We start from the raw sequence: 63309 nt of genomic DNA on the forward strand, positions 1-63309 counted from the left end.
ATCCTCCTAGATCGCTGCCATCTTGGATCCCCGTACTGTTTTTTAAGGGGGTTTGCTTATTGGGACTGTTGTGTATATTTGGAACAGCATAATTAAGTCTAGTTTGGATAGACTGAGTTCTGTAGGGGTCCTTTATTCTAAACCTTGTATACTTTTGTGAATAAATCTTTGTCTGTTTTATAATCTGGTAAGTCAACCTAGCTAACTTACTTCAGGTAATTCTTACTATCCACTTTCTGAAACAAATTGCAAAGTTATGGTCTGGTTACCTGCTTTAGAATGTTTTGAGTGGTCTGGCCTAGTCCATAACAGATAGTCAATGTCAGTTTGCTGAAGTGTGGCAGTATGGCAGTGGTGGATGTGGGACTTTGTATGGATGAAGATCTTGCATCTTGAAACTTCTGTCAATTTTCAAGTGGAGATGCTGGTCAGAGAACAAAGAGTGATAAAGAATAACATTTTGGTTTGATTTGAGGTTCTTCCTAAAGGCTTCTGGATAGATTGCACTTGACATCTGAAAGAAATGTGTTTGAAGATCTCAGTGACAAAGTTTGTGGATAGTGACATATCTATATGTGTAAGGATACAATGCTGAGAATATGAATCATTTCTTATCTTGTCCCTTTTCCTTCAACAAAGAACCAATATTTGACAAACATATTCTTTCCAATTAATATCTGCGCAGAAAATAAAACTACTGCATAGTGGCCGGTATCTTGTCACCAAATCACCCTTTATTTACATGTTCACAGTACACTGGCTGTAACCAGACAATTCAGAGTCAGTCCTGAAATCAGGAGACTTTCTGAATCTCCTGTTTTTGTTTCGTGCAAAAAAACTTTATTCAATATTTCCACCACCAGGAAAACACCCATGTGGCCAGTGAACCAGTATTAAGCAAAGCCCGATGAGGGCAATGCTTACTTAAGGAAAGTGAAGTGGGAGGAATCCCCTGTTTATAGCTATCAGCCCATACTCCCTGATTAGTCCAGGTTAACAATCCCAATCAAGGATCTCATAGTTAATAAAATCCACCTGATTCCAATCACTGCATCCATAACCGCTGAGGATATAGGCCTGGTCTTCCTCTGATAGCTTCTCCTGAGACATGTTTGCCCCAGGTCCAGTTCCTCGGACTCAACGTGGACATGAGCAGCCCTGTGGCCCAACATTTCAACTTCCCCCTCCCACTCAACCGAGGACATGGAGGTCCTGGGCCTCCTTCACTGCCGCTCTCTCACCACCCAACGCCTGGAGGAAAAACGCCTCATTTCCGCCTCAGAACACTTCAACCTCAGGGCATCAATGTGGACTTCACTAGTTTCCTCATTTCCCCTTCCCCACCTCACCCCAGTTCCAAACTTCCAACTCAGCAACGTTCCCATGACCTGTCCTACTGGCCTATCTTCTTTTCCATCTATCCACTCCATCCTCCTCTCTGACCTATCACCTACATCCCACCCCCATCCACCCATTGTACTCTTTGCTACCTTCCCCCACACTCCTCCCTGACCTATCACCTTCATCCCCACCCCCATTTACCTATTGTACTCTATGCTACTTTCTCCCCAGCCCCACCCTCCTCTCATTTATCTCTCCACCCTTCAGGCTCTCTGCCTCTATTCCTGATGAAGGGCTTTTGCCCGAAACGTCAGATTTTCCTGCTCCTCGGATGCTGCCTGAACTGCTGTGCTTTTCCAGCACCACTCTACTCCAGAATCTGGTTTCCAGCATCTGCAGTCATTGTTTTTACCTACCTCTATGAGCAGCATGTACCAGTCCGCGGCTTGACTTCTGCACCTGGAGCATCTCGGGAGAGTTTCCTCCTCTTCTTCTGACGGTAACGATATCGAGGCTGCATCCATCTCAGACTCTGAGGTTTCCTTGACATTAGACAGACGGGGAACCTACAGTTAGTGGGAGAACCTACAGTTTCTGACAGGGTCTCTGGCTGTTCTGAGGGCCAGATATATTTTGTCCCTGAAGTAGCTGCTTTCAGGTCTGTCTCACATACCTGAACGTGGTATGTCCCGGGACCCGACCTTCCATCGACCTTGCCTCATACTCATGCAGGTCCATTTTCATGGTTTCAGCATTAACCTTCATCCACTGAAGTAAACTGTGTCTCTTGCTTTCGAGTATTGACATTCCTGCTGCCATTTCACCCTCCGCAACAAGTCTGAGAATATCAGGTCTAAACTGGTGTGGAGTCTTCTCCCCATCAACAACCCTGGAATTATCCCTATAGTTGCATGACGGGGAGGGTCCTATACTCAAACAGGAACCAGGACAGTTTGGAATCGAGTGACTCTGTAGGCTGTTTCTTTAAGCCTGCCTTCAATGTTTGGACTGCTCTTTCTGCCAGACCATTGGTTGATGAATAATATGGAGTTGGCTGAACATGTCAAATGCCTTTTGACTTTAGGAGATGCACAAAGTCCCTGCTGGTAAATGACGTCCCATTGTCCATGACCAATATGTCTGGGAGTCCGTGCTTCACAAATGATGCTCGCAGCTTTTCACTTTTCATCGCTGAGTTTGCTGAATGAACTCTATGCAGGTCCAATCACTTTGAATGGGCATCCGCAATGATCAGGAACATTGAGCTCATTAACGGACCTGCATTGTCGAAGTGTAACCGAGCCCAGAGTTGACTCGACCATTCAAATTAAGTAGGGACACTGGCGGCATCAATTTTTGTCCTTGTTGGCACCCTGGGTACTGGCCCATCAAGTGTCGGCATCCAATCCTGGCCACCAAACATAATTTCTTGTCAACATGTTCATTTTGGAGGCCCCGGGATGACTCTGCTGGAGTTCAGCCAGTATGTGGCGGGGACTTTTACTTGGGACAATCACCTTTGCTCCCCATAATAATATGCCATCCTCTACAGTGATCTGCTCTTGCTGGATCTAGAAAGGTTTCAATGCTGGTTGTAGGGATGGTCTTGTAACATATTATCGATGAGGTTGAGCACCTCGCCAAGACCTTCCCTAAGCCTCCACTTCTTGCCTTTAAATAACCGCCAAACCTTGAATAAACCATTGTCCGCAGCAAACTGCCCAGCCTTCAGGACAACATCGACCACAACACCGTACAACCCTGTCATGGCAACCACTGCAAGACGCGTCAGAGTGTTGACATCAGGCATGTTGTCAATGTTGTCTGTCTCATGCGGTGCAGGCAAAGATGCCCCAAGGCATGGTACATTGGCGAGAGCAAGCGGACGCTATGATAAATGGATAAATAGACATCTCGCAACAATCGCTGGACAGGATGTTCTCTCCCACTCTGGGAACACTTCAGTAGTCAGGGACATTCGGTCTCGGATTTTCAAGTGACCATCCTCCAAGATGGACTTCGGGATACACAATAATGCAGAGTGGCCAAGCAGAGGCTGATAGCCAAGTTCAGTACCCATGAGGGTGGCCTTAACCGGGTTCATGTCACACTACAGGTGACCCCACTACACTATACAGTCTCACACATACACACTCACTCTTACGTGCTCACGTATTCATGCAGACCCTCTCTCATACAAAAACTGACTCTCAGTTACGCATACATATAAACTACTCATTTTCACCCACGCACACACCCTCTCACAGTCTTATACTCCATCACATTCACATGCACTCTACCAAGTACGTACACACACACTCACACTCACATGCACACACTCACACGCTCTCCCACACACACTCTCTCTCTCTGTCTCCCTTAAATGCACATATAAGTCTATAGAGTGAATTTGCATTTTCAGAATTGTATTTGCAGATACATTCTATTTTTGTTCAAAAAGCACACAACCTGCAGGCAGTCAATCCATGTGACGTTTTATAAATTCCAACTCTCGAAACAGAACCCCCAGTCTGACTCAAGATTGGAGTACAGACAGACTCTAACTTCACACCTTTAATGCATTGTCTGAGCTGAGTTATCACTTTTTTTATAAAGGAGAAAGTGAACCCTGCAGATGCTGGTGATCAGAGTTGAGAGTGGAAAGACACAGCAGGTCAGGCAGCATCCGAGGAGCAGGAGAATCGACGATTCAGGCAAAAGCGTGGTATTGTGTCTTTCTAGCACCACACTCTCAACCTTTTTTAATAAAACCGTAAGTTATCTCAAGAATGTGACTTGAAAGAAGTTCTGGGATTTACGTCTTAATGAATCAATACTATTCTAAAAGATGAAACACTTAACAAAATCTAGGTTTGTTCAATATATTGTATCAGTTGCATGACACTATAATCTTTTGCTCTAAATTGTGTCTTATGATTCTGCCCCACTAGTTATCTGATGAAGGAGCAGCGCTCTGAAAGCTAGTACCTCCAAATAAACCTGTTGGACTATAACCTGGTGTTGTGTGATCTTTAACTAAGAACATCTCTGAACAAGTTGATTAAAATTTACTATATTATGAAGTGGGGCGGCACAGTGGCTCAGTGGTTAGCACTGCTGCCTCACAGTGCCACCAACTCAGGCTCTGGTTTCCTCCCACAGCCCAAAGATGTACAGGTCAGGTGAATTGGCCATGTGAAATTGCCCATAGTGTTAGGTGCATTTGTCAGGGGGAATGGGTCAGGGTGGGTTACCCTTCGGAGGGTCGGTGTGGACTTGTGGGGCCAAAGGGCCTGTTTCCATACTGTAAGTAATCTAATCAAAAAAATCTATAAATAAAAATGGCTTGGATGTGACCACTAGATGGCATCACTTTCAACAGCATTATCACCAGTTTCCTTGTGTGAGTCAAGGTTGCAAACTGAATATTGACAAATCCTAATACAGGATGATATTAGTTGTTAATTGTTGTTTTTCTTGTGCCCTGTTGTACTGACTGTGTATTAGCCTTGCATGAGATCCATAGTGTCCCAAAGCTAAACAGAAAATGCTTGAATTGTTAAGAGCAGACTTTTGTCAAGACTTGATTCAGATCCAGGAATTCAAGTATTTTGCTTTTTGTCCTCTGTGTCATGAGGCATGGATTTGCTTTGGAGCACTGAGGCCAGCAAGTAAATAAGTGAAGAATGGAGTGCACAAGTCAGGTGAAAATTAAATAGCCTCATCTCTACCTACATACAACAGTACCAGCACGTTACTGAATAGACTGGAATAAGAGTGTCCCTGCCCCTGAGATCACAGTAGTTTTCTTCTATTTTAATGGGATTGCAGAACGCTGCTGGGATCCTTTCAAGGCTTCACTTGAAACCTGACAAAGTGAGGAGATTTGTCAGTGCTGTCAGTGATACAGACTGGAGGATGTATGGCTTGACTTGTGTAGCTGGAGGAGAAGACATCAGTGGGGTAAGGGCATGGAGTGATTTGAAATCAAAGATGAGATAGTTGAAGTCAGTTTGCTGAAACATATGCGGAGTGTGGGAGTCTGGCAGCAGTAGATGTGGGATCTTGTGTGGATGAAGGTATTGGATCTTAAAACTTCTGTAATTTTTCATGTGGGGATGCTGAGTCGGAAAATAGGGACTGATGAAGTATTACCTTTTGGTGGCAGTGGGTGAGAAGAAGTGTGTGCAAATCAAGGGAATGACACTGTCAAAGCCAATAAAAAGAAATGTTTTATCTTTGTAGCTATTTTAATCAGTATTTTTAAACACATCTCGGGTCTAAGTGGGACTTGAACACAGGCCTTCTGGCCTAGAGGTAGAGTCTGTCATATGAAGAAGATGACTGACTATACCTAAGCCAGACTGATTGCAGATGCTGCCCTTGACTGGCTGTACTAATGTGTCACAAGAAATCTTATATTTATGCACTGTTTTTCATAAACTGATGTCGTCCCAAAGCACTTCACACAAATTTTTCGCACTGGTGGTCTCACCACTGATCCCTGAGACACATTTGAATATGGATCATTGTGGGAGTCAAAACCCCAACATTATGTTGCAGAAAATTTCCAAATATATTCTGTCAAATTCCAAAGAATCTTGTTTATTTCAATAATATCATCTGTCATTCTTCTAAAGTGCAATGAGTACAGTTCCAAACCACTCAATCTTTCCTCAAAAGCTAGTTTTTTTGGTGCCTGGGATCACCCTGCTGAACCATCTCTGGTGCCTCCAGAGCCAATATATATTTTCTTAGATAACAGGACCAAAACTGCTTACAGAATTGCATGTATGGTCTGATCAGTGACTTGTATAGATTTATTTAGACATCCCTATTTTTATATTCCCTTTCCCTTTGAAATAAAGGCCAAATTTACAGTTGCCTTCCCACTTATCTGCTGAGCTTATGCTAGTTTTTTGTTTGTGATCTATGCACAAGAACTCTTTCTGCAGTTTTTATTGATTTAAGTCGTACCGAGCTGGTCTATTCTTCCAGCCAAAGTGCATAACCTGACATTTTCCCACATTCTATTCCATGGACCTTGTTTTTGTCCACTGATTTACAAATACATCCTTCTGCAATCTCTTTATGTCATCCTCACCACTTGCCTTCCTACTTATTTTTGTGTTATCTGCAAATTGGCTATAGTATATTCACTTACATCATCCATGTCATTAATATATACTGTATTCTTTCCACTCAACACCTGAGTTTGCTGTCTCCAATCACAGTGTTGACTCCCCTGACTTTCTGACCATCTGATACAACCCTGCTGACCACTCCCATCTCCCCCACCACCCTCCAAACCCCCACCAGGCCTGATCATGGTCCAATGCCTGACCACCTTGAATGAACAGCCCCAGCTGATGATATATGGAATTGTGAATCCTCTCTGACTGATGTTTTGTGAGTTGCCTACTGTGAATCTACCAGACTAACAGTGGTCCTTTCTTTGAACTCCCTGCAGTGAAACAGGCCCTCTGATTTTAACCATCTGAAGCAAATGACTGACTATGCCCAAGCCCTTGGACTGTTTGCAGATGCTGCCCTTGACTCACTGCACTAGGAGCCCCTGACTGATAGCAGCTCCCCATTACTTGCCTGACACTACACCCCTTTGACTTTGAGACATGCCTATTTGATGGAAACACATGCAATGTATCTTCCATGTAGGTTGCTGGTACATGCTGTGGTTGTGAGATTGATTTAGCAGTACATCAAACAGCAATTGATTCGCCCCTTTGAATGATGACTGCTGACAGCAATGACAATCTGCCTGGCTTTGTGTCTGCACAAACAGCACAGCAGGATAGAAGTAATGTGAACCCTAAAGGGGCAAAGCACAGAATAAGGTACAAATGCTGCAAGCATCCAGGAAGGTGTGAAGAGAGTGAGTGAGCTCAGGAGCTGCAATCTGGTCAAATCTGTGAGTTGGGTGCCCGTTCTTGAGTGCAAAATGGCCTTGAAGCAGCATGGCAATGAAAGGTATGGGTGCACTCCAGTGCAGCATTGAAGTGGAGAACCGTATTGTAATTGGATTGGAAATGTGGCATGCTGATGTGTGAAGCTGGAACATGTTGGATGCCCATGTCTGTGGGTGTGGGCTGTGCGTTTGACCACTCCTTTGAAGTCTGTCCCGAGCTGTTGTTATGGTGCTCACAAAGGAGGTTTGGAGGAGGAAGAGGTGAGCTAGAGTTACCAGGTACCTGGTCAGACTTTCATGTTGGGAATCTATCTACAATTTTATCTGGTTGTTGGGAGAATGGGAGACTGCATATTAATTAGGTGATATTAGGTAATATTGATGATGATCTTTGAATAATAATCCATGCTGATAGGTGCCTCACTGCTTACTATTGAGAATCTCATCTTGATGTTTGGCCCTTAGTTGGAAAATGCCAACTTTTTGGTTTCAACATTGAGAAGGGTCTCATTCGACATCTCACCTGATTTCCCCAAATTGCTCACATTGTTCAGACACTGGAAGATTCTGCCCTAAGTGTCCGATCAATCCTAAAATAGTACGGACCCATCACTGTGCCAGTAACTGCCATACAAATGGTGCCACCTGAAGCAGACTGCAGGTTTGCCAGCTCTCAGACAGGACCTGACATTTTACTATCAAGTACCTATTGCCCAGTGTGAAGTGCTGCCCCTCTTAAATGCATGTGACTTGGGAGATAGTGATGAAGTCCTTCAACTCATCTGTTTTCCTCTCTTTACAGTCACATTCAAAACTAAGTGGGCCCTACATACCAGCCCAGTGCCGAAGACTGTAATTTATTATTCAAAAACATTTGTGTGAATCAAACAGTAAACGAGAAAATGTAAAATCAGGCATTACCTTCAATTCTTAACTGACTCTTATAGCCCATTGTATTCTGAGATGAATACAAGATTGCCAATGTCACCTGGGGGCTCACCTATGGACAACTCAAATGTTTAATTCCAAATAGTGTTTTTTAAAGAGGATTGTGAAGCCAAATAAGTGACTGCAGATGTAAATTCTGTGGCTGTCTAGAGAGAAGGGCTGTGAATATCGACATGATAAGGTGTCAAGGGAGCTTCAAAGGGATGAACTTAAAGAGAGAAATGTGCTACAAACTAAACTGTAATCTCCTGGGTGTTACCTCAGACTGTGAATATAATCAAAATAAAACCCCAGAGGTCTGGGCGACAGACATGTTTCATGTTTTTTGACAATGTACAACAACTGGAGTAAAGAACCGCTTCACTCCTGGTCTATGTGTGACAGTGGAAGAAGGTGTGCCAGAAGATGAAGGGATCACACGTTCCAGTGTGCTGAGGCATTCCAGTGTATTATCCTGGGTTTGAGCGCTGAGGTGCTGTGAAAGTCCCTGTCGAGGAGCCATCCATTATCCTCCACCATGCTGCAAGTAAAGGTCTGTCTTGCTCTGAGTGCCAGAAGCCAGCAAGTCACAACTGGATTGAAGGATTTCCACTAACTTTCAAAGGCAAGAATCCCGAATTTAACTGGTCAAATATCAATGCTCCACTATCTACTATTTATGAATGATCCATCAAGATTGGTCTGTAAGTCTTTTAATTTTTATCTTTTTTAGGACCCATCTCATATCTTTTGTAAATTAATACTGTTGAGACCAACCTGGGGGCTGAATAAAGAAGGGGAGTAAGTTCATCGCTTCAAGAACGGTAACAATTTGGGGTATCCAGTGTGGAATCATAATAACTTGGGAAACCTCACCAGACATCTGGTGACAACACAGTTCCAACATTGTCATATCAATCGCATACAGACCTGAGAAACCTCTTACAGTCCAATTACCCTTCAAAGAAAGAGCAACCAACTAAACCAGGTGATACATCAACACCCTAATGATCATAATTTATCACAATATAATTGTATTATTTGGATATCTAACCAATGCAATAGGAAAAAGAAAGTATTTTGCACTTACGGAGCATCTCTTACACCAAAGGATGACTTCTATCATTTCACAGCCAGTGGAATAGTTTTCATGAGTTCATGTAGTTGTAATGTAACAAAAAGTAACAGGCAATTCCCACAACCAGCAATGCATACACAACCAACTAATGTACTTTTCTAACTATGTTAAATGTGGAATAAGTATCAGTCAGGACACTCGGGTAATTCTCCTCTTTGTTTTTTGAATAATACAATGATAATGGTTGGAGTCATGCCTGACACATATGATGATGATTGTGGTTATTAGAGGTCTGCCTGCTCCAGGCCACCTCTGCAGAAGTTCCTCAGGTTAGTGTTCTAGGCCCAACCATCTTCAGCAGCTTCATCAATAACCTTTCCTTCATCACAAGGTCAAAAATGGGGATGTTCACCAATTATTACACAAAGCTCAGGACCATTTGCTACACTTCAGATACTGAAGCAGTCCATGGTTGAATATAACACGATTTGGACAATATTCAGGCTTGGGCTGACAAATGGCAAGTAATATTCATATCACACAAATGCCAGTCAACAACCATCATCAATAAGAAACAACCTAACCACCACCCCTATGTACTCAATCACTGAATCCCAATCTCAACATCATGAGGTTTACCATTGACCAGAAACTCAGCTGGAATCACTGCATAAACACAGGTCAGAGGCTAGAAATACTGCAGTGAGTAACTCACTTCCTGACTCCCCAAACCCTGTCCACCAGCCACAAGGCACAAGTCAGGGGTATGATGGCACACACCACACCTGCCTGGATGGGTACAACTCCAACAACAGTCAAGAAGCTTGACAACATCCAGGACAAAGCAGCCTGCTCGATTGGCACCACACCCTGCCTGCCACCACCAATGCTCAGTAGCAGCAGTGTGTACTATCTACATGATGCATTGCATAAATTCACCAAGGCACCTTAGACAGCACCTTTCAAACCCTTGACCACTTCTTTCTGGAGGGACAATAGCAGCAGAGACATGGAAATACCACCATCTGCAAGCTCCCCACCACTCTGATTATCTTGACTTGGAAATATATCGCTGTTCTTTCACTGTTGGCTGGGTCAAAGTCCTGGAATTCCCTCCCTGAGGGCATTGTGGGTCAACTCACAACCATTTGCAGTGGTTCAAAATAGGGTGGCATGGTGGCTCAGTGGTTAGCACTGCTGCCTCACAGCACCAGGGACCTGCGTTCAATTCCTTCCTTGGGTGACTGGCTGTGTGGAGTTTGCACACTCTCCCTGTGTCTGTGTGGGTTTCCCCCCAAGATGTGCTGGTCAGGTGAATTGGCCATGCTAAACTACCCATAGTGTTAGGTGTATTAGTCAGGGATAAATGTAGGGAAATGGGTCTGGGTAGATTACTCTTTGGCAGGTCGGTGTGGACTTGTTGGGCTGAATGGCCTGTGCCCATACTATAGGGAATCTAATCTAAAATAAGCTGGTTTTATGTGATTTTATTTTTCTTAAAAAAATAAGGCGGCACAGTGGTTAAGTGGTTAGCACTGCTGCCTCACAGCGCCAGTGTCCCGGGTTCGATTCCCGTCTCGGGTGACTGTCTGTGTGGAGTTTGCACATTCTGTCCGTGTCAGCGTAGGTTTCCTCCGGGTGCTCCGGTTTCCTCCCACAATCCAAAGACGTGTAGGTCAGGTGAATTGGCCATGCTAAATTGCCCATAGTGTTAGGTGCATTAGTTGGGGTAAAATGTAGGGTCATGGGTCTAGGTGGGTTACTCTTCAGAGGATTGGTGTGGGCTTGTTTCCATTCTGTAGGTAATCTAATCAAAAGATGGCAGCTCACCACTACCTTCTCAAGGGCAATTAGGGATTGGCAATAAATGCTGGGCAGCCAGCGAAACCCATGTTCCACAAATGAAGAAAACAAATTTATGCCTACTTGAGAAATAGCTCATTCGAAAGATATTATTCTTTTAATTTGATCTTGGGATGTGGATGAATCAGCATTTAGTATCATCTGTATTGCCCTCAGGCATTAAAAGTCAGCCACATAATTTAGGAAAGGAATCATTGCTCCACTTAACTTCTTAATTGTATGTTTGCAATCATCATTATGGCAATATGCCTGATCACTGCATTTGATGAATAAGATGAGCAAAGCTGCTTGGTCTTTTATAATTCATTCCTCTTTTTAAGGGGTTTGAGCCCCACAATGAGAGAATGAGAGTACAATCGGTTCTGTTATAACACATGTTTCTTCAATATGAATTGCTTTAATGTGATTGAAGAATTTCGACCATTATTTGTAGAACGCAAACTTTTCTTACTTGCATTGGTTATAATGCGATTCTGGCCCCATTAGTTTACTTGGCGCAGTTGTTGCGCAATTTTCATATAACGCAAGATCACACGAGAGCGGAATTATTGCCTTATATCAAAACAGACCGTACTGACTACATGAGACTATACCAATGAGACAATCTTAGAATACGTTTATTAATTCCTCAGGTATACTACATCATTCATTTTAAAGTCCAATGCAGGTTACATATTTTCTGTATTATGATAAAATGGGCACCGCGTGATGATTTCTCCGTTTGTCCTCATGTATCTCTATCTCACCCTTGTCACATATTCTCATTTCTAAATTTCTCTGCTGCATACATCTCATCAGGAGGCATTCTTTTATCCTTACTCTTATCCTATTAAGATTAGATTCCCTACAATGTGGAAACAGGCCCTTCAGCTCAACAAGTCCTCACCGACCCTCCGAAGAGCAACCCATCCAGACCCATTCCCCTACACTTACCCCTGACTAATGCACCTTACACTACGGCAATTTAGCATGGCCCATTCACCTGACCTGCACATCTTTGGACTGTGGGAGAAAACCAGAGCATCCGGAGGAAACCCACGCAGACACGGGGAGAATGTGCAAACTCCACACAGATAATCAAATCTGGGACGCTGGTGTGTTAGACAGCAGTGCTAACCACTGAGCCACCATGCCGCCCCAAAATTTCTGCCTTTCTCCAATCATCTTCAGCCGTTGTAGGTTTGTAAAATTTTTATTTTTTCACAGAATGTGGGTGTCTCTGACGAGGCCAGCATTTACTGACCATCCCTAATTGCTCTGAGGACCATTAAGAGTCAACCAATTGTTGCTGGTCTGGAATTACATATAGACCAGAGCAGATAAGGGTAGCAGTTTCCTTCCCTAAAGAGCATTAGTGAACCAGATAGGTTTTTACAAGAATCAACAGTGCTAACATGGCCACTATCAGGCAAGCTTTTTAAATGATTCCCAGATATTTGTTGAATTCAAATTTCGTAGAATCATAGAATCCCTACAGTGTGGAAACAGGCCCTTTGGCCCAACAAGTCCATACTGACCCTCTAAAGAGTATCCCACCCAGACCTATTTCCTGACATTTACCCCTGACTAATGCACCTAACCTACACATCCCTGAACACTTTGGGCAATTTAGCACAGCCTATTCCCCCGACCTGCACATGTTTGGTTTGTGGGAGGAAACCAGAGCACTTGGAGGAAGCCCGTGCAGACACAGGGAGAATATGCAAACTCCACACAGTCAGTCACCCGAGGCTGGAATCAAACACACATCCCTGGCACTGTCAGACAGCAGTGCTAACCGCTAAGCCACCGTGCCGCTCATTTCACTGTAGAATTCAAACCCATGTGCAGTAGCCTGGGCCTCTGGATTACCAGCCCAGTGACATTACCACTATGCCATCAACACACCTCCTTAAGGGAATGCTTGAGTGTATTTTCCTTGACCAATTAGAAATAGTGCATGTGACCATTACTAACTTCACATAATTATGTAATGTTCTCCGTAGTTGTCACTGTGTCTCAAGGCTTTTACATCCCGTGGTCTCTTATCTTGTTGTGAGAGACAATCTGACCTTTGGCCTAAACAAGAAACCCGGATTTCAGCTGGTTTTCTGCAGTGAATTTAAAATTTTATGTATGTTCCGATAGGTCTGTTCAGTTGTCAGACTCTCATTGCCTCAAAATGAATATAAATAGTTTCCTGCATAAGTAGATAATGTTTTTGTTTTTGCAACTGCAGAGAATTTCTGAGCAATGTCAAAATTCCAATGATTTATTTGCTTCTTTTCTCCGCAAAGATTTAGAAACTTTGTATGTACTTATAGACTTTTTTATGAATAAAATATATTTTTGAAATAAAAAAGGCCCTTAATGTCATTCCATACTGTGCTCTGTTGCTAAACGCTTCAATTTTACCCTATGATCGAGGTGAACTTCTAATAAAAATTGTTGTTAGTTTCTCATCATAGAAGTAGTTCTTCTCTTGTTCTACGTAGTAAACTAATAATCTTATACATTCATCCATAAAGAACTGACAGACTCTGCTGTCAGCATCCATTTTCTGTGTAACCTCTGCCTCATTTTATTTCAAGCTTCTTGGTCATCTTTACCGTCTCTCCTTTCTTTCTTAATTACATTCAGGTGTTTGCCAACCTTCCGGAAACATCTTTTTGTTACTTTACTCAGCCAATTGTCACTCCTTTTTCTTTTGTCTTGCAATGTAAAACCTTTGTCATTTTATTGTTCTAGCATTCCACTCACCACAAACCTTCGATTTTGTGCATCCTCTCCCTTTTCAGTTGCTCAAAACCTATTATATTTCTAAATTTTCTCCATTCAACTAGCTGAAACATTTACCCTACTTCTCTCTATCTCGCTCTCAACAGTCCTGCTGAATATTTCTGTCTTTTCTCAGATTCTCAGTGTCAGCAGAACTTTGCTTTTGTAATTCAGTTGTTACAAATGACTCCAGGCTTTTCATCTCTGCTACGCCATTTAGAAGTCTGTTCTTGGTGTGAATCACTATTTGTGTGAAAACCAACTTGGGTTTCTTTTTACATTTAGATGCTATTAGTTTGATTGTTATTTCCCTGCCCTGCTCTTCAATTAAATGATCATTCTGTGGAAAGAATTGATTAAGTGTGAAAATGGTCTCATTCAATGGGTGGAGAACATCTCGGTTTGGGGGGGGGGCAGCAAATCACTTCTCCCTAGGAGGCCAAATGCAGTTATCAGATAACTAGACACTTACTGGGGCAGCAGCTGGCCTCCTATTCCTGATGAAGGGCTTTTGCCCGAAACATCGATTTTCCTGCTCCTCGGATGCTGCCTGAACTAGTGTGTGCTTTTCCAGCACCACTCTAATCTAGAATCTGGCTTCCAGCATCTGCAGTCCTTGTTTTTACCCTCTGAAATTATTCAAGATGAAAAATACTGCAGATGCTCGATTCCAAAGTAGACAGACAGGAGGCTGGAAGAACACAGAAAGCCAGGCAGTATCAGGAGGTGGAGAAGTCAACGTTTCGGGTATAACCCTTCTTCAGGACTGAAACAATTAAGGCCCCAGTAGGATGAAATTCTTGTCCACAATTGTAATCCGACCTATCCGACTAGCACCTGTCCAGTAGTGGTGTCCTGTGCTAGTAATACACTGAAAGCTGCTGGACAGAGCAGCAATGGATACTCAGACATGAATGAGTGTGGACAGGATTGTGAGAAGGGCTTGCCAGCAAATGTGGAAAGGGGGTCAAAAATAAGGGCAAAGGATATGTCTTCTGGCAGGCCTCACCCTTCCTAATGTCTGGTCCATTGATTTGGCACTGAGTGCTTGAGAACAATTGAATTTGAGACAAAAGGCCACACTTTACTCTAGCTGCTTTGACCTTGACTAATTGGAACGATTTAGGAAGGTGATAGAGTCCCTACCCTGCCCTCTCTCATTTGATCAATTGGCTTTTCTTGCAAACAAACTCTTCTCAACTTTAAAATCCCAGCCTAGGTTTACCTTCATCATTCCATCCAAGGCTCCAGTGTTTCCAAACGTTGACAAAAAAGTTTATATTTGTTGGCCTTCACTGCTGCCTATGAATGGAAAGGACGCAGTACTCAAAAGATGGTCTGATTCAACTCTCCAGTCTGATTAAGACTTCCTCTGATTTATATTTTCATGTTTTGGCTGGGTAATTTAACATTCCATTGGCTTTGCTACTCTGCCAAATGTTGAGTCTATTGAGACTCCCACATTCCTTTCTGTTTCAGCCTTAGCTATTTCAACACAATTCATGTGGGTGTGTAACACATTCTTGCTACCAATTGCAGTAATTTACACCTACCTGCATTAAATTTCAGCCGCCATGAATCTGCCCACAAACCAATGTAATTATTGAGCAGCCTCCTCTGATTCTATTGCCCCTCCTAGTTTAGTGTCATCAAGAAATGTGATGACCTTTCATTGATCAAGCGGTCACCAGTTTTCCAAAGTAACATGGTGCAAAACCTTCACATTTTGCATTGCAAACAGCTGTGCTCAGAATACATGGGCGCCTTGTTGACTTGGACAACCCAGTAACACCTGTGTAAAGGCAGCAGGGGAATAATAAATACATGCAAATTAGTGTCTTGCACCTGATCAAGGATATTCCGCTGCTGAACTTTATATCTGTTTATTTTAAAACCTGCCAACAAATTTTGGCAACAGCAGACAGAAAATTCTCTGCTAATGCTATTTGAAGAGATCGGCTACAAGTGAGTGTTCGGTTAATCATTTTAGACTGTTTTGGGACTTAAAGCCAATGAATTTTTGGCTTCCCCAAGTGCTTCATCTCAGTACAAAAGATGCACAGAGTTGTATTTTTGAGTCTGTGCCCTCTGTTCCTCTGTCAATGTTGGTGTTGCTGCTTGGTTGGCCATTGGGGCTGGGGAATGAGGAGGAGGAAAGGCAGAAAGCAGGAAGCCGCCTACAGATGCTGAGAAATACCTCAGTCAGAACCACTCCTGTGCTAGCGCTATAATTAAGCAATTGGTATCTTTAACAGGAGTTCTGGTAGCATCTTTCCCTCAGAGAGTCTCCAAATTTGTTGTCATTCGCTACGTGCTCCATAACTGTTGCCTGCAAAACAGGTAATGCTTAGAATCACCTGGTTAGTAGGAAATGGTGATGCTGGAGGAGGATAAAGCACCCCAAATCCTGCTAGCTGTCAGATCTTGATATTGAAAAGTGCTTCATAACCCATCCCCTCCAATGTGCCCCCAACCCCACCACCAACACCCACATATCAAAAAATCCAACACCTTCCACATCTCTCCTGAAGGTCAGTGTGTATATGTTGCTATCACTTCACTGGGCATGATTAAACAAGTGCCAATTCAAAGAATGATGCGCACAAAAACTGGTTCAAATATAGTTTGATTTTTAATTATGACAAAAGAGGAGAGAAACTAAAGGTGGCCCACATTACAATCCCTGGTGCTGGTCTTTCATGCTCTTCATTCTAATCTGGTACTTTGATTAGGTCCCATTTCAGTGGCAAAAAATTAGAAAATGAGAAGATGCTGATCATCACTGAGGGCACTTAAGGTAATCATGATGGGAACATTGAAGGAGCTTTGGTCTTTATGGGCTTGGCTGCTGACTGCAAAACTGGAGTCAGCTGGAGGATGAGCAAGCTAGTTTCAGCACAGGTTAAGGGATTGGCAGTCAACTGAGTTTGATATCATTCTGAGTGAGGCCTGCGTCTCTTCCATGATACCACAATAACACATATGGGCTTCAGATCAAAATCTTTTCCGAGTGAACAGAGTACAGCGTTCTTGCCATGGTTCAGAAGCTTCCATCCATTATTTTCTTTGTGCTTAGCAAGCTGAAGGAGACATTAAATCCTAAGGCTTCAGTGGAAGTAGGCTGAGCATCCACTTAAACCCTTCAAATTGCTAACATCAGCTCCACAATCAAGGATCTAGCTGCAGTGTACTTGGAGTTGACCACATATTTCATAGTTCATCTGCTCATAACTGCATTGTTTCTGTACCCTTCACAATAATCCCACACAAGGTTCAGGTGGGCCTCCTCTATATTGTGTTAACATTGTGAACAAACTCCTTGGTAGGTAATCAAAGGTATTAAGAACATAATGGTGCATGAGCTGAAATGTTCTCATGCTAGTAATTGAAGGTAGTGTCTGTGCTGTCCATTGCAAGGCTAGCACGCTGGTTTGTCTCTCAGTACAGCACTTGTGGAGATGGTGGCTCCATTCCTGATCCCCTCTACTCATTGCTATTGAGTCCCAGTTGTCCTGAAAGAAGAGAGGAGCACATGGTTAGAGTGTAACCCTGCTCAAAGGTGTGTGTGTCAGAAAAGGACAGTAAGGATAGTGCAGTGATATGAGGAAGTGAGGTGAGTGCAAGTGTCAAAAGTGTGTATATAGCAGACAGGGATTCAGTGAAGAGTGCTCCTGTATAATGGCACAGACTCCAGATCATACAAGTTACATTGCATAATAACACACATCATATTCCAGTATAAAGGAATGTGTGTCTGTGTGTGCGCGCGTTTCTGTGTGTTCATTTACATCAGAAAGCACAGAACATAAACTCTCTTAATTCTGTAATATTGTACCTTCGTATCTAGTTATGATTGTAAATAAACTTCAGATATCTAACTCGAGAAGAACCCTACTTTTTGTTTTGCAGATTAACATTGACCAAAACCATAAAACAGCATCCTGATTGGAATGAGTGCGTACAAGAAGAAGGTGGCAGCAAGTGTATACTAAAAGTTGGTGAAAGCAAATGAGCACTAAAAGCTACTTTTAACAGGGAAAGCAATGGTTTAATCATATTATTGCCAGACTATTAGTCCAGAAGTATTTTAAAGATCTGTAATGGCAGGTGGAAGTAGAATTCAGTTTCAAAAAGTCTGGAATTTAGAATCTACTGATGACAATGAAACCATTTCCGATTGTTGGAAAGACCCACCTGGCCTACATGTGACTCCAGACCCACAGCAATATGGTTGATTCTCAACTGTCCTCTGAAATCTAGAAAACTATTTAGTTTTCACCACATTCTTCAACTCATGAATTCATGAAACTGCATGAATTCAAATAAGACTCTGTTATCTCACTTTTTAGATTAGAATCAAACTAAACCTCATGGCATTGACAGAGAACACAGGGGGCTAACACCTTCAACATACTGTCTAGCTAACACCAATTGTTACAGCTAACCTGAGAATGCAACTTTTTAAAAAAAGGTTTTGTGATTTACACATGAAAGAAGTGAAACTATCATGGTATTCGAACAGGTGAAAGACTCAACTGACAATCAAGGTATTTTTCAATGTATAATTTCAGTTACATCACACTGTAAACTTTTGCTATAAATTCTGTGCCTTACAATTGTGTCCTCCACAATCACCAGATGAAGGAGCGGCGCTCCGAAAGCTAGTGCTTCCAATTAAACCTGTTGGACTATAACCTGGTGTTGTGTGATTTTTAACTTTATGCACCCCAGTCCAACATTGGCATCTCCAAATCATGACTTTTCAACTCTGATCTCCAGCATTTGCAGTCCTCACTGTCTGCTCGGATGCTGCCTGACCTGCTGTGCTTTTCCAGTGCCACACATTTTGACATTTAGTTCAATGGCAGCTAGGGACAAGCAATAAATTCTGGCCAGCCAGCAATGCTGACATTCACGAGTGAATCAAAAAAATCCACTGGTTCGGTCTGTCCGACCTGAAAAAGTCCTATTAATCCTAACCCTTTGTTTTCTGTATGCATTAACTGATCCCCAATCTATGCTAATACATTACTGCCAGTAGCAGGGGCACCTATATTGTGCAGTAACTTGATATGTGATACCTTAGAATGCCTTCTGGCAGTCCAAAACACTACATCCATTATTAGTTCCCATTATTAACTCTGCTTGGGATATTCTCAAAGAATTCTAGCAAATTTGTCAAACATGATTTCCCTTTCACAAAATCATATTGACTCTGTATGATTGTGGTAAGTGTTTCTAAAGGTCCTACTCTTTCTTCTGTGGATGGCATGGTGGCTCAATAATTAGCACTGCTGTCTCACAGTACCAGCATCCCAGGTTCGAATCTAGCCTTAGGTGACTGCCTATGTGGAGTTTGCACATTCTTCCTGTGTCTGCATGGGTTTCCTCCGGGTGCTCCAGTTTCCTCCCACAGTCCAAAGATGTGCAGGTTAGGGTGGATTGGCCATTCTAAATTGCCCACAGTGTTAGGTGCATTAGTCAGAGGGAAGTGGGTTACTCTTCGGAGGGTGGGTGTGGATTTGTTGAGCCAAAGGGCTTGTTTCCACACTGTAGGGTATCTAATCTTAACAGTGGATCCTATCATTTTTCCAATGACAGGTGTTAGGCTAACTGATGCCGAGTTTCCTGCTTTCTGTCGCTTCCCTTCTTGAAAGAGGCATCCTAATTGCAGTTTTACAAACAGCTAGAACCCTCCCGGAATCCACTGAGTTCTTCAATATTTTGACAAATGTTTCCACTATCTCTGTTGCCACTTCTTTAATATCCTTGGGTGAAGGTCATTAGATCCTGCTGACTTGTCTACCTTTAGATCAATTAGTTAATCAAATAGGCAAAAGTGAGGACTGCAGATGCTGAAAACCAGAATTTAGATCAGAGTGGTGCTGGAAAAGCACAGCAGGTCGGGCAGCATCTGAGGAGCAGGAAAATCGGCGTTATGGGCAAAAGCCCTTCCATCAGGAATAGAGGCAGGAAGCCTCCATAGTGGAGAGATAAATGTAGGTGTGGGGCTGGGGAGAAGGTAGCAAAGAGTACAATAGGTGAATGGGGGTGGGGATGGAGGTGATGGGTCAGAGGAGAGGGTGGAGTGGATAGTTGGGAAGGGAGATTGGCAGGTAGGACAGGTCATGAGGACAGCGCTGAGCTGGAAGGTTGGAACTGAGGTAAGGTGGGGGGTGGGGGAATGAGGAAACTGGTGAAGTCCACATTGATGCCCTGGGGTTGAAGTGTTCCGAGGCGGAAGATGAGGTGTTCCTCCTCCAGGCATCGGGTGGTGAAGGAGTGGCGGTGGAGGAGGCCCAGGACCTACATGTCCTCGGCAGAGTGGGAAGGGGAGTTGAAATGTTGGGCCATGGGGTGGTGGGGGTTGATTGGTGCGGGTGTCCCAGAGATGTTCCCTAAAGTGCTCTGCTAGGAGGCGTCCAGTCTCCCCAATGTAGAGGAGACCGCATCGGGAGCAACGGATACAATAAATGACATTGGTGGATGTGCAGGTAAAACTTTGATGGATATGAAAGGCCACTTGGGGCCTTGGATGGTGGTGAGGGAGGAAGTTTTGCAATTCCTGTGGTGGCAAGGGAGGGTGCCAGGATGGGAGGGTGGGTTGTAGGGAAGCGTGGACCTGACCAGGTAGTCACGGAGGGAACGGTCTTTGCGGAAAGCGGAAAGGGGTGGGGAGGGAAATATATCCCTGGTAGTGGGTACCGTTTGGAGGTGGTAGAAATGTCGGCTGATGATATGGTTAATGCGAAGGTTGGTAGGGTGGAAGGTGAGGACCAGGGGGGTTCTGTCCTTGTTACGGTTGGAGGGGTGGGGTTTGAGGGTGGAGGTGCAGGATGTGGATGAGATGGGTTGGAGGGCATCTTCAACCATGTGGGAAGGGAAATTGTGGTCTTTAAAGAAGGAGGCCATCTAGTGTGTTCTGTAGTGGAACTGGTCCTCCTGGGAGCAGATACGGTGGAGGCAGAGGAATTGGGAATATGGGATGGCATTTTTGTAGGAGGTGGGGTGGGAAGAGGTGTAATCCAGGTAGCTGTGGGAGTCGGGTTTGTAAAAAATGGCAGTGTCAAGTTGGTCATCATTAATGGAGATGGAGAAGTCCTGGAAGGGGAGGGAGGTGGCAGAGATGGTCCAGGTAAATTTAAGGTCGGGTGGAATGTGTTGGTGAAGTTGATGAACTGCTCAACCTCCTCACGGGAGCACGAGATGGCGCAGATACAGTCATCAATGTAGCGGAGGAAGAGATGGGGAGTGGTGCCGGTGTAGCTACAGAAGATGGACAATTCTACGTAGCCGACAAAGAGACAGGCATAGCTGGGGCCCATACGGGTGCCCATGGCTACCCCTTTGGTCTGGAGGAAGTGGGAAGATTCAAAAGAGAAATCATTAAGGGTGAGGACCAGTTCAGCCAAATGAATGAGTGTGTCAGTGGAAGGTGACTGTTGGGGACGTCGGGAGAGGAAGAAATGGAGGGCTTGGATGTCCTGGTCATGGTGGATGAAGGTGTAGAAGGATTGGATATCCATGGTGAAGATGAGGCATTGGGGGCTGGGGAAATGGAAGTCTTGGAGGAGGTGGAGGATGTGGGTGGTGTCTCGAACATATGTGGGGAATTCCTGGACTGGGGAGGATAGGACAGTGTCGAGGTAGGTGGAGATGAGTTCGGTGGGGCAGGTGCACGCTGAGACAATGGGTTAGCCGGGGTGGTCAGGCTTGTGGATCTTGGGAAGGAGGTAGAATCGTGCGGTGTGGGGTTCCCGGACTATGAGGTTGGAAGCTGTGGGTGGGAGATCTCCTGAGGTGATGAGGTTCTGTATGGTCTTGGAGTAGATGGTTTGGTGATGGGGGGGTGGGGTCATGGTCGAGGGGGTGGTAGGAGGAGGTGTCTTCGAGTTGGCGTCTGACTTCAGCGGTGTAGAGGTCAGGGCGTCAAACTACCACTGCACCCCCTTTATCTGCTGGTTTGATGGTGAGGTTGGGATTGGAGCAGAGGGAGCGGAGGGCCGCATAGTGAGGGTGAGAGGTTGGAGTGGGGGAGGGGGTAGACAGGTTGAGGCGGTTAATGTCTCGGCGGCAGTTGGAAATGAAGAGGTCGAGGGCGGGTAATAGGCCAGCGCGGGTTGTCCAGGTGGATGAAGGGGTCACCGGAAGGTGGGTGGGAGTCCTGATTGTAAAAGTAAGCTCAGAGGCGGAGGCGGAGGAAGAAGTATTCGATGTCGCGATGCGTATTAAATTCATTGATGCGTGGGCGGAGGGGAATAAAGTTTGTCAAATACTTTGTCCATCAATTTAGAGACTATTATATGAGCTTTCTTCCCCTTGACACATTGCTTACCTGTTATCTTTGGGATGTTGATAGCATATTCCACCATGAAGAACAATGCAAAATATTGGTTTAAATGATCTACTTTTTCCCATTATTAATTCCTCAGTTGCTTCTCCCAAGGGGTCTACACTTACTTTAGCTACCCTTTCTTTATACATATCCATAGAAGCTTTTGCAGTTCGTTTTTATATCGCTCACTAATTTATTCAGTCATGCACTGTAAGTTTCTAAAAATATTCTGAACCTCTGATCTGCAACAGGTTTTTGCCACCTTGTATATCTTAGTGTTGATGCCTTTGTTAGCCACAGGTTTTAGAAGGTAAAAACAATGACTGCAGATGCTGGAAACCAGATTCTGGATTAGTGGTGCTGGAAGAGCACAGCAGTTCAGGTAGTATCCGATGCTGCCTGATCTGCTGTGCTCTTCCAGCACTACTAATCCAAAAACAGGTTTTAGAAGGTTAACTTGAAGTCTGAGTCACTTTCCAGGTGGACAATCACATTTTCATTCATATTAACAACAGCCAGATGATACAATTGACCAATGCAATGGCTTAAGCTGACATAACTAAAAGGCTTATAGAATTGGTTATTGTCTCTATAACTATCAAATCTTTCTGAAAGGCACTTCTGGACTAAAGAAGGATAAGGAAAATAGGAGAAAGTTAAAAATCACGTAACAACAGGTTATAGTCCAACAGGTTTATTTGGAAGCGCGAGCTTTCGGAACGCTTTCCTTCATCCGGTGCGGCTCTCCAAAAGCTTGTAATTCCAAACAAACCTGTTGGGCTATAACCTGGTGTTGTGTGATTTTTAACTTTGTCCACCCCAGTCCAACACCAGCACCACCAAGTCATGAAGATAGGAGAGTCTAAAAGAGGAAAACACAAGGAAAGGTGTAGACGCCTGCGAAACATAGCAGACAGTTTAAAAATAAAGCTTGAACAAGCAATAGAGAGTCGAGCTAAGAGCAGAATTCATCCAAGTAAGAAAATAGTGCAGCTTAGACCTTTAAAAACAAACGAGTAATTATTTAGGGTCCAGAGACCATCTATAAATAATCATATTGTATTAGTTATAGGAAGGGAGAAAAGCCGCAGATACAGTCAGGTAGATGGGTTAACTCCAAGAAAGGTAGAAGAGGTAGGCAGGTACAGGAATCTTCTGTGGCTATCCCCATTTCAAACAAGTATGCTGCTTTGGAAAATGTAGGAGGTAATGGACTTTCAGGGGCATGTAGCATGAACAGCCAAGTTTCTGGCTCTAATGCAATGAGGGGTTCGTTTGGCTGCAAGCAATCGATTGTGTTGGAAACTTTCTAGTCTGAGGTCCAGACAGACATTTCTGTGGCCAGCAGCGAAAAATCAGAATAGTGTGTTGCTTCCCTGGTGCCAGGATCAAGGCTGTCTCAGGGAGGGTGCAGAATGTTCTTAAAGGGGAGAGGGACCAGCAGGAGGTCATTGTATACATTTGTACCAACGGCATAGGAAGGGAAAAGGATGAGATTATAGAGTCATAGAGATGTACAGCTTGGAAAAAGACCCTTCGGTCCAACCCGTCCATGCCGACCAGATATCCCAACCCAATCGAGTCCCACCTGCCAGCATCCGGCCCATATCCCTCTAAACCCTTCCTATTCATATACCCATCCAAATGCATTTTAAATGTTGCAATTGTACCAGCCTCCACCACTTCCTCTGGCAGCTCATTCCATACCCGTACCACCCTCTGTGTGAAAAAGTTGCCCCTTAGGTCTCTTTCCCTCTCACCCTAAACCTATGCCCTCTAGTTCTGGACTCCCCCAACCCAGAGAAAAGACTTTGCCTATTTACCCTATCCATGCCCCTCATAATTTTGTAAATCTCCATAAGGTCACCCCCCAGCCTCCGACGGTCCAGGGAAAACAGCCCCAGCCTGTTCAGCCTCTCCCTATAGCTCAAATCCTCCAACCCTGGCAACATCCTTGTAAATTTTTTCTGAACCCTTTCAAGTTTCACAACATCTTTCCGATAGGAAGGAGACCAGAATTGCATGCAATAGTCCAACAGTGGCCTAACCAATGTCCTGTACAGCCGCAACATGACCTCCCAACTCCTGTACTCAATACTCTGACCAATAAAGGAAAGCATACCAAATGCCTTTTTCACTATCATATCTACCTGCGACTCCACTTTCAAGGACCTATGAACCTGTACACCAAAGTCTCTTTGTTCAGCAACACTCCCGAGGACCTTACCATTAAGTGTATAAGTCCTGCTAAGATTTGCTTTCCCAAAACACAGCACCTCACATTTATCTGAATTAAACTCCATCTGCTATTTCTTAGTCCATTGACCCATCTGGTCAAGATCCTGTTGTAATCTGAGGTAACCTTCTTCGCTGTCCACTACACCTCCAATTTTGTTTTATTTTTGATTAGATTAATTACAATGTGGAAACAGGCCCTTCGGCCCAACAAGTCCACACCGACCCTCCGAACAGAAACCCACCCAAACCCATTCCCCTACATTTACCCCTTCACCTAACACTACAGGCAATTTAGCATGGCTAATTCACCTAACCTGCACATTTTTTTGGACTGTGGGAGGAAACCGGAGCACCCGGAGGAAACCCATGCAGACAGGGGGAGAATATGCAAACTCCACACAGGCAGTTTTCTGAGGCAGGAATTGAACCCGAGTCTCTGGTGCTGTGATGCAGTGGTGCTAACCATTGTGCCACCGTGCTGCCCACCATGTCATCTGCAAACTTACTAACTGTACCTCTTATGCTCGCATCCTAACATTTATGTAAGTTACAAAAAGTAGAGGACCCAGCACCGATCCTTGTGGCACTCCACTGGTCACAGGCCTCCAGTCTGAAAATCAACCCTCCACCACCACCCTCTGTCTTCAAATTTGAGCCAGGTCTGTATCCAAATGGCTAGTTCTCCCTGTATTCCATGAGATGAACCTTGCTAATCAGTCCCCCATCCGGAACCTTGTCAAACGCCTTACTGAAGTCCACATGGACCACATCTACCGCTCTGCCCACATCAATCCTCTTTGTTACTTCTTCAAAAAACTCACTCAAGTTTGTGAGACAGGATTTCCCATGCACAAAGCCATGTTGACTATCCCTAATCAGTCCTTGCCTTTCCAAATACATGTACATCCTGTCCCTCAGGATTCCCTCCAACAACTTGCCCACCACTGACATCAGGGTCACTGGTCTATAGTTTCCTGGCTTGTCCTTACCACCATTCTTAAACAGTGACACCACGTTTGCCAACCTCCAATCTTCCAGCACCTCACCTATGACTATCAATGATACAAATATCTCAGCAAGATGCCCAGCAATCACTTCTCTAGCTTCCCACAGAGCTATGGGTACACCTGATCAGGTCCTGGGGATTTATCCACCTTTAAGCATTTCACAACATCCAGCACTTCCTCCTCTGTCATCTGGACATTTTGCAAGATGTCACCATCTATTTCCCTACAGTCTATATCTTCCAAATCCTTTTCCACAGTAAATACTGATGCAAAATACTCATTTAGTATCTCCCCCATTTCCTGCGGCTCCACACAAAGGCCACCTTGCTGATCTTTGAGGGGCCCTATTCTCTCCCTAGTTACCCTTTTTTCCTTAATGTATTTGTAAAAACTCTTTGGATTCTCCTTAAATCTATTTGCCAAAGCTATCTCATGTCCCCTTTTTGCCCTCCTGATATCCCTCTTAAGTAAATTCCTACTTCCTTTATACTCTTCTAAGGATTCACTCGTTTTATCCTCTCTATACCTTACATATGCTTCCTTCTTTTTCTGAACCAGATCTTCAATTTCTTTAGTCATCCAGCATTCTCTATACCTACCAGCCTTTCCTTTCACCCTGACAGAAATATACTTTCTCTGGATTCTCATTATCTCATTTCTGAAGGCTTCCCATTTTCCAGCCGTCCCTTTACATGCGAACATCTGCCCCCAATCAGCTTTCGAAAGTTCTTGCCTAATACCGTCAAAATTGGCCTTTCTCCAATTTAGAGCTTCAACTTTTAGATCACGATTTTAAATCTAATGGAATTATGGTCGCTGGCCCCAAAGTGCTTCTCCACTGACACCTCAGTCACCTGCCCTTCCTTATTTCCCAAGAGTAGGTCAAGTTTTGCACCTTCTCTAGTAGGTACATCCACATACTGAATCAGAAAATTGTCTTGTACGCACTTAACAAATTCCTCTCTATCTAAACCTTTAACAATATGGCAGTTCCAGTCGATGTTTGGAAAGTTAAAAACCCTTACCATAACCACCCTATTATTCTTATAGATAGCTGAGATCTCCTTACAAATGTGTTTCTCAATTTCCCTCTGTCTATTAGGGGGTCTATAATACATTCCAATAAGGTGATCATCCCTTTCTTATTTCTCAGTTCCACCCAAATAACTTCCCTGGATGTATTTCCAAGAATATCCTCCCTCAGCACAGTTGTAATGCTTATCAAAAATGCCTTCCTGTAGTATTTGTATCCTGGAACATTAAGCTGCCAATCCTGCCCATTCCTGAGCCACGTTTCTGTAATTGCTATGATATCCCAGTCACATGTTCCTAACCATGCCCTGAGTTCATCTGCCTTCCCTGTTAGGCCCCTTGCATTGAAATAAATGCAGTTTCATTTATTAGTCCTAACTTGTCCCTGCTTGTCCTGACTGTTTGATTTGCTTCTGTTCTCAACTGTACCAGTCTCAGATTGATCTCTTCCCTCATTATCTCCCTAGGTCCCACCGCCACCCCCACCCCACCTTACTAGTTTAAATTCTCCCAAGCAGTTGTAGTAAATCTCCCTGCCAGTATATTAGTCCCCTTCCAATTCAGGTCTTTCTTGTACATGTCACTTCTACCCCAAAAGAGATTCCAATGATCCAAAAATGTGAATCCTTCTCCCATACACCAGCTCCTCAGCCATGCATTCATCTGCTCTATCCTCCGATTTCTGCCCTCACTAGCTCGTAGCATTGGGAGTAATCCAGATATTACTACGCTTAAGGACCTCCTTTTTAAATTCCTGCCTAACTCTCTGTAATCTCACTTCAGAGTCTCAACCTTTTCCCTTCCTATATCATTGGTACCAATGTGGACAATAACATCTTGCTGGCCCCTCAACCCCCCCGTGAGAACATTCTCCACCCTCTCTGAGGCATCCTTAATCCTGGCACCAGCAACATACTATTTTGCTTTTTCGCTGCTGGCCACAGAAACGTCTGCCTGTACCTCGGACTCCCCGAACACAGTTGATCTCTTTGAAGCCGACGTATCCCTCATTGAATTCGAGCCAGTCTCAATACCAGAAACTTGGCTGTTTGTGCTACGTTCCCCTGAGAATCCATCACCCCTTACATTTTCCAAAACAGCATACCTGTTTGAAATAGGTATATCCTGTACTAGGTGCCTACCTCTCTTACCTTTCCTGGAGTTAATCCATCTATGTGACTGTATCTGAGACTTTTCCCCCCTTCCTATAACTGCCATCCATCACATACTGTTTCTGTTGCAAATTCCTCATTGCTTCTAACTGTCTCTCCAACCGATCCATTCGATCTGATAAGATTCGCATCCAACAGCATTTATGGCAGATATAATCCGCAGTAACCCTTAAACTCTCTTTAAACTCCAACATCTGACAAGAAGTTAATATCACTCTACTAAAAGCCATTTTTGCTCCTTCACAATCTACAGACCCAGAAAATAACACCGTCTTATTCCTCTACAAAATGCTGCTCCAGGTTAAATAAATAGTTATGGCTTATATTTTAAGTTTAATCAATAGACATATCTCCAAAAACATATAAACAAGAAAAAACCCACTCTACTCACTACTGCAGCCTTTCTGTTGGACACACTTAAAACAATGATTAACTTATCTGATTCTGTGCTGAGAACTTCACCCAAACAGGTTCCTCCAAGATCAGTTGTGAAATTCACTGTTTGTTAATTTTCCCAGACGCACTTCGATGTCCAGCAATACATGAATTCAAAACAACAAAGGCAGTAACTGTGCAAGTTCTCTCTCTCTCTCTCTCTCTCTCTCCTGCACTGTCCTCACCATGTGCTTCCTTTGTCTGTTCTTCTGAAGGGAGAATATAGAAAGTTGGGCAGGGATTTAAAAAGGAGGTCCTCGAAAGTAGCAATATCTGGATTACCCCCAGTGCTACGAGCTAGTGAGGGCAGGAATAGGCGGATAGAGCAGATGAATGTGTAGCTGAGGAGCTGGTGTATGGGAGAAGGATTCACATTTTTGGATCATTGGAATTTCTTTTGGGGTAGAAGTGACCTGTACAAGTAGGACGGATTGCACCTAAATTGGAAGGGGACCAATATACTGGCAGTGAAATTGCTAGAGCTGCTCGGGAGGATTTAAACCAGTTGGGGCGGTGGGGGAGTGGGTGGGACCCAAGGAGATACTGAGGAAAGAGATCAATCTAAGACTGGCTACAGTTGAGAAAAAAAGTGAGCCAAACAGTCAGGGCAGGCAGGAACAAAGCAGAGAACACGGTAGGACTGATACATTAAACTGCACTTATTTCAATGCAAGAGGCCTAACAGAGAAAGCAGATGAACTCAGGGCATGGTTAGGAACATGGGACTGGGATATCGTAGCAATTACAAAAACATAGCTCAGGGAAGGACAGGACTGGCAGATTAATGTTCCAGGATACAAATACTACAGGAAGGACAGAAAGGGAGGCAAGAGAGGAGAGGGAGTGGTGTTTTTGATAAGGGATAGCATTACAGCTGTATTTAGGGAGGATATTCCTGGAAATACATACAGGGAAGTTATTTGGGTGGAACTGAGAAATAAGAAAGGGATGATCACCTTACTGGGATTGTATTATCGGCCCCCTAATAGTCAGAGGGAAATTGAGAAACACATTTGTATGGAGATCTCAGTTATCTGTAAGAATAATAGAGTGGTTATGGTACAGGATTTTAACTTTCCAAACATAGACTATGACTGCCATAGTGTTAAGGGTTTAGATGGAGAGGAATTTGTTAAGAATGTACAAGGAAATTTTCTGAGTCAGTCTGTGGATGCACCTACTAGAGAAGGCGCAAAACCACTCTTGGGAAATAAGGCAGGGCAGGTGACTGAGGTGTCAGTGGGGGAGCACTTTGGAGCCAGCGACCATAATTCCATTGGATTTAAAATAGTGATGGAAAAGGATAGACTAGATCTAACAGTTGAAGTTCTAAATTGGAGGAAGGCTAATCTTGATGGTATTATTCAAGAACTTTCAAAAGCTGATTAGGGCAGATGTTCACAGGTAAAGGGACGGCTGGAAAATGGAAACCTTCAGAAATGAGATAACTAGAGTCCAGAGACAGTATATTCATGTTGAAAGGAAAGTCTGGTAGGTATAGGGAATGCTGGATGACTAAAGAAATTGAGGGTTTGGTTAAGAAAAAGAAGGAAGCATATGTCAGGTATAGACAGGAGATATAGAGAAATCATTAGAAGAGTACAAAGGTAATAGGATTATACTTAAGAGGGAAATCAGGAGGGCACATGGGGACATGAGGTAGCTTTGGCAAATAGGGTTAAAGAGAATCCAAAGAGTTTTTACAAATAAATTAAGACAACAGGATAACTAGGGAGCAAATAGGGCTCCTCAAAGATCAGCAAGGCAGCTTTTGTGTGGAACCGCAGGAGATGGGGAAGATACTAAACAAGTATTTTGCATCAGTGTTCATTGTGAAGGAGGACATGGAAGACATAGCATGTGGGGAGATAGATGGTGCCATCTTGAAAAATGTCTACATTACAGAGGATGAGGTGCTGGATGTCTTAAAATACATAAAGGACCTGATCAGGTGTATCCTAAAACTGTGGAAAGCTATGAAGTGATTGCTGGGTCCCTTGCTGAGATATTTGTATCATCGATGGTCACGTGTGAGGTGCCAGACGACTAGAGGTTGGCTAATGTAGTGGCACTGTTTAAGAAAGGTGGTAAGCACAAGCCAGGGAACTATAGGCCGATGAACCTAATGTCGGTGGTGGGCATGTTGTTGGAGGGAATCCTGAGGGCAGGATTTCCATGTATTTGGAAGGGCAAGGACTGATTAGGGATAGTCAACATGGCTTTGTGCGTGGGAAATCATGTCTCACAAACTTGAGTGAGTTTTTTGAAGAAGTAACAAAGAGGATTGATGTGGGCAGAACGGTAGATGTGATCTATATGGACTTTAGTAAGGCGTTCGACAAGGTTCTCATGGGAGACTGGTTAGCAAAGTTAGATCTCATGGAATACAGGGAGAACTAACCATTTAGATAGAGAACTGGCTCAAAGGTAGAAGACAGAGGGTGTGGTGGAGAGTTGTTTTTCAGACTGGAGGCCTGTGACCAGTGGAGTGCCACAAGGATCGGTGCTGGGTCCACTGCCTTTCGTTATTTATATAAATGATTTGGATATGAACATAGGAGGTAATAGTTAGTAAGTTTGCAGATGACACCAAAATTGGAAGTGCAGTGGACACTAAAGAAGTTTACCTTGGATTAAAACGGGATTTTGATCAGATGGGCCAGTGTGTTGAGGAGTGGCAGTTGGAATTTAATTTAGATAAATGTAAGGTGCTGCATTTTAGAAAGGTAAATCAGAGTTATACACTTAATGGTAAGGTCCTAGGCAGCGTGGCTGAACAAAGAGATCTTAAAGTGTCGGGTCATAGTTTCTTGAAAGTGGAGTTGCAGGTAAATAGGATAGTGTAGAAGACATTTGGTATGCTTCCTTTTATTGGTCAGAGTATTGAGTACAAGAGTTGGGAGGTCATGTTGAGGCTGCACAGGACGTAGGATCGGCCACTTTTGGAATACTGTGTGAAATTCTGGTCTCCTTCCTATCAGAAGGATGTTGTGAAACTTGAAAGGGTTCAGAAAATATTTACAAGGATGTTGTCAGGGTTGGAAGATTTGAGCTACAGGGCGAGGCTGAATAGGCTGGGGCTGTTTTCCGTGGAGCGTCAACGGCTGAGGGGTGATCTCATAGAGCTTTATAAAATCATGAGGGGTGTGAATAGAATAAATAGACAAAGTCTTTTCCCTGGGGTGGGGGAGTCCACAACTAGAGACATAGTTTAGGGTGAGAGGGGAAAGATATAAAAGGGACCTAACGGACAACCTTTTTACTCAGAGGGTGGTACGTGTATGGCATGACTTGGCACGGGAAGCGATGGAGGCTGGTACAATTGCAACATTTAAAAGGCATCTGGTTGGGTATTTGAATAGGATGCGTTTAGAGGGATATGGGCCAAGAGCTGGCAGGTCGGACTAGATTAGGTTGGGATATTTGGTCGGCATGGATGAGTTGGACCAAAGTCACTGTGTCCATGCTGTACATCTCTATGATTCTATGTGAGGAGAAACCTGAAGTACTGGAAGTAGATGGTGAGGACAGATTAGCCCTGAAAATAACACATCAGCGGAAGTTCTGATTAAAACCGACCATGGATAAATCAACAAATTGTTAACAATTAAAATGATAATCAACAATATCACAATTTTGAGAGGGAAGTGAAAATACAGTAGGCAAAGAGCATCCAAATTGGATAAAAATCACTGCAGTGAGATAAGAATTCAAGGAAAAGTTTGAGGACTTCACTGAAAGGAAGTTTGAAGTATACAATCACTGTTCCAGAGTATAAAACTCCATCAGAAATGATGTGATAATTTTGAAATTACTAAAAGATGGGATGGGGCCCCACTTTATCAAGATATTAAATGTGGGAATATCTGTGGGAGAAAATTATAACCAAATCTTGTCTTGGGTGATGAAGGTTGGAGACAACACGAGAAAATACTCAAAGTCAAGTCCAGTATAACAGCTGGGTGGGATGGGGGTGGAATTGGGAATACATTTTGTCTGGAAAACAAGGACATTTGGTCCAGAAGTAGGAATAAGCCCACAATTCAGGGACCCCTGAAGTGTGGAAACTGTCAGAAATCCAGACACATGAGGAGGGAGTGTTGGGCAAAATGGGGTAGCAGAAGAGGGGCAAAGTCTGATTGCCAGACAGCCAAATGGGAGTCTGTAATACCACCTGCGGACAAACACTCGAAAATAATCAAGGGCAACTTAATCAATCTGACAGGTTTAATGATAAAAGAAGGGAAAGCACATGAACATTTGGGGCATATTGGCAAAGGAGACAACAGCGGGATGCTAAACGAAGGAAGAGAAGGGAGTGGAATTATTTGCAAATGGATTTGAAAATATTCTGAAGGTACGCCTGCAGCCAGTAATTGACGAGGAAGCAGCGGGTGGCACGGTGGCACAGTGCTTAGCACTGCTGCCTCACAGCACCAGAGACCTGGGTTCAATTCCCGCCTCAGGCGGCTGTCTTTTTGGAGTTTGCACATTCTCCCCGTGTCTGCGTGGGTTTCCTCCGGGTGCTCCGGTTTCCTCCCACAATCCAAAAATGTGCAGGTTAGGTGAACTGGCCAGGCTAAATTGCTCATTGTGTTAGGTGAAGGGGTAAATGTAGGAGAATGGGTCTGGGTGGGTTGCGCTTCGGTGGGTCAGTGTGGACTTGTTGGACTGAAGGGCCTGTTTCCACACTGTAAGTAATCAAATCTAATCTAAAGAAAAGATCAGAAGGCAGGAGGACAGGTTCCAGGAAACATCCAATCGAGAAAGGGGAATTGATATATATCTAATGGGACTGTTTAGGAAGCTTCCCTACATCTAGATGAGTGGCCATCTGAAAATTTTGGAGAAGTACCCTCAATCAAACTTAGCCTGTTCAAATTCCAAAGGACCAAGAGGGAAATGTTGTATGGAGAAAGTGAGGTCTGCAGATGCTGGAGATCAAAGTTGAAACTTTATTGCTGGAACAGCACAGCAGGTCAGGCAGCATCCAGGGAACAGGAGATTCGACGTTTCGGGCACAGGCCCTTCTTCAGGAAATGTTGTAAGGGAAATCTTAATGGGTTAGGCTATACAGTTACCAGAGGACATTATTACTAGAAGACTGTGAAGCCAAAGGCAGAGACATCGAATTTGTGTAAGAGTTGGCTAAACAGTTGCATGGATTGAAGGGGAAGTAGTAGGTAGACAATGGATCAGTGCTTGGGAAAAGGACCGATGGGATATAGATTTCCCATTAACTTGATTGAGTTTTTTGGAGGATGGTCATCCGAAGTGTTCTCTGACTGGGAGGCAACATTCCTGTCTGTTGATTGTCGTGCAATGTCCATTCATCTTTTGCCGTAGCCTCTCCTTGGTCTTGCCAATGTACCATGCTTCAGGGCTGCCTTGCCTGCAGTGTATGAGATAGACAACATTGGCCGAGTCACAAGAGTACCTGTCATGTACGTGGTGGGAGGTGTCCCCATGTATAATGGTTGTATCCATGTCGACATACATAATTTCAGGATAGAATTTCAGTTACATCACACTGTAAACTTTTGCTATAAATTCTGTCTTACAATCTTATACTCCACAACCACCTGATGAAGGAGCAGCACTCTGAAAGCTAGTGCTTCCAAATAAACCTGTTGGACCTGGTGTTGTGTGATTTTTAACTTTGTACAATCCAGTCCAACAAAGGCACCTCAAATCATGAACAACAGTGTTCTCTGAGCTTGACTGGAAAACCTCTTCTCCACGCATAAGGTACAAGCTTGAATTAATTTGCCTTGTTATAGTCTACTTAGGTCTGAAGACTCAATCTTTGCAAAATCTTCCATCATGGACAGACCTAAAGAAGATACCATTGATGCAATGTAAGAAGTAGGCTGCTAGTTTGAAGGAGATGTAACAGGACAGTATAGCTGCAGGTGCCTGACTCTGGAACATCCATTACAGTCTTCAACAGTTTAGTGGAACATCCAAAAGCGCATCTCACCATTAACTCATTTCCACGATGGTGTCTTGCACTTCATGACACAAAGAAAATCCACATGATATCATCACTCCAAACCAACCATCTTCAGTTGCTTGATCAATGGTCTCCCTCTTTCCAAAGCTCAGAAGTGGGGAATGTTCACTGATGATTGGGCAATGTGTGGCATCATTCATGACTCCTCAGATATTGAAGCAGTCTATATCCAAAGGCAGCAAGGCTTGGATGATATTCAGATTTGAGCTTATAGGTGACAAGTGGCATACCGCAGCCCTATGAGACTGGGGGTGTGGGGGAGTGGTGGGGAGGGGAGAGGGTGATTTGGCTACCTCAGTTGGCCTAATGGTTGTTTACAATGCAGAGTGATGCCAACAATGTTGGTTCAATTCCACCACCAGCCAAGGTTACCTGAAGGATTCTTCCTCTTGTTCTCCCCCTCTCCCTGAGACCTGGTGATGCTCAGTTTAAACCACTGTCTATCATTTCTGTAATGAGACAGCAGGATTATGGTGACAGCCATTATGGGGAACAGAGTTTCACAAACTCTTGACCCTCTGAGTGAAATAATTTCACCTCATTTCAATCTTAAGATGTGAGATCCTTTATTTTTAAACTGTGTCCCCTAATTCTAGTCTCTTCTGCAAGAAAAAAAAATTCAGCATCCAGCTCAAGTCCCCTGAAGACCTTAAATGTTTCAATGATCACCTGTCATTCTTTTAAATTCCATTGGATACAAGCCAAACTTAGCCAGACTTTCCTCAAATGATAAGTACTCATCCCACAAATGGGCTAATTGTACCTTTCTGAAGTGCTTCTAATATAATTATACCCTTTCTTAAATGAGGAGATAGAAACAACGCACAGAACTATCAATATGGTTTCATCAATGGCCTGTGCAATTTTAGCAAAACATTCCTACTTTCATATTCCATCCCCCTTGAAATAACCATTAAAATATGATTTGCCTCACTAATCATTTGCTGTACCTGCATACATGTGTTTCATGTACCAGTATACCCAGATCCCATATACTGCAGCCTTCTGCATTCTCTATCTTCTGTGTCAAAGTTGACAAACTGATGTTACACTTTAGTTGCCAAATTTTGCCAACTCACTTAACCTATCTATTTCCCTTTGAGAGAGACTTTACAGCTCAGTTTGCTACCAAAGCCTGATTTTTTCAGGGTGCCAAACATGACTGTGGGTCACTGGCAGCTATTTGGCCATTCCTCAACATACTGACCCATACCCAGCAGATATAATATAAAACAAAGAAATGCAATTTTTAAAATCTGAAAAAAAAGCAGAAATTTCTGGAGAAACTCAGCAGGTCTGGCATCATCTGTGGAGTGAAAGCAGAGTTAACATTTCAGGTCCAGTCTCCCTTTATCAGAACCTTCTTCAGACCCTCCCTCTGAAGAAGGGTCTCTGGAGTTGAAACATTAATTCTGTTTTCTCTCCACGGCTGGTGCCAGACCTGCTGAATTTTGCAGCAATTTCTGTTTCAGATGTGACGTGACTCCTGCTGGTTTTGACTGAAATAATTTTCAGGTAAAACCTTCAAGAGTTTCTGGCTTCAGGATGGTGGGCACTTAATTCACTCCCTGTTTTAGTGCTGTCCGACTGAATCCCACAAGCTAAATAAGGACAATTTGCAACGCAGTTTGTGGTGGATACCAGCCAATGTAATAAACATACAGATCCTAATTCCTTGGAACACATAGAGATACATTTTAATTTCTGAAATGTTGACCTTTAGGACCCAGGAAAAACAAAATAGTGAGACTGATTTACGTCGAGGAACCTGCCATATCAATTCCTTTTTTACAATAATATGCTTACAGAGGAAAGAGACTAAAGCAGCAACTCTAGCTTTAATTACTTTGTTTATGCCTGGTTTCTTTTGTTTTATGTTTTCCCACGGACATCTATTAAATTTATCTTGCCTTGACAAGCCGGTCCTTTCAACTCCCTGCCTGTTAGAGGTTGGCTATCCTTTCAGTCAGACAAATTGCTAATCTGAAGGTCACCACACCACAGCCCTCCTTGTAACACTGTCCAATCAGCGCCTTGGTTTAGATTTGAAAGGGCCACAGGTGAAAGAGCAATGAGACTGAAGGAAATGCGTTGGCTGAGCACATACTTGAGCATTCACGGTGTCCGATGACAAATTTGTTTCATCACAGAGAATGGGGAAGCTGCAGCAAAACAAGCTGTCCCGCTCAGTCCACAGCAGAGGGCAATAACGTTGTGTTCTAGCAACAAAGTGTGCTGCAGGCTGAACAACACAGAGGCTGGCTATGTTGATGATCCACCAGGTTTAACCTACAGTAAGGAGTGAGATTGATCATGAAAAGGACTCACACTGACAAGAATTATATTTTTGTAATAGTTTTTTTTATCTGTGAGATTGTTGAAATATGAGTCTCACAGCATTACAACATTGCCAACTTAGCTTCAAAATTAACGCCACAACTTGAGAGCCGACTTTGCCAATGAATGCAAATGTGGTTTAAACATATTGGGAAAACAGGTGGCGATTAGTGGTGAAGGATCTTCTGCTATTTATATTTAACTTTGACAAAGGGTCAATTAGACTCGAAACGTCAGCTCTTTTCTCTCCTTACAGATGCTGCCAGACCTGCTGAGATTTTCCAGTATTTTCTCTTTTGGTCTCAGATTCCAGCATCGGCAGTAATTTGCTTTTATTTATTGAGAAGTTTAAAACTGAGGCATTGCCAGACTGGGAGCCAATGCAGACCAGTGAGCACAAGAGTGAAATTTGAGTGGGATTTGGTTACAGGTAGCAGAGGTTTGCATGAGCTCAAGTTTACTGTGGGCAGAAATCTGAATAGTTAAATCAAGAGGACAGGAATGACGGGCGGGCGGGAGGTGAGGTGATTGGCGCAGATTCAGGTGATAATTTACAGATTGAATTTGGTTGTTTCATTGTTGGAAATTCAGTTCAGTGTCAAATATACAGCCAAGGTGTAAATCATCTGCTTCAGTCTTGGATAGTTGCCAGGAGAATGGATGTTGTCATTGATTAGAGACAGCATTTTGAGGCAGGGTCGTTAGGCAGTTTGGCAGTCCGAAAGCTAGTGTGCTTCCAATTAAACCTGTTGGACTATAACCTGGTGTTGTGTGATTTTTAACGTTAGGCAGTTAGTCTTTGCAGCATCTAGGAAGCCAACTTATATCTACCCTCAGTAAACACTTGATGAATATACTCTATTGCATTTTATATTGTTCATCAATATTAGAGGCAAGTCCTACTGCTGAGTGTCTTTTCTTTATTTATTTTCTTTTCTGTTAATGTATTCATAGGATGGGTCTTTGCCTATTCTTAGTTACCTTTGAAAATGTGATTATGAACTGCTGAGGTCAGTGTGATAACGGTACTCCGAAAGTGACTTGAAGGGGAAAATGGATGTGACAATATTTCCATGATTGAACTCATGTTGATTGTTATCCGCGTGTGTGGCTACTAAGGATAGCTGGGACATCACTGCTATTATAGGACAAGCCAGACAGAGAACAGCCAGGGAATTCCTAAAGGCATGGCACTCATCCACAGATTCTATCAACAAACACATCGACCTGGACCCAATATACCGGCCACTGCAGCGGACAGCTGGAACTGACAACCGGAAGCGGCAGAGACAAACCACTATAAATGCCGGAGGAAACATCACAGAAGCGCTTCACAGGAGGCTCCCAAGCACTGAGGATGTCACCTAGACAGGGGACGAAACGTCTGTCACACAAATTCCCAGCTCGGCGAACAGAACCACAACAATGACTGAACTTCCTCACGAACTGTACTCAGGATTATTACACATTGTTTCTGATATTGTCTATCTTTTGCCATATAATCTGACCCATCTTTTCCTATGTCTCAGTCATCACTGGACAGGTGAGGAGACTGGGGTGACAGGGGTAATGATTATGCACAATACCTTTCTGAACCCTGAAGGTGATCAAACTAGTTCCATATCAAGAATTACATCTATCCCTTACAACCTTGCTTAACTTTCTATCAACTACTTGAAACTGATCTAGAAATCTGTTGAAAAATTTCAGTGAACCATTTTTATTGGTATATTGGTCATTTGTTCCTAACCCAACACTTTGGAAGTAAGTTACATTTTCTGTAAGATTGCCTTGGAAATGTTATTCATTTGTGTTGAATGGGTTTCCCTAAAACTTTCTATGGTGAATAGAAAAAATCCAAGAAAATTCCCCTTCAGGGTTTCTGTATTTCACACTGTATTTGCTTCTATTTCTCTTAATCTATTGAGGTATCTGTATATAACAGTAATGTCACAGCAATGCGCCCGGGCTGAATAAATACCTGTTATATCATAGATAAACTACAGGACTATTTCAAGAGCTATGTTACGATAATAAACAACTTGATAAATACTTGTTTCATGACAGTAATACTGGGTTGGATGAATATCTGTTACATTACAATAATCTTACAGGACTGGATAAATAGCTATCCGGTAATACTACAGGACTGGATAACTATCTGTTACATTATAGTAATGCAAACTATTGGGCATATAGCCAGGACTGGAGCATTAAACTGCAGGTGTGGGAAATCTGAAACAACTGAAAAAGGCACTGGAGTCACAACCAGTTGTAATGGACCAGGCCAGATCCCCTCAAAACTTTTGAGAAAGTAGCCTGGACTCTAACTTTGCTAGTTGTTTATGCAGGTGTACAGTGGATAATCCAGGAGTGATGCAGCTGGCCCAACCACTTAGTTTTAAATAAAACAGAATTTATTTGCAAGATTATTGAATGAAACACAAACAAAAGAGAACAGAAAACAGAATAACATAATCTTTCCGAAAACTTAATAGATTATCCCAACTTAATGATGCTGTTCCAAGTTCCTGCAACAATCCCCATAGACATCCCTTGACAAAAAAGGTACGATCAACCACAGGTCTTATAGGAGGAGAGAGATGGTATGTACCTTCCATTTACCTGTTTCTTGGACCAGCAGCCTCAAGCTGCCTGCTTTCATTAAACATCCAGACTGCAAAAAAAAGCCAAATCAAAGACAAAGCTGAGTTGGGAGCTGGCCACGCCCTTTTCGTTGTATAAGTTTTTTTAAAACTTGAAAGCTTTTGACTGAGGCAGTATCTGTTAGCTACAATCAAATTGGCCCTCGAACCTCTTAAACATAGACTTTTCGCTGCTTGTACAACCTCTCTGAAAAAAAGGCCAAGGACAGCATAACCTTGTTAAAGGAGCAGCATTGTCATACCTCCCCCCTTAAAAATAGAACCATTGATATCCAAAGATGGCTTCATTTTAAAAGCCCTTAATCCTAAACTGTTAGTACTCTAAAACACACATATACATTATATTAACAATAATCATGCAAACATGCACTGCTACATTTTGTTTCACTCCTGCCACCGAACGCCTCCATTTCTCATTCAATAATGCGTCAGCAATCAAGTTTACTCGTCCTGCTACATGCACAATTTTCAAAGTGAATGGCGGTAACAACAAGCACCATCTAAACATTCTGGGATTTTTGTCCTTTAATTTCTCCACAAACTTCAATGGATTATGATCAGTGTATATGATTGTCTCAGATATATTACTGGTAACAGAAATATTCAAATATTGTAATGTCAAGAACCAAGCTCAAAGTCTCCTTCTCAACTGTCGAATATTTCTGCTGATGAACATTCAATTTCCTGGAAAAATACCTGAAAGGTCTTTCTTTCTTTTTGTCAGCTTCTTGCAACACCCACATCACTTGCATCGATAGCCACATTGAATGTTTTTGCATAATTAGGCATGGCTAGGACTGGGGCAGTGGTTAATACAGCTTACAGGCTGTCAAATGCCTTCTGACAGTTTGCTCTCCACTGAAACTTCTTGCCTTTCTTTAGCAATTCAGTGAGTGGAGCAGCCACATTGCTAAATTTCGGTGTGAATTTCCGATAAAGTCCACTCAATCCCAGCAATCATAGTACTGCTCGTTTCATCGATGGTATGGGAAACTCCCCAATTACCTTTGTTTTTGCATTCCGTGGGGCCATTTGTCCATGTTCAATAACGGGGTCCAGGAAGGTGACTTGGGCTTTGGCAAATTCACTTTTAGCTAGGTTTCTCACCAAGCCTGCCTCCCGAAGTCAATTGAAAAAATCTGATAAAAGTTGCAAAGCCCTTAATCCTAAACTGTTAGTACTCTAAAACACACATATACATTACATTAACAATAATCATGCAAACATGCACTGCTACATTTTGTTTCACTCCAGCCACCGAACGCCTCCATTTCTCATTCCATGTGTGACTAAAAACCAATGTAAATGACACAATTGGGTAGTCTGGCAATTACCTCATGTCTCTGCCTCCAAGCTTACTTTTTCAATCAGGACTCCTGCCCACCTTCTGAGGACCCCTTCACCCACCTCCAACACATCCCATCCACCTGGACACCCTGCGCTGGCCTATTACCTGCCCTCGACCTCTTCATTTCCAACTGCCGCTGGGACATTAACCGCCTCAACCTGTCTACCCTCCTCCCCCACTCCAACCTCTCACCCTCACAATGCGCAGCCCTCCAATGCCTCTGCTCCAATTCCAACCTCACCATCAAACCCGCAAATAAAGGGGGTGCAGTGGTAGTTTGACGCACTGCCCTCTACACCGCTGAAGCTAGGCGCCAACTCAAAGACTACCTCCTCCTACTGTCCTCTTGACCATCACTCCATTCCCCATCACCAAACCATCATCTCCTAGACCATACACAACCTTATTACCTCAGGAGATCTCCCACCAATAGCTTCCAACCTCATAGACTGGGAATCCCACACCGCCTGATTCTACCTCCTTCCCAAGATCCACAAGCCTGACTACCCTGGCCGACCCATTGTCTCAGCCTGCTCCTGCCCCACCAAACTCATCTCCACCTACCTTGATACTGTCCAATCACCCCTAGTCCAGGAACTCTCCACATATGTTCAAGACACCACCCACGCCCTCCACCTCCTGCAAGACTTCCGTTTCCCCGGCCCCCAGTGCTTCATCTTCACCATGGACATCCAAACCCTCTACACCTCCATCTGCCATGCCCAGAGCCTCCAAGCCCTCCGTTTCTTCCTCTCCCGACATCCCCACCAGTACCCTTCCCACTGACACTCTCATTCATTTGGCTGAACTGGTCCTCACCCTTAACAATTTCTCCTTTGAATCCTCCCACTTTCTCCAGACAAAAGGGGTAACCTTGGGCACCCGCATGGGCCCGAGCTATGCTTGTGTCTTTGTCGGCTACGTAGAACAGCCCATCTTCCATAGTTACACTGCCAGCACTCCCCACCTCTTCCTCCGCTACATTGGTGACTGTATCGGCGTCACCTCGTGCTCCGGTGAGGAGGTTAAACAGTTCATCAACTTCACCAACACATTCCACCCTGACCCTAAATTCACCTGGACCATTTCTGACATCTCCCTCCCCTTTCTGGACCTCTCCATTCCATCAACGATGACTGACTTAACACTGACATTTTTTTACAGACCCACTGATTCCCACAGCTACCTGGATTACACCTCATCCCACCCTACCTCCTGTAAAAATGCTATCCCGTATTCCCAATTTCTCCACCTCCACCGTATCTGTTCCCAGGAGGACCAGTTTCGCCACAGAACACACCAGATGGCCTCCTTCTTTAAAGACCGTAATTTCCCTTCCCACGTGGTTGATGACGCCCTCCAATGCATTTCATCCACGTCCTGCACCTCTGCCCTCAAACCCCACCCCTCCAACCGCAACAAGGACAGAACCCTTTGGTCCTCATCTTCCACCCAATAAACCTCTGCAAAAACTGCACCATCCGCCAACATTTCTGCCACCTCCAAACGGACCCCACTGTCAGGGATATATTTCTCTCCCCACCCCTCTCCACAAAGACCATTTCCTCCGTGACTACCTGGTCAGGTCCACGCCCCCCCCACCCCCCTCCCAACAACCCATCCTCACCTCCTGGCACCTTCCCCTGCCACCACAGGAATTGCAAAACCTGTGCCACACCTCCCCCCTCGCCTCCATCCAAGGCCCCAAAGGAGCCTTCCACATCTATCAATGTTTCACCTGCACATCCACAAATATCATTTATTGTATTCAATGCTCCTGATGTGGTCTCCTTTACATTGGGGAGACTGGATGCCTTCTAGCAGAGCGCTTTAGGGAACATCTCCAGTTCACCCGCACCAATAAACCCCACCTGCCCCATGGCTGAACATTTCAACTCCCCCTCCCACTTTGCCGAGGACATGCAGGTCCTTGGCCTCCTCCACCGCCACACCTTCACCACCCGATGCCTGGAGGAAGAATGCCTCATCTTCCGCCTCGGAACACTTCAACCCCAGGGCATCAGTGTGGACTTCACCAGTTTCCTCATTCCCCCTCCCCTCACCTTACCCCAGTTCCAACCTTCCAGCTCAGCATCATCCTCATGACCTGTTCTACTTGCCAATCTTCCTTCTCACCTATCCACTCCACCCTCCTCTCCGACCTATCAATTCATCCCCACCCCCATTCACCTATTGTACTCTTGGCTACCTTCTCCCCAGCTCCACCCCCCTCCCATTTATCTCTCCAGCTCGGAGGTTCCCTGCCTCATTCCTGATGAAGGCCTTTGCCCGAAATGTCGATTTTCCTGCTCCTCGGATGCTGCTTGTCCTGCTGTGCTTTTCCAGCACCACTCTAATCTAAACTCTGATCTCCAGCATCTGCAGTCCTCAATTTTGCGTCATGTTTTGACTGATACAGTCCATTCGGCATTACAAAAGCCCAAATTATCTTCACTCTTTCAGAGAAAGGTACCTGGCAGTGTCATCTGAGCAAGTTCAAATCAGAAATATAAGCTGTTTGCCCCATCTTTTCAACACAGTCTTCCAAACGTGGAATCAGATAGGCATCCCTCTTTGTAACAACATAGACTTTTCGCTGCTTGTACAACTTCCACAAAAGAAAAGCCAAGGACAGCACAACATTGTTAAAATGGCAGCATCATCATACCTCCCCCCTTTAAAAAGTCCACACATAACTGGTGGGTACCATCTGATTTTGCCACCATTATTCTGGGTGAGCTCCACTCACTGTGACTTACTTAGATTACGTCATCTTGAGCATCCACTCAATTCCCTTTTGAACCTGTGCCAACTTTAGAGGGTTATGCCTATAAGGATGTTGCTTAATTGGAACAGCATTTCATATATCTACATCATGCATAACTGGGTTTGTACTTCCCAGCTTATTTCCACATATCTTCTGATGGAATAGTAATAACTCTTTCAGGTAATTTCGATTTTCCTCTGGAAGGTAACACAATAATTTATCCCAATTCTTGACAACTTCCTCATTGTCCAATTTAATTTGAGGAATGTCAATTCAGAATCTTCTGAACTTGGATCTTATCTCTGTGTTGTAACCAATAACACAGTCTCCTTTGGCTTTCCTTCCCTGTCAAAATACCTTTTGAGCATATTCACATGACACACTCAGTGAGATTTCTTTCTGTCTGGAATTCTTATCAAATCGTTCACCTCACTCAATTTCCTTTCGACTTGAAAAGGTCCATTAAACCTTGCTTTTAAAAGTTCACCTGTCACTGGAAATAACACTAATACCTTATCCCCAATATCAAAATTGAGAGTTTTTGATTTCTTCTCTGCTTCCTCTTTCATTGTATGCTGTGATACTTTTACATGCTGTCAAGCCAAATCCCCCACTCTATTTAATCATTCCCTAAAATTTGACACATAGTCTAAATATGTAGTTTCTGAATTCTGACTCACCAATTTCTCCTTAATCTATTTTAGTGGTCCTCTCACTTCATGCCCGAAAACTAATTCAAATGGACTGAATTTATTCGAGTCATTTGGTGCATCTCTGATCATATTCAGTACAAAGGGAATTCCCTTGTCCCAATCATCTGGATAGTCTTGACTATAAACTTAACATGGTCTTTAATGCCTGATGCCACCTTTCTGGCACTCCTTGCGACTCTGAATGGTATGCAGTTAATTTGAATTGTTTTATTCCTCTGCTGTTCATAGCTTTCTTGAATAATTTTGATGTAAAGTTTGACTCTTGATCTGATTGAATTTTGTGGATAGTGTGTATCTAGTAAAAAATTTGAGTAATTCCTCTGCAATCCTTTTGGTGTGATATTGTGTAATGGAATGGCCTCTGGAAAGCTAGTGGATACATCCATTATTGTTAACAAATACTGATTTCCACTTTTTGTTTTTAGGTGGGGGTCCTACGCAATCAAGTAAGACTCTTGTTATAGGTTCGTCAAATGCAGGAATAGGTATTAAATGTGTGGGATTTATTACTCTCTGTGGTTTTCCAGTTACCTGACATTTATGATATGTCTGGCAAAATTCAACTACATCCTTGTACATTCCAGGTCAGTAAAAGTGTTTTTGTATTTTAGCTTGATTTTTTTCTCACTCACTTCATGTGCCACTCGCAACACCTCTGTTCTATAGTCCACTTGCAAAACGACTTGATGTACTTCTGCCCATTTGTCATCTTCCTGAATATGTGATGGTCTTCATTTCCTTATTAAGACATCAAATTTAAGTTATTAACATTCAGGATGCATTCAGATTTTTTTTGTGTGTGCCTTTTGATATAATTGCTTTAAAATTTCATCTTTCTGCTGTAACTCAGTTAATTTATCTGAGCTAAAGATGTCTGCTGTGTCATCTATCTGCTCCTCATTTGTATCAACCATCTGATCAAACAGGGTCTTTGTGAATTCCACTTCAACTTTCCTATCTGTACTCTTTGATCTCTCCTGTCGCAACTGTGACTTTGTGATCTCATTATCACACAGTCCTGCAATAGTTCAGTTGCCTGAGTTTCCACTGGCTTTTCAACCACATTAGGCAGCACTCCTAGCTGTATCATTAGCAAGGACAAATTGTATTCCTGGAGTTGAGAGTTTGTCCAGTACTCCTCCCAGGACTTCTGCATGCTTCACTAGATACTCTAACCTCACCTTACATAATTGAGTGAGCGCTTCTTGTATCACTGAATTCCCAATACTCGTACCTTTTTGGCAATAGTTCTTCAGAGGTACATATCTCTTCATCTTTCATTATCACAGATTGAGAGGATCCTGTATCTCTTAATATTGTAACCTCTTTACCTGCTGCTCCTGGCCTATGCGCATAAACTTCCGCATGTATATGGTTTAAATAGATGTGGCACTTCCTCCTCAACTAACCTCTGATTGGGTGCAGCTTTCTAGCCTCCACTGTACTTTCAGGTACCACTCCAACAGAATTCATTAGCTTATTCTGTTTTGCTACATCTGGCTTCGTAGTGCTTTTCCTAACCCCCCAACACTGTGATTTCATGTAGCCTACTTTATTGCATTGAAAACACCGGAGCTTTTTAACTTCTCTTTCCCCTTCAAGGGTTTCCTTTTTATCCTGTGATAAGTTATCCTTATGATCTTCACCGAGATCTACTTTTCCCTTTTCATGTGAGGATTTCTCTAATTTCTATTGCTCACTGATTAAAATTGACTTTGGAAGCCAAACTTTGATATATGGACCAACTCATAGTCATCAGGCATTTCAGCTGTTCATCTTGCCGTTTTAACTCCCTACTCCTCCACATGAGTTCTCGCTGCTTCAGGAAGTGAATTTTTGAACACCTCCAAAAGAATTGTCTCTCTAAGAGCATCATAGGTTTGCTGTATTTTTAATGCCCTTATCCACCTATCAAAATTACTTTGTTTGATCCTTTCAAACTCAATGTAGATTTGAGCAGGGTCCCTCCTTAGATTCCTGAAAAGTTGTCTGTAGGCTTCTGGCGCAAGCTCATATGCACTTAAGTTGGCTTTCTTCATCTCATCGTATGCTCCAGATACCTCCTCTGTTCATGATGCAAATACCTCACCAGCTCTACCTACATTTTGTTTAAATGAACAAACCCCACATAGTCACTGGCCACCACATCTGTTTAGCCACCTTTTCAAATGAGATGATAAAGGCTTCTACATCCTTCTGATCCAGTTTAGGCAATGCTTGAATATATTTAAACACTTTCTCACCAGGCCTTTGGCTACTATGGGTTTGCTCATCCTCACTCTCTTCCTCACTAAGCTTTCCTTCAGCCATCATTTCCATCCTTTTACGCTGACTTTCCTGTCTAAGTGCCAATTTCTGAACTTCAAACTCCCTCTCTTTCTTCCTTTTTTCTCTAAACCTTTTCTTTCTCTTTTCTCTCTCTTTCTCCCTAATTTTAGTTTTGTTCTGCAAAAGCGATTTATTTTTTTTTAAACTCTTTCCTCTGCTTTTAATTGTAATTCAAACTGTTTCATTTCTGTTGCCCTTTCCTTGTCTTTTGCCTGTAACTCAAGCTGCTTCATTTTCAATTGAATTTTAGTCATCCTTAAAGATTCAGGAAATTAAAATGCCCAGCCACTGCTGTAATTATCTTCCTTTTACTCAAGGAAGGAGGCAGCTCCAGATTGTCTGCTAATTCCAGCAGCTTGGCCTTAATCACCTTTTGCAAAATCCCCAAAGTCACTTCTTCCACCCCCAGAAAACTCTTGGTGACTGAAAGAGCCATTGCTATCCCGAGCACTGTTGAAACCAACTGAAGTCAACACCCAGAACAAAAGACACAAACACCGACCACTCGCTACTTTTGAATCAACAAATGTAATCCCAATTTAGAACTATAGAACAAATCCTGGTGAGCCCCAATCTGTTATGGACCAGACCAGACACCTCCCCCACCTCCCCCCCCACACACACACACCACACCACCCCAAAACCCCAAGGAATTAGCCCGGACCCTGTTTTAAGCAGGTGTACCAGAGAGTGGTAAGGGCGTGGAATGCCCTGCCTGCCAATGTCGTTAACTCAGCCACATTAGGGAGATTTAAACAATCCTTGGATAAGCACATGGATGATGATGGGATTGTCTAGGGGGATGGGCTTAGATTAGTTCACAGGTTGGCGCAACATCGAGGGCCAAAGGGCCTGTTCTGCGCTGTACTGTTCTCTGTTCTACGTTCTATGTACAGTGGATATTCCAGGACGGACGCAACTGGCCCAATCCCTTAGTTTTGAACAAAACAGAATTTATTTGCTAGATTACTAAATGAAACACAAACACAAGAGAACCCCGCAGATAGAATAGCTTAACCTATCTGAAAACCAACAGATTATCCCAACTTAATGATGCCGTTCCAAATTCCTGCAACAATCCTCAAAAACACCCCTTGGCAAAAAAGGTAAAATCAACCACAGGTCTTATGGGAGAGAGAGAGAGAGAGAGCAGAGGAATTTACCTTCTTCCATGTATCTGTTTCTTGGATCAGCAGCCTCAAGCTGACTGCCTGCTTTCATCAAACAGCCAGACTGCTGAAGTAAAACCAAACCAAAGTAAATGCTGAATGCTGAGTTGGAAGAACTGGCCACTCCCCTTTTATTGTACAAGTGTTTTTTATAACTTGAAAGCTTTTTCTTGAGGCGGTATCTGTTAGCTATAATCAAATTGGACCTAAAACACTTCAAATGTAGACTTTTCGGAACCGCTGCTCTTATGACGTCTCTGAAAGTAAAGCCGAGGGACTGCATAATCTTGTTAAAGGAGCAGAATTGTCATACAGTGACCATCTGTGGAGAAAACTGATAATCTAATTGTGTGAATCTCCTGAAGAGCAGCTATCATCATTGGAGTGCTGTGCCAGTCACATATTTCCTTAACTGTGATCTGCATTTCTTGTCTGGTCTTCTGACGTGGTCCCTGAAATGGGGAGTTCCTTGGGGGATCTCTGGTGAAGCACAGCAGAGTCAAAGGAACACAGAACACTACGTCCACCTCCCTCCACTTTTTACAGTACTAGATGGTGAATGGAAAATTCAAACCTTTGAATGTTAGTGAGGGGGGAAAGGATGAATGAGTGAATGGATGAGCTGTAGTGCATAAGTGGTAGGTGAGATGGCAGCAGAGTGAGATGGCATGTGGGTGAGATGGCAGGTGGGTAAGGTGGTGGGTAGATAAGGTGACAGGAAGATAAGGTGACGGTGCATGACCTGGCAGGTGGGTGAGCTGGCAGATGGGTGAAGTTGCAGTTGGGTATGGTGGCAGATTGATGGAGTGGCAATTGGTTCTGGGATTGATCCATTAGTTGCTCTACCAATTTGCATAGGACCACACCCCTTGAGATTTTAATTTCATGAAGTTTCTCTTAGCTACCTTGTGACAAATGTCAGAATATTAATTATCTTCCTAATTTCTTGCTGTGCTGTATATTATCTTTCTTGTACAAAAACATATAAATCCTTCTGAGAACCAACATTTTTTTTGACATGGCACTATTTGAAAATGATTGTTTTTCATTCTTCTGACAAGGTCTAAAACATCAGAGCATCTCAAAGTGTACTTGCGTCAACTACCTTTTCGTTCCTTCAGTTAACCCTCTGGGTTCCTTTGCAGATTCTTTCTATCTCACATAGCCTTGCCTCATTAGCAAAGTTGCTCCATTACACTCAGTCCCTTTGAATACTTCGTTAATATAGATTGTAAATTCCCCCAGCATTGATCTTTGTGGCACTCCACTAGTAACAAACTATCAACGTAAAAATGACTGTTCAGTCCTACACTTCATTTTTACATTTTAATTAAACCGCTGCTATATTGTCCCCATCCCACAAATCCTTTTTTTGTGCTACACAGCTCAGTGGGCAGCACACTGAAACTCAAACCCTGAATCATCACAAAATTTAAAGGATTTTTTCAATGTATGTGAAAATTTCCCAATTTACTGGATAGGCGCAGGCTTACAGAAAACATGGACCAAGTTTCTGTACTTAACAAGAATTCCAATTTATTACAAATAAATAGATTTCATCTACGGGTAAACAATCTTGAATCTTTTGGAGGTCTGAAAGTTTCACACCCATAAAATACTCATCCACCCAAGAGCCAATCACATAGCTGTTGGCAGGCAGATGGTCCTTGTCAACCACAGCTGGTCACACACCCACAAACAGCTACTTGTTGCTGGACGTTTCTCACTTTGTACACAGCACCTGGTGTCAGCCAGTTAGCAACTAGCCTCCCCCACTGTTTGCACAAAAAGCAGCAGTGTAAACATCAGTTACAATGAATTTTAGTAGCTTCTTTTTAATTTTTGCAGCAATCCCTTCCACATTCCTTGGTTTTAAAAGTGTCCTTTTCCCATTTCAGTTCAGAATAAAAAATACAGAAAAGTAAGAAAAGATCTTCACAGAACTCGACTGAATGTCTTTTGAAAGTCCAAATATACTACGTGAGAAACACAAGCAGGTGTCAACCATTGAGCCCCACAAGCCCACCCTTTCAATTAGATCAGGGCTGATTTGGTCAACTTCTCACCTCCTTTTACATGGCAGCTCCACATAGCCCTCAATCTCTTGAAATTTCAAAATCTATCAATATCTTTTTTAAATACTTAAAACAACTGAGCCTAACATTTCTCTAGAGTACAGAATTTCAGACATTCACTGCCTCCCGACAGAAAACATTTATTTACATCTCAGTATTAAATGATTATCCTCTTATTCTGTAATTATATTCCCTAGTTTGAGATTCCACTACTAGAGGAACTGTTTTCTCAACACCAATCCTGTCACACATCTTCAGAATCTTCTCTGTTTCAATATGTTTGGATGGCAGGGTGGCTCAGTGGTTAGCACTGCTGCCTCATAGCACCGCTGCCTCATAGCACCAGGAACTTGGGTTTGGTTCCACCCTTGGGTGACTGTTTGTGTGGAGTTTGCACATTCTCCCCATGTCTGCACGGGTTTCCTCTGTGTGCTCCAGTTTCTTCCCACAGTCCAAAGATGTGCAGGTCAGGTGGATTAGTCATGGAAAATGCAGAGTTACAGAAATAGGCTAAGCTGGGTGCATCTGGGTGGGATGCTCTACAGCAGGTTAGTGTGGACTCGGTGGGCTGAATGGCCTGCTTTCACACTGTAGCAATCTGTTTCATCCCTCATGTTCTTAAACTGTAATGAATAATTCCCTAAGCTGTTTAACCATTCTTGATAAATCAATGGCCTAATCCCAGTAATCTGTTCAGTGAATCTCTTTTGAACTGCCTCCAATGCCAATATATCCTTTCTTAAATATGGGGATCATAATTGCACACAATGCTGCAGGTGTGGCCTCACTAAAGCTCTGTACAATAGTAACAAGACTCCCCTATTTTTAAACTCCAACTCCCTTGCAATGAAGGACAACATTCTATTTGCCCTTGTAATTGCTTCCTGCACCTGATTTCTAAATATTTGTGTTCCATTCACAAGAATGTCCAGGTTCATTGCACTGCACTTTTATGGAGTCTGTCTCTCCATTTAAATAATAACCTGCCTTTTGATTCTTCCACCCAAAGTGAACGTCTTCATATTTCATAAAATATATTTCATCTGCCAAGTTTTTACCCACTCACTGAAACTATCCTGTAGATTCCTGAAACTGTTATCACAACATGCGCTCTTACCTATTTTTGTGTCATCAGCAAATTTATATCCATTTCACTTTATCCCCTCCTCCAAGGCATTGATATAGATAGTGAATAATTAAGACCATAGGACTTGTGGCATTCCACTAGTTACATCTTTCAGAGCTGCAAAAAAACTCCTTAATCCTAACTGTTGTTCTTCTATGTATTAAATAATCCTCAATCTGTTCTAACACATTACAGCCAGTACTGTGAACTTCTGTCTGGTGCAATAACCTTTTACCTCTCTGAACTCGACAGAGGCTGGTATCCCATCACGAAGTCACCCTTTATCTACAAGTCGAAAGTCCTGATCCAGCTCCCTCAGAGGCAACTCTCAGAGTGAGCAGGATGTCTGACACTCCTGTTTATATCTATCAGCTGGGACTCTCTAACTGCACCAGATTAACAGCCCCAGTAGGGAAACATATATTCTATAAGGTCCACCTGGCTGACCTCATTCCAATTACGACAGTAACGCCTTGTCGAATGCCCTCCATCTAACAGATCCCCTTTATGAAGTCTGCTTGCTATATCCTCAAAAAGTTCCAGCATATACAATTCACATTTCACAAAAACTATGCTGAATTTGTTTGATTGTGCTCAGCTTCTCTAAATATTTGATTATTTGTTCCTTCATAAAAGTCTTTAGCAGTTTCCCAATGATAGGTATTAGTCTAACAGTCCTTTAGTTTCCCGTCTTTACCAGAGACATCATGTTGTTGGAACCTCTTGGAATCCAGTGGGTTATGAGATTTTTCAGTCATTGCCCTCCACTAATTTTGCAGTCACTTCCTTTAAAGCTCATGGAGGCAAGCATGGTAACTTGTCTGCTTTCAGTTCCATTAGTTTATCAAATAATTTGTCCCTTCTAATAGAGCTTATAATTCTCCCATTAGCAACTTTTTATTTGATGTCTTTGGGATGCTTATAGTGTCATCCACTTTGAAAACTGATGCAGAACATTGCTCTAAGTCATCCTCCATTTCTCTGTTCCCCATTATCATTTGTCCAGTCAAATCCTCCAAGAATTTCACTGTTACATTAGTATTCTCTTTTTTTTTATCTGCCAAAGCTCTTACTATTCAGAATCACAGCATGGAAACATACCCTTCGGTCCAATCTGTCCATGCTGATCAGCCTTCCCCTCTTCCTCTGGCATCTTGTTTCATACATGTGCCACCCTCTGTGTGAAAGCATTTTAAATCTTTCCCGTCTCACTTAAAACTTATGCCCTCTAGTTTTGATCTCCTCCATCCCAAGGAAAATAATTAGCTATTCACCCTATCCATGCCACTCATGATTCTATAAAGTCTCCCATTAGCCTACGACACTACATGGAAAATAACCTCAGCCTATTCAGCGTCTCCTTATAGCACAAACCCTCCAAGCCTGGCAATGTCTTTGTAAGTCTCTTCTGAACTCTTTCAAGTTTCACAATATCCTTCCCATAGAAGGGGAGACCAGAATTGAATGCAGTATTCCAAAAGTGGCCTAACCAATGTCCTGTACAGCCACAATGTGACCTCCCAACTCAATGCACTGACCAATAAAGGGAAGCATGCCAAATGCTTTCTTCACTATCCTGTTGACCTGGGACTCCATTTTCAAGGAACTATGAACCTGCACTCCAAAGTCTATTTGTTCAGCAACACTCCCCAGGACCTTAACATTAAGTCCTGCCCTGATAATCCTTTCCAAAATGCAGCACATCACACTTATCTACATTAAACTCCATCTGCCACTCCTTGGCCTATTGACCCATCTGATCAAGGTCCTGTTGTATTTGCTGGCCACTACTCTTCCAGTTTTGGTGTCAACTACAAACTTACTAACCACATCTCCTACGTTCACACCTAAATCATTTATATAAATGTCGAAAAGTAGTGGACCCAGCACCAATCTTTGTGGCACACTGCTGGTCACAGGCCTCCAGTCTGAAAAGCAACCCTCTACCACCATCCTCTATCTTCTACCTTCGAACCAGTTCTGTGTCCAAATGGCTAGTTCTCCCTGTATTCCATGTGATCTAACCATGCTAACCAGTCTCCCATGGGGAACCTTGTCAAATGCCTTACTGAAGTCCATACAGATCATATATTTCTTGCCACTTTAATTTCATAATCAATTTGCTTCCTTTTCATTATCTTTATAGTCATTTGTTGTTGGTTTCTAAAAACCCAATCCTCTGAGCCTACTATCAGTTTTCACCCCTTTCTATACCTTAGGTTTTGTGGCGATATTCTCCAAGACCTCCTGTGTTAACAACGGGTAGTTCATTCTTCTTAGTGAGTCCTTCTTTTTGACTGGAATAAATTATTGCTGAGCATTATTAAATACCTGGTACATTTGTCATACACAAGTTCCCTTTCATAAAACCATGTTGACTCTGCCTTTTAAAATGCAGTTACGATTTCCTTAATAACGGATCTGATAATTTTCCTAATGGCTGATGTCAGGCTCACTGGTCTGTAGTTCTTTGCTGCCTGTCCCTCTCCTTTGTTATGTCTTACACCTTATCATCTTCTAGGGTGGATCAAAAATCTGGTGAATTTAGGAAAATCAAAATCATGTGACAATGCAGCAATTCTACAGAATCTTAAGAGGTAAACCATTGAACCCAGGGGATTTGTTTGTTTTCAGGGCCATGAATTTCTCCAATACTTCTGTTTTGTTAATATTAATCATATAAAATTTCTCACATGCATTAGATTCTTGGATCTCCATCACTTCTGGTACTTTTTGTCTGTGTTTTCTACTATGAAGACAACGTCCAAATGGCAGGATTTTCAGGCCCCTTTGAAATCAAGAATGGAGGTGAAGCAGCCTGGAATACACTGACATTGTCTGGCATTCTGGTTTTTCAGAGTCCCTCTCAATACTGCAAGGTCACTTCTGGGTGGATAGTTTGAGACCTGGATAAGCTGTCTGCCCCCACAAGATTGTCAGCCAAGAGGCACATTAAGAGTCTTGTCAATGTTAATTAAAGGAGCCCTACTGGGATTTTCCAGTCCTGCTCCAGTTTGCTGATGTGACATCAGGCTTCCTGTCTGAAGGCAGGTCCCTGATGGCATGCCGGGATGTCCACCCTCCAAGCAGACCTGCAGTCCTTCCTGCCAGTGTGTGAGTTTAGTGAAAGGCTGCCCAGGGGAGAAATCTCCATCCCAGCACACCATTGCTCCCATCCATTGCCCAGCCCCTATAGTCTAGCTACCTTTTCTATTTTCTGTTTGAATTTTTTAGTAATGTTAGCAGCACAGAACATTCATTTTGAAGTCTCTCCCCTGAGTTACATATCCTGTAGGTAGCTTGCTGATCTGCTGAAGTTGGATGGTCTCTGACTGGTTTTCCCACTATTGGATCTTTATTCCACCTTTAAATGGTTAGAGAATCTATCTCCAAGTTAGCAATGTTGCCCCAAACAAAATCCCAGCTCCTATTTCCCACCTGCTAGGTAGAGATTTAGCTCCATCCTATCCTACTCCATCCTTTCCATGCTGTCCCCCTCATTTCACTACCTTGCTAGCTTCTCCATTCTTCCTCCACATCCTGGGAGCATGATGTGATTCCCCAAGATAGAGAGCAAAAATGATCTCAATGAGGAAATATGCTCATGCCATGGCGTTTTTCCCTTCCCCATTCCCCTCTTCACCACCAAACTTCACCCCAAGAATCAATGTGTCTAAGAAGAGCTCTTTGACTTGGTGACAAATTACCCTCCTCTCATTTTTCTAGTTTTGGATTGACAAAATCACTCTCAAAGTCAATGAGCAATTCTATCACATTAGAATGCCTTACTGTGAGTGAGAGAGATAAATTTCAGGTTGTCAGGTGTATGTTGATTTTAAGGAATATAGAGGGTCTTTCAAGAAATAGTTTTAAGCTAAGAAATTACTTTGAGTGTTGTAGCTGACCACAAAAGAAAAAGAGAAGCAGGAGGGGCTTTTCGCAATAAGCTCATAGTTTGTAGGTCCACTTTTTGGACTATCAAGATAGTAAAGGATGATCTCAGAGGTCAGACGGTTAGAGAAGAAAAGAGAAACTGGACAAAATAACAGGAAGGCTGTAATGAACAAGGACAGCCAAACAATGCAGATTTAAAGAAAAACAAGTGAGGTAATTAATAAGTATGATAGGCTTAGGCTTGGGTGCAGGGAATTACCAAATGAAAGAATAACAGGCACAAGTAATAATCAAATAAGGGGATAGAATGAAATAGACACTTATAATAAGTTTATTGCTCAGTGTAGAGGGGTCGAGAGACCCCTCATAAAAGTATAAAAGGCTCTGTATTTTACTGTCAGGTGTGACTCTCCTCGTATAGCCACCCATCTTTAAAGATGTTCGAATAAATATACTGCTTCGGAACTCTTTGACTAGGACTGAAAATTATTGATTAAGTAGGGTTCGTTTCTCACAGTGAGCTTCCAAATTTACCCTAATTTATGAGTCAAAGCAAGGTAAAAAGTAGTCTCTTCTCAGGTTTATATTAGGTAATGTTTTACAGTTAGTATGCAGTAATCTTTAAGACATAGGTGATAGAACATGAAATTTGAATACATGGACAGTCCAAAGATTATGAAGCAGGGATTTTTTAATTCCACTGGCAAAAGGTAATTTCAAACAGAAAGGAATTTAGGTTAAACATGGAAGATGCAGTTTTTTTACCTTTAACAGAGCCTGTGGTTGACATCTGATTGAGGAAATCTGTAACATCTGTGATTCTTCTATCCATCAGGCCTCCTTCCTCCAAAGAAATCTTTCCCCCAGAGAGGGTTTGGACAACTGCTCTACTCGGTGCCCTCTCTCATAATTTCTATGTCCTGCAGAAGTTTCCGTTACAATTATATGATCATTGTGACCTGATCTCAGACTCCTTCTTAACTGGAGCCACTTAAAACATGACACTTTCATGAAAACATGACATCATTTGTAACAGAATAGCTTAATATTTGCTGAAGTATCTTTGACTGTCATATAAGGGATTTGTATTGTATATATATATATATATCTATATATATCAGGAGCTGTGCTAAACATTTGTGAATCTTTCCTTACCTTACCTATCTTTCCTTACATTTCCTAAGTTCTTATTTTATGACAGCTATCATAAATATTGCTGTATTATGTACAAATATCCTGCTAAGGCAAAGACTACACCACAGTGGCAGTTCAATTTGTTCCAGAATGTATCGTTGTAGTAAATTGTCTTGAATTCATTCCATGAAGTTGTCCGCCAAGCTAGTTTTACTTATTTAATTTGTCTCGTCAATTGAAGATTAAATTCCCCTCAATTATTGCATTGTCTTAATTTGTCAGATGTTCCTTTTTTTTTCTTGATTAATACTCTGGGGAGTGAGAAAGCTGGCTGGCGTTCTCTTTCCATAACCATATGAAGATTAATTAAATCCTGGGGAATTGAATGCTGGGAACTTGCACAGCGAGGGTTAAATGTTGCATTACTCAGTCTGTAACTTTGCAGTTGCTACTTGCAGGACCTATAAATTGTCAGTGTAACATAACGGTGCTGTGGGAGGGATTAGAGCGTCACTGGTATCAGATTACATCCCTCACACACTTTCCTAGTTTCGGTCACGTGTGGAACTGGTTTCAGGGTGGAGGTTTACAGTGAGCTATTTGAATTGACATGGATTCTTCATTGTATGAGGGCATTAGAGAGGAACCTGGGAAAAGTCCAAAACTAAAACAAACAGCAAAATAAAGTAAATCATGTTTCATTCTGAAATACAGAAAATAATGCAATATTTCGGAAAAGAAGTAAAATTAAAAATGACAAAATGAGCAAAGTTTCTAAACCATAATAGTAGGATGTACCTGTAAAGTGAGTAGTAGAGATGGATATTTTAATATGGTTGATTAGGGTGGAGTGAGAGGTAACTCATGTTGATCTTAAACACTGGCATAATCCAATTATGGCAAATATTGATCTGTATTTTTTTCTTTAATGAGATGTGAGTGTTCCATTTCATGCAGCATGTCCTCCCCACCTTAACTGCCTTTGAACTGAATGGTTTGTTAGGCATTTCAGAGAGCAGCTAAGAGTCATCCTCATTGCTGTTGGTCTGGAGTTACATGTAGTTCAAATCAGATGAGGATGGCAGATTTTCTTTCTTGATGAAAATTAGTGAACCAGATGGGTTCAACAATTGATGGTAGTTTCACATTGACCATTACTGAGCTTTATATTTTCAGATGTTTGATTGAATTTAAATTTTAGCAGCTGTTATGATGGGATTTGAACTCTTGCTTCCAGAACATTAGACTGGGAAATTAGATTACTAGTCCAAAGACACAGCTGCTATGCCAACATCTTCCCACATCTGTTTGAAAAGGAATAAAACTGGATGGACTATCTGGCATAGAATTGGGCATGGTAAGTGACAAAATCATAGTTCCAGTCTATTCTGCAAAATTCTCATCACTAACATTTGGGGGCTGGTGATGATATTCGGACCACTGTCCCACAGACTAGTCAAGTAAGAGCCTGACCTATTCATACTCATAGAATCATGGCCTACAGCTAATGTCCTAAACTCCTCCTTCACCAACTCCATCTGCTGTTGGAAGTGAGTTGAGCTGGGTGTTCTCAGTATTGACTTCAGACCTGCAAGACACAGGCCAGGAGTATGAAGGAATATTTTCCACCTTATTGGATGAATGCATCTCTAACATCATTCAAGAAGCTTGACACCATTCAGGACAAAGCAGTTTACTTTATTGGCATAAGACCATGAGACAAAGGAACAGAAATTAGGCCATTTGGCCCATCAAGTCTGCTCCACCATTCAATCATAGCTGATAGGTTTCATAACCCCAATCTCCCATTTTCTTCCATAACTTTTGATCCTCTTGACAAACAAGAACCCTATCTATCTCTGTCTTAAATATACTCAATAATCTGGCCTCCACAGCATTCTGTGGCAAAGAATTCCATGGATTCATCACTCTCTGGCTGAAGAAGTTTCTCCTTATTCCCTTTAATCTAAAGCTGTGCCCTCAGGTCCTAGTCTCTCCTACTAATAGAAACATTTCCCCAATGCTCACTCTGTCCAGGCTGTACAATGTTCTGTAAGTGTCCATTAGATCCTGCCTCAGCCTTTTAAACTCCATTGAATATAGCCCCAGAGTCCTCAAACATTCCTCATACGTTAAGCCTTTCATTCCTGCAATCATTCTCGTGAACCTCTTCTGGACCCACTCCAGGCCCAGTATGTCCTTCCTGAGTTATGGGGCCCAAAATTGCTCACGCGCTCTAAATATGGTGTGATCAGAGCCTTATAAAGCCTCAGAAGTACATCCTTGCTTTTATGTTCTAGACGTCTCGTAATAAATGTTAACATTGTACTTGCCTTCCTAACCACCGACTCAACCTGCACGTTTAACTGAAGAGGATCCTGGATTAGGACTCCCAAGTCCCCTTGCACTTCAGATTTCTGAATTTTCTCCCCATTTAGAAAATAGACTATGCCTCTATTCTTCCGACTATAGTGCATGACTTTGCATGCACATATTGTACTCCATCTGTCACTTCTTTGTCCACTTTCCTAACCTGTCCAAATTCTTCCGCAGCCTCCCCGCTTCTTCAATACTAGCTGTCCCTCTACCTGTCTTTGTATCATCTGCAAACTTAGCCAGAATGCCCTCAGTTCCTTCATTCAGAGCATTAATGTACAAAGTGAAAAGTTGTGGTCCTAATATTGACCCTTGTGGAACACCACTAGACACCAGCTGCCATCCTGAGAAGGACCATTTTATCCCCACTCTCTGCTTTCTTCCAGACAGCCAAGCTTCTAGCCATGCTAGTATCCTGCCTCTAACATGATGGGGTCTTACCTTACTCAGCAGTCTCCTGTGTGGCACCTTCTCAAAGGCCTCGTGGAAGTCTAACTAGATAACATCCATTTGCTCTCCTTGGTCTAACCTGCTCATTACCTCCTCAAAGAATTCTAACAGATTTGTCAGACATGACATCTTCTTAATGAAACCATGCTGATTTTGGCCTACTTTGGCATGCACTTCCGTGTATTCAGAAATTTCATCCTTCACAATGGACTCTAACATCTTACTAACAACTGAGGTTAGGCTAATCAGCATGTAATTTCCCGTCTTTTGTCTTTCTCTCTTCTTAAACAGCGGGGTTACATTAGCAATTTTCCGGCCCTCTGGTATGCTTCCTAACTCCAGTGATTCCTTAAAGGTCACCACTAATGCCTCCACTATCTCTTCAGCTATCTCCTTTAGAACTCTGGGATGTAGTCCATCTGGTGCAGGTGATTTATCCACCTTCAGACCTTTTAGTTTTTCTCACACCTTCTTCTTGGTGATGGCCACTATACTCAACTCTGCCCCCCGACTCTCTTCAATTTTTGGAATGTTATTCGTGTCTTCCACAAAGTGCTTGCATTACATGCACTGCATCAGTTCAAGAAGGTGGTTGATCACCAGCTTCTCAATCGCAGTCAGGGAGGCCAACAAGTGCTGGCCTTGTCAGTGATGCTCACATTATATGAAATAATGAAAAACATTCTCGGTAACTTTTTTCTGCCTTGAAGTTATTAAATAATTATAATCCTCCCAATAATTGAAGTGGAGAAAATTAGGTTGATACATGAGTGGTTAAAATACAAGGAAGGAATGTCTCTGATGGTTCTCTTGGTGAGTATACTGCTGAGTGTGGTGCCGAACATTATGTGCATCAGATTCATCCAAACTGACTGCCTCCATTGTACTGACTTAGCCGAGCTAATCAGATACTGGTAATATTTCACTGCTTCTTGCCTGAGCAAGAAGCATGCAAAAATCAAGCACAGTCTCCTTCCTGATAAATTCCCAGTGATGCCTGCTAGGAAGTGTACATGTATGAATACAAGTCCAGCACAGGATCAGCTTAGCCACAAAGCTGGACTCAGAATGTCTTCTAGCATTTATACCTTGGTACATACTTAAAGATTAGTCAGCTTGGGTCAGATATTCGCTGTATGGAGTCAGACTTCAGGATGTCTCAGCATCACCAACAGGGAAAGGAAGAAAGCTAGAGGGAGCAATTCCTTCAGACTTTGGCATTGGTCACTTCCTCAGTTTATTGTAGCAACATTTTCTGCAGGTTCAGTGTCAAGCTCCCGTATTGATGGAATTTAGCCACACATTGTGACTGCCTTCTTTTTATTCCATCTTTGAGTCTTTGCCATCAGACTGCCTAGACAATATCAATGCCTGAAAATCTTGAACAATCCTTCTTGTCACTGATCTCCCCCTGCTCCTATATTCTCTATTTAATCAGGCTGAGCTATGTGAAATATTTCTGTTCACTCTTTTGAACTACAATGCTCAGGATCTATCACCATCTATTTAAACTATGCAGAATTGTCAACCTCTGCTCTTTCCTCAGCCCTTGTCTTCTGTAGGCAAAAGTGAGGACTGCAGATGCTGGAAACCAGAGTTTAGATCAGAGTGGTTCTGGAAAAGCACAGCAGGTCAGGCAGCATCTGAGGAGCAGGAAATTCGACGTTTCAGGCAAAAGCCCTTCATCAGTATTTAAAATTATTTTGCATTTCTCACCTCACCTACTGTAATTAATTGCTGTTGTTAAGGTAGTCTTTATTCTTGAAGCTCTTGCAGTGACCAGTAGTAACCTTCAGCAACAGGAGGCATTCCTGTAAGATCCAGTGGTAGTTTACGACTCAAATATTGGGGAACCCCCCATTCTGTAATCTAGACTTACCTAGGTCTGATGACATTTTGTATGCAAGATTATAGGACAGAGGTGGTGGAACTGCTCCCCAACCAATTGTCCTTTACTAACCACACACCCTCCCCAAGAATGGGAGGAAGGGACGATAAGAAATAGTAGGATTTTCCCAGATGTGGGAATTTCCTGGTATCTTGCTGTCTCTTCCAATGTGTGATATTGGGTAAAGGTTTATGAGGTAGTTCACTGCCATTAATCTTCCTTTGTCTTGTGCCTATCTAGTGTTTAGTTGTAGAGGTTACACCACCTTACAGTATCTACAGAAAAGGCACAACTCTTAGATTATAAGACAGTTATTGTATGATAGCGGTATATAAAACTGCAGTTGGACAGGCATCATTACTAGGATTTGAGACAGTTGGTACAGTTACATCTGCTCCATCAAAAAACTAAAGCAAAGCTCTTTGTCTCCACCTCAGGCTGCATGTGACATCAGTAGAATAGGTGCAGCCAATATGACATGAACATTAACCCTTTCAGAAACATTATCTTACACAACTGAACTCTGCCTTTTGCTATCCAGATTAATTCAGCGAGGGAGAAGGGGTGTTTGAGTGAGACAGAGTGGATGATTGGGATTTCTGACTTGGAGATGCCGGTTTTGGACTGCGGTGTACAAAGTTAAAAATCACACAACATCAGGTTATGGTCCAGCAGGTTTATTTGGAAGTATTAATTTTTGGAGCGCTGCTCCTTCATCAGATGGCTGTGGAGTATAAGATTGTAAGACACAGAATTTCTGCGTTTTATGATCTTATGCTCCACAATCACCTGATGAAGGAGCAGCGCTCTGAAAACTAGTGCTTCCAAGTAAACCTGTTGGACATTAATCTGGTATTGTGTGATTTTTAACTGGGATTTCTGAGACTGTCACCAAGCACGAGTTAGTTTTATGCAGAACATGTCAATAAAAATGATCAATGCCAACGCTTGCAGTTGGACATATGTAAATATCTTGTACAAATGTGGCTTGTATCTTGTGTTTCAATGCACACCTGACCTGATAGACTTGTTTTCATTCAACAGTCTGTGGTCTGTGATGATTTGCCTCTGTGGAGTTATGTCCCTGTGTTGTGTACACTATCGACAAACTGGCTGTGTTAGTTAATCAAACACACAGTGTTGCATTAGTACTTGCACTTCTGATTCCTGTTATTGACTCAGTGCACAAAACCTTGACTTGTGCTTTCTCTATTCAAATGCTATGTTTTTCTATTCACTCCTGATTAGATTAGATTAGATTAGATTAGATTACATTACAGTGTGGAAACAGGCCCTTCGGCCCAACATGTCCACGCTGAAGCGCAACCCACCCATACCCCTACATATACCCCTACATTTACCCCTTACCTAACACTACGGGCAATTTAGCATGGTCAATTCACCTGACCTGCACATCTTTGGACTGTGGGAGGTAAGCGGAGCACCCGGAGGAAACCCACGCAGACACGGGGGGAATATGCAAACTCCACACAGTCAGTCGCCTGAGTCATATAGTCATAGAGATGCACAGCACGAAAACAGACCCTTTGGTCCAACTTGTCTGTGCTGACCAGATATTCCAATCCAATCCAGTCCCACCTGCCAGCACCTGGCCCATATCCTATTTCTATCCTTTTCTGTGGGACCAGTTGGGAGCTGGTGTCTAGTGAGTTTTAAATTGAGGGATAATGTTCTATAAAATACAAACTGAAATGTTGTTCTTATTCCCTAGCTTTTCAAATAACTTGCTATTGACATAAAAAATACCTCAGGAATGAAGAGGCTGTCATTTTTCATCAAATTTTGAAATGTAGGTTGATGGAAATCATTCTTTGACTTACTCCATAAAGCAACTTGACCACTGTGAAATGATTGCCTTTTCACATCTTTATAGATTAGTCCCTGGGCAGTAAGTGATAGCTGTTTACAGCCCTGTGTATGTCTGACATTCACAGACATTTTCAGTCCTGAGGCTGAATGTGGTAATGGGCTCAAAGAAGTGGGAAGGACTTGCCTTAGGTGACTATCTATGTGGAGCTTGTACATTCTCCTCCTGCCTGCAAGGGCTTTCTCTGGGTGCTCCGGCTTCCACCAGCAATCCAAAAATATGCAGGTTAAGTGGATTGGTCATGCTAAATTGACCCAGATGTGCAGATTAGGTGGGCTAATAATGGTAAATGTGGGTTTATGGGGATGAGGGAGCAGGGGGGGAGGTGGGTCAGTGCAGGCTCTTTGGATTGAATGGCCTCTTTCTGCACTGTAAGGACTCGATGAATATTGAAATTGTCAACATTTTGAAAAAAACAATGAAATGTAAATAAATGTACAATAATTTTCTACAATCCTGTGATCGCATGCAATCTATTTATACATCTAATAGAATATCTGCAGGACAATGATCACCATAGAAGCTCATCTGCATTTCAGGTGTAATGTTACAAACAGCCCTGATGCTCTCCTGCACAGTCTTATCTGGGAAGAGAAACCCTATGGGAAACTGTCAACTCCATAAAAACTGAAAAATCAGAAACAAAAATAGAAATTGCTGGAAAAGATCAACAAGTCTGGCAGCATCTAGAGTCATATAGTCATAGAGATGCACAGCACGGAAACAGACCCTTTGGTCCAACTTGTCAGTGCTGACCAGATATCCCAATCCAACCCAGTCCCACCTGCCAGCACCTGGCCCATATCCCTCTAAACCCTTCCTATTCATATACCCATCCAGATGCCTTTTAAATGCTGCAATTGTACCAGCCTCCACCACTTCGTCTGGCAGCTCATTCCATACATGTACCACCCTCTGTGTGAAGAAGTTGCCCCTTAGGTCTCTTTTATATCTTTCCCCTCTCACCCTAAACCTATGCCCTTTAGTTCTGGACTCACCACCCCAGGGAAAAGATTTTGTCTATTT

The 63309-nt window shown here is 42.8% G+C and overlaps 1 long non-coding RNA gene across 1 annotated transcript; it reads right to left on the reverse strand.

Moving 5' to 3' along the window:
• Positions 1-16511: 16511 nt before the first annotated feature.
• LOC148141907 (uncharacterized) lies at positions 16512-55437 on the reverse strand. The gene is made up of 3 exons (XR_015752245.1): positions 55313-55437; positions 33353-33503; positions 16512-17404 (listed from the first exon to the last, which is right to left on the reverse strand). It is a non-coding gene; the product is annotated as an uncharacterized LOC148141907 (long non-coding RNA).
• Between the last annotated feature and the right edge of the window lie 7872 nt (positions 55438-63309).

Source organism: Chiloscyllium plagiosum, unplaced genomic scaffold (assembly GCF_037043375.1).
Source record: "Chiloscyllium plagiosum isolate Xiang-an unplaced genomic scaffold, Cpla_swu_hap1 HiC_scaffold_31, whole genome shotgun sequence".
NCBI classification, from domain to species: Eukaryota; Metazoa; Chordata; class Chondrichthyes; order Orectolobiformes; family Hemiscylliidae; genus Chiloscyllium; species Chiloscyllium plagiosum.